Genomic DNA, 72089 nt, shown 5'->3' on the forward strand with positions numbered 1-72089 from the left:
AAAATACAAGAACTTTTCGTGGTTCTTGTCAATTTTTGTTGGTTTTCATCCAATAAACTTATTTCAGTCAGCTAGATCTTTCTTCCTCAAAGCAAAAAGATTTTATCTTCAAATGCAAGAACTTTTCGTGGTTTTGTTGATTTTCAGCAAATGAACATATTTCAGCGAACTGGAAGTTTTTTCTTTAACAGCGTCAGATTTTATCTTAAAATACAAGAACTTTTCGTGGTTCTTATCAATTTTTGTTGGTTTTCATCTGATGAACTTATTTCATTCAGCTAGATCTTTCTTCTTCAAAGCAAAAAGATTTTATCTTCAAATACAAGAACTTTTCGTGGTTTTGTTGATTTTCAGCAAATGAACATATTTCAGCGAGCGAGAAGTTTTTTCTTTAATAGCGTCAGATTTAATCTTAAAATACAAAAACTTTTCGTGGTTCTTGTCAATTTTTGTTGATTTTCATCAAATGAACTTATTTCAGTCAGCTGGATCTTTCTTCTTTAAAGCAAAAAGATTTTATCTTTGAATACAAGAACTTTTCGTGGTTTTTTTGATTTTCAGCAAATGAACATATTTCAGCGAGCGAGAAGTTTTTTCTTTAACAGCGTCAGATTTTATCTTAAAATACAAGAACTTTTCGAGGTTCTTGTCAATTTTTGTTGGTTTTCATCTTATCAACTTATTTCAGTAAGCTAGATCTTTCCTCTTCAAAGCAAAAAGATTTTATCTTCAAATACAAGAACTTTTCGTGGTTTTGTTGATTTTCAGCAAATGAACATATTTCAGCGAGCGAGAAGTTTTTTCTTCAAAAGCGTCAGATTTTATCTTAAAATACAAGAACTTTTCGTGGTTCTTGTCAATTTTTGTTGGTTTTCATCTTATGAACTTATTTCAGTCAACTAGATCTTTCTTCTTCAAAGCAAAAAGATTTTATCTTCAAATACAAGAACTTTTCGTGGTTTTGTTGATTTTCAGCAAATGAACATATTTCAGCGAGGGAGAAGTTTTTTCTTTAATAGCGTCAGATTTTATCTTAAAATACAAGAACTTTTCGTGGTTCTTGTCAATTTTGGTTAGTTTTCATCTTATGAACTTATTTCAGTCAGCTAGATCTTTCTTCTTCAAAGCAAAAAGATTTTATCTTCAAATACAAGAACTTTTCGTGGTTTTGTTGATTTTCAGCAAATGAACATATTTCAGCGAGCGAGAAGTTTTTTCTTTAAAAGCGTCAGATTTTATCTTAAAATACAAGAACTTTTCGTGGTTCTTGTCAATTTTTGTTGGTTTTCATCTGATGAACTTATTTCAGTCAGCTCGATCTTTCTTCTTCAAAGCAAAAAGATTTTATCTTCAAATATAAGAACTTTTCGTGGTTTTGTTGATTTGCAGCAAATGAACATATTTCAGCGAGCGAGAAGTTTTTTGTTTAATAGCGTAAGATTTTATCTTAAAATACAAGAACTTTTCGTGGTTCTTGTCAATTTTTGTTGGTTTTCATCTTATGAACTTATTTCAGTCAACTAGATCTTTCTTCTTCAAAGCAAAAAGATTTTATCTTCAAATACAAGAACTTTTCGTGGTTTTGTTGATTTTCAGCAAATGAACATATTTCAGCGAGGGAGAAGTTTTTTCTTTAATAGCGTCAGATTTTATCTTAAAATACAAGAACTTTTCGTGGTTCTTGTCAATTTTGGTTAGTTTTCATCTTATGAACTTATTTCAGTCAGCTAGATCTTTCTTCTTCAAAGCAAAAAGATTTTATCTTCAAATACAAGAACTTTTCGTGGTTTTGTTGATTTTCAGCAAATGAACATATTTCAGCGAGCGAGAAGTTTTTTCTTTAAAAGCGTCAGATTTTATCTTAAAATACAAGAACTTTTCGTGGTTCTTGTCAATTTTTGTTGGTTTTCATCTGATGAACTTATTTCAGTCAGCTCGATCTTTCTTCTTCAAAGCAAAAAGATTTTATCTTCAAATATAAGAACTTTTCGTGGTTTTGTTGATTTGCAGCAAATGAACATATTTCAGCGAGCGAGAAGTTTTTTGTTTAATAGCGTAAGATTTTATCTTAAAATACAAAAACTTTTCGTGGTTCTTGTCAATTTTTGTTGATTTTCATCAAATGAACTTATTTCAGTCAGCGAGATCTTTCTTCTTCAAAGCAAAAAGATTTTATCTTCAAATACAAGAACTTTTCGTGGTTTTGTTGATTTTCAGCAAATGAACATATTTCAGCGAGGGAGAAGATTTTTCTTTATTAGCGTCAGATTTTATCTTAAAATACAAGAACTTTTCGTGGTTCTTGTCAATTTTTGTTGGTTTTCATCCAATGAACTTATTTCAGTCAGCTCGATCTTTCTTCTGGAAAGCAAAAAGATTTAATCTTCAAATACAAGAACTTTTCGTGGTTTTGTTGATTTTCAGCAAATGAACATATTTCAGCGAGCTCGAAGTTTTTTCTTTAATAGCGTAAGATTTTATCTTAAAATACCAGAACTTTTCGTGGTTCTTGTCAATTTTTGTTGGTTTTCATCTTATGAACTTATTTCAGTAAGTTCGATCTTTCCTCTTCAAAGCAAAAAGATTTTATCTTCAAATACAAGAACTTATCGTGGTTTTGTTGATTTTGAGCAAATGAACATATTTCAGCGAGCGAGAAGTTTTTTCTTTAAAAGCGTCAGATTTTATCTTAAAATACAAGAACTTTTCGTGGTTCTTGTCAATTTTTGTTGGTTTTCATCCAATAAACTTATTTCAGTCAGCTAGATCTTTCTTCCTCAAAGCAAAAAGATTTTATCTTCAAATGCAAGAACTTTTCGTGGTTTTGTTGATTTTCAGCAAATGAACATATTTCAGCGAACTGGAAGTTTTTTCTTTAACAGCGTCAGATTTTATCTTAAAATACAAGAACTTTTCGTGGTTCTTATCAATTTTTGTTGGTTTTCATCAGATGAACTTATTTCATTCAGCTAGATCTTTCTTCTTCAAAGCAAAAAGATTTTATCTTCAAATACAAGAACTTTTCGTGGTTTTGTTGATTTTCAGCAAATGAACATATTTCAGCGAGCGAGAAGTTTTTTCTTTAATAGCGTCAGATTTAATCTTAAAATACAAAAACTTTTCGTGGTTCTTGTCAATTTTTGTTGATTTTCATCAAATGAACTTATTTCAGTCAGCTGGATCTTTCTTCTTGAAAGCAAAAAGATTTTATCTTCAAATACAAGAACTTTTCGTGGTTTTGTTGATTTTCAGCAAATGAACATATTTCAGCGAGCCAGAAGTTTTTTCTTCAATAGCGTAAGATTTTATCTTAAAATACAAGAACTTTTCGTGGTTCTTGTCAATTTTTGTTAGTTTTCATCTTATGAACTTATTTCAGTCAGCAAGATCTTTCTTTTTCAAAGCAAAAAGATTTTATCTTCAAATACAAGAACTTTTCGTGGTTTTGTTGATTTTCAGCAAATGAACATATTTCAGCGAGCGAGAAGTTTTTTCTTTAAAAGCGTCAGATTTTATCTTAAAATACAAGAACTTTTCGTGGTTCTTGTCAATTTTTGTTGGTTTTCATCTTATGAACTTATTTCAGTCAGCTGGATCTTTCTTCTTCAAAGCAAAAAGATTTTATCTTCAAATACAAGAACTTTTCGTGGTTTTGTTGATTTGCAGCAAATGAACATATTTCAGCGAGCGAGAAGTTTTTTCTTTAAAAGCGTCAGATTTTATCTTAAAATACAAGAACTTTTCGTGGTTCTTGTCAATTTTTGTTGGTTTTCATCTTATGAACTTATTTCAGTAAGTTCGATCTTTCCTCTTCAAAGCAAAAAGATTTTATCTTCAAATACAAGAACTTTTCGTGGTTTTGTTGATTTTGAGCAAATGAACATATTTCAGCGAGCGAGAAGTTTTTTCTTTAAAAGCGTCAGATTTTATCTTAAAATACAAGAACTTTTCGTGGTTCTTGTCAATTTTTGTTGGTTTTCATCCAATAAACTTATTTCAGTCAGCTAGATCTTTCTTCCTGAAAGCAAAAAGATTTTATCTTCAAATGCAAGAACTTTTCGTGGTTTTGTTGATTTTCGGCAAATGAACATATTTGAGCGAACTGGAAGTTTTTTCTTTAACAGCGTCAGATTTTATCTTAAAATACAAGAACTTTTCGTGGTTCTTATCAATTTTTGTTGGTTTTCATCTGATGAACTTATTTCATTCAGCTAGATCTTTCTTCTTCAAAGCAAAAAGATTTTATCTTCAAATACAAGAACTTTTCGTGGTTTTGTTGATTTTCAGCAAATGAACATATTTCAGCGAGCGAGAAGTTTTTTCTTTAATAGCGTCAGATTTAATCTTAAAATACAAAAACTTTTCGTGGTTCTTGTCAATTTTTGTTGATTTTCATCAAATGAACTTATTTCAGTCAGCTGGATCTTTCTTCTTTAAAGCAAAACGATTTTATCTTCAAATACAAGAAGTTTTCGTGGTTTTGTTGATTTGCAGCAAATGAACATATTTCAGCGAGCGAGAAGTTTTTTCTTTAAAAGCGTCAGATTTTATCTTAAAATACAAGAACTTTTCGTGGTTCTTGTCAATTTTTGTTGGTTTTCATCTTATGAACTTATTTCAGTAAGTTCGATCTTTCCTCTTCAAAGCAAAAAGATTTTATCTTCAAATACAAGAACTTATCGTGGTTTTGTTGATTTTGAGCAAATGAACATATTTCAGCGAGCGAGAAGTTTTTTCTTTAAAAGCGTCAGATTTTATCTTAAAATACAAGAACTTTTCGTGGTTCTTGTCAATTTTTGTTGGTTTTCATCCAATAAACTTATTTCAGTCAGCTAGATCTTTCTTCCTCAAAGCAAAAAGATTTTATCTTCAAATGCAAGAACTTTTCGTGGTTTTGTTGAATTTCAGCAAATGAACATATTTCAGCGAACTGGAAGTTTTTTCTTTAACAGCGTCAGATTTTATCTTAAAATACAAGAACTTTTCGTGGTTCTTATCAATTTTTGTTGGTTTTCATCTGATGAAATTATTTCATTCAGCTAGATCTTTCTTCTTCAAAGCAAAAAGATTTTATCTTCAAATACAAGAACTTTTCGTGGTTTTGTTGATTTTCAGCAAATGAACATATTTCAGCGAGCGAGAAGTTTTTTCTTTAATAGCGTCAGATTTAATCTTAAAATACAAAAACTTTTCGTGGTTCTTGTCAATTTTTGTTGATTTTCATCAAATGAACTTATTTCAGTCAGCTGGATCTTTCTTCTTTAAAGCAAAAAGATTTTATCTTCAAATACAAGAAGTTTTCGTGGTTTTGTTGATTTTCAGCAAATGAACATATTTCAGCGAGCCAGAAGTTTTTTCTTCGATAGCGTAAGATTTTATCTTAAAATACAAGAACTTTTCGTGGTTCTTGTCAATTTTTGTTAGTTTTCATCTTGTGAACTTATTTCAGTCAGCAAGATCTTTCTTCTTCAAAGCAAAAAGATTTTATCTTCAAATACAAGAACTTTTCGTGGTTTTGTTGATTTTCAGCAAATGAACATATTTCAGCGAGCGAGAAGTTTTTTCTTTAAAAGAGTCAGATTTTATCTTAAAATACAAGAACTTTTCGTGGTTCTTGTCAATTTTTGTTGGTTTTCATCTTATGAACTTATTTCAGTCAGCTGGATCTTTCTTCTTCAAAGCAAAAAGATTTTATCTTTAAATACAAGAACTTTTCGTGGTTTTTTTGATTTTCAGCAAATGAACATATTTCAGCGAGCGAGAAGTTTTTTCTTTAACAGCGTCAGATTTTATCTTAAAATACAAGAACTTTTCGTGGTTCTTGTCAATTTTTGTTGGTTTTCATCTTATCAACTTATTTCAGTAAGCTAGATCTTTCCTCTTCAAAGCAAAAAGATTTTATCTTCAAATACATGAACTTTTCGTGGTTTTGTTGATTTTCAGCAAATGAACATATTTCAGCGAGCGAGAAGTTTTTTCTTCAAAAGCGTCAGATTTTATCTTAAAATACAAGAACTTTTCGTGGTTCTTGTCAATTTTTGTTGGTTTTCATCTTATGAACTTATTTCAGTCAACTAGATCTTTCTTCTTCAAAGCAAAAAGATTTTATCTTCAAATACAAGAACTTTTCGTGGTTTTGTTGATTTTCAGCAAATGAACATATTTCAGCGAGGGAGAAGTTTTTTCTTTAATAGCGTCAGATTTTATCTTAAAATACAAGAACTTTTCGTGGTTCTTGTCAATTTTGGTTAGTTTTCATCTTATGAACTTATTTCAGTCAGCTAGATCTTTCTTCTTCAAAGCAAAAAGATTTTATCTTCAAATACAAGAACTTTTCGTGGTTTTGTTGATTTTCAGCAAATGAACATATTTCAGCGAGCGAGAAGTTTTTTCTTTAAAAGCGTCAGATTTTATCTTAAAATACAAGAACTTTTCGTGGTTCTTGTCAATTTTTGTTGGTTTTCATCTGATGAACTTATTTCAGTCAGCTCGATCTTTCTTCTTCAAAGCAAAAAGATTTTATGTTCAAATATAAGAACTTTTCGTGGTTTTGTTGATTTGCAGCAAATGAACATATTTCAGCGAGCGAGAAGTTTTTTCTTTAAAAGCGTCAGATTTTATCTTAAAATACAAGAACTTTTCGTGGTTCTTGTCAATTTTTGTTGGTTTTCATCTGATGAACTTATTTCAGTCAGCTCGATCTTTCTTCTTCAAAGAAAAAAGATTTTATCTTCAAATATAAGAACTTTTCGTGGTTTTGTTGATTTGCAGCAAATGAACATATTTCAGCGAGCGAGAAGTTTTTTGTTTAATAGCGTAAGATTTTATCTTAAAATACAAAAACTTTTCGTGGTTCTTGTCAATTTTTGTTGATTTTCATCAAATGAACTTATTTCAGTCAGCGAGATCTTTCTTCTTCAAAGCAAAAAGATTTTATCTTCAAATACAAGAACTTTTCGTGGTTTTGTTGATTTTCAGCAAATGAACATATTTCAGCGAGGGAGAAGATTTTTCTTTATTAGCGTCAGATTTTATCTTAAAATACAAGAACTTTTCGTGGTTCTTGTCAATTTTTGTTGGTTTTCATCCAATGAACTTATTTCAGTCAGCTCGATCTTTCTTCTGGAAAGCAAAAAGATTTAATCTTCAAATACAAGAACTTTTCGTGGTTTTGTTGATTTTCAGCAAATGAACATATTTCAGCGAGCTCGAAGTTTTTTCTTTAATAGCGTTAGATTTTATCTTAAAATACCAGAACTTTTCGTGGTTCTTGTCAATTTTTGTTGGTTTTCATCTGATGAACTTATTTCATTCAGCGAGATCTTTCTTCTTCAAAGCAAAAAGATTTTATCTTCAAATACAAGAACTTTTCGTGGTTTTGTTGATTTTCAGCAAATGAACATATTTCAGCGAGCGAGAAGTTTGTTCTTTCATCGCGTCAGATTTTATCTGAAAATACAAAAACTTTTCGTGGTTCTTGTCAATTTTTGTTAGTTTTCATCTTACGAACTTATTTCAGTCAGCAAGATCTTTCTTCTTCAAAGCAAAAAGATTTTATCTTCAAATACAAGAACTTTTCGTGGTTTTGTTGATTTTCAGCAAATGAACATATTTCAGCGAGCCAGAAGTTTTTTCTTCAATAGCGTAAGATTTTATCTTAAAATACAAGAACTTTTCGTGGTTCTTGTCAATTTTTCTTAGTTTTCATCTTACGAACTTATTTCAGTCAGCAAGATCTTTCTTCTTCAAAGCAAAAAGATTTTATCTTCAAATACAAGAACTTTTCGTGGTTTTGTTGATTTTCAGCAAATCAACATATTTCAGCGAGCGAGAAGTTTTTTCTTTAAAAGCGTCAGATTTTATCTTAAAATACAAGAACTTTTCGTGGTTCTTGTCAATTTTTGTTGGTTTTCATCTCATGAACTTATTTCAGTCTGCTGGATCTTTCTTCTTCAAAGCAAAAAGATTTTATCTTCAAATACAAGAACTTTTCGTGTTTTTTTTGATTTTCAGCAAATGAACATATTTCAGCGAGCGAGAAGTTTTTTCTTTAACAGCGTCAGATTTTATCTTAAAATACAAGAACTTTTCGTGGTTCTTGTCAATTTTTGTTGGTTTTCATCTTATCAACTTATTTCAGTAAGCTAGATCTTTCCTCTTCAAAGCAAAAAGATTTTATCTTCAAATACAAGAACTTTTCGTGGTTTTGTTGATTTTCAGCAAATGAACATATTTCAGCGAGCGAGAAGTTTTTTCTTTAAAAGCGTCAGATTTTATCTTAAAATACAAGAACTTTTCGTGGTTCTTGTCAATTTTTGTTGGTTTTCATCTGATGAACTTATTTCAGTCAGCTAGATCTTTCTTCTTCAAAGCAAAAAGATTTTATCTTCAAATACAAGAACTTTTCGTGGTTTTGTTGATTTGCAGCAAATGAACATATTTCAGCGAGCGAGAAGTTTTTTCTTTAAAAGCGTCAGATTTTATCTTAAAATACAAGAACTTTTCGTGGTTCTTGTCAATTTTTGTTGGTTTTCATCTTATGAACTTATTTCAGTAAGTTCGATCTTTACTCTTCAAAGCAAAAAGATTTTATCTTCAAATACAAGAACTTTTCGTGGTTTTGTTGATTTTCAGCAAAAGAACATATTTCAGCGAACTGGAAGTTTTTTCTTTAACAGCGTCAGATTTTATCTTAAAATACAAGAACTTTTCGTGGTTCTTATCAATTTTTGTTGGTTTTCATCTGATGAACTTATTTCATTCAGCTAGATCTTTCTTCTTCAAAGCAAAAAGATTTTATCTTCAAATACAAGAACTTTTCGTGGTTCTTGTCAATTTTTGTTGGTTTTCATCTGATGAACTTATTTCAGTCAGCTCGATCTTTCTTCTTCAAAGCAAAAAGATTTTATCTTCAAATATAAGAACTTTTCGTGGTTTTGTTGATTTGCAGCAAATGAACATATTTCAGCGAGCGAGAAGTTTTTTGTTTAATAGCGTAAGATTTTATCTTAAAATACAAAAACTTTTCGTGGTTCTTGTCAATTTTTGTTGATTTTCATCAAATGAACTTATTTCAGTCAGCGAGATCTTTCTTCTTCAAAGCGAAAAGATTTTATCTTCAAATACAAGAACTTTTCGTGGTTTTGTTGATTTTCAGCAAATGAACATATTTCAGCGAGGGAGAAGATTTTTCTTTATTAGCGTCAGATTTTATCTTAAAATACAAAAACTTTTCGTGGTTCTTGTCAATTTTTGTTGGTTTTCATCCAATGAACTTATTTCAGTCAGCTCGATCTTTCTTCTGGAAAGCAAAAAGATTTAATCTTCAAATACAAGAACTTTTCGTGGTTTTGTTGATTTTCAGCAAATGAACATATTTCAGCGAGCTCGAAGTTTTTTCTTTAATAGCGTAAGATTTTATCTTAAAATACCAGAACTTTTCGTGGTTCTTGTCAATTTTTGTTGGTTTTCATCTGATGAACTTATTTCATTCAGCGAGATCTTTCTTCTTCAAAGCAAAAAGATTTTATCTTCAAATACAAGAACTTTTCGTGGTTTTGTTGATTTTCAGCAAATGAACATATTTCAGCGAGCGAGAAGTTTTTTCTTTCATCGCGTCAGATTTTATCTGAAAATACAAAAACTTTTCGTGGTTCTTGTCAATTTTTGTTAGTTTTCATCTTACGAACTTATTTCAGTCAGCAAGATCTTTCTTCTTCAAAGCAAAAAGATTTTATCTTCAAATACAAGAACTTTTCGTGGTTTTGTTGATTTTCAGCAAATGAACATATTTCAGCGAGCCAGAAGTTTTTTCTTCAATAGCGTAAGATTTTATCTTAAAATACAAGAACTTTTCGTGGTTCTTGTCAATTTTTGTTAGTTTTCATCTTACGAACTTATTTCAGTCAGCAAGATCTTTCTTCTTCAAAGCAAAAAGATTTTATCTTCAAATACAAGAACTTTTCGTGGTTTTGTTGATTTTCAGCAAATCAACATATTTCAGCGAGCGAGAAGTTTTTTCTTTAAAAGCGTCAGATTTTATCTTAAAATACAAGAACTTTTCGTGGTTCTTGTCAATTTTTGTTGGTTTTCATCTCATGAACTTATTTCAGTCTGCTGGATCTTTCTTCTTCAAAGCAAAAAGATTTTATCTTCAAATACAAGAACTTTTCGTGTTTTTTTTGATTTTCAGCAAATGAACATATTTCAGCGAGCGAGAAGTTTTTTCTTTAACAGCGTCAGATTTTATCTTAAAATACAAGAACTTTTCGTGGTTCTTGTCAATTTTTGTTGGTTTTCATCTTATCAACTTATTTCAGTAAGCTAGATCTTTCCTCTTCAAAGCAAAAAGATTTTATCTTCAAATACAAGAACTTTTCGTGGTTTTGTTGATTTTCAGCAAATGAACATATTTCAGCGAGCGAGAAGTTTTTTCTTTAAAAGCGTCAGATTTTATCTTAAAATACAAGAACTTTTCGTGGTTCTTGTCAATTTTTGTTGGTTTTCATCTGATGAACTTATTTCAGTCAGCTAGATCTTTCTTCTTCAAAGCAAAAAGATTTTATCTTCAAATACAAGAACTTTTCGTGGTTTTGTTGATTTGCAGCAAATGAACATATTTCAGCGAGCGAGAAGTTTTTTCTTTAAAAGCGTCAGATTTTATCTTAAAATACAAGAACTTTTCGTGGTTCTTGTCAATTTTTGTTGGTTTTCATCTTATGAACTTATTTCAGTAAGTTCGATCTTTCCTCTTCAAAGCAAAAAGATTTTATCTTCAAATACAAGAACTTATCGTGGTTTTGTTGATTTTGAGCAAATGAACATATTTCAGCGAGCGAGAAGTTTTTTCTTTAAAAGCGTCAGATTTTATCTTAAAATACAAGAACTTTTCGTGGTTCTTGTCAATTTTTGTTAGTTTTCATCTTACGAACTTATTTCAGTCAGCAAGATCTTTCTTCTTCAAAGCAATAAGATTTTATCTTCAAATGCAAGAACTTTTCGTGGTTTTGTTGATTTTCAGCAAATCAACATATTTCAGCGAGCGAGAAGTTTTTTCTTTAAAAGCGTCAGATTTTATCTTAAAATACAAGAACTTTTCGTGGTTCTTGTCAATTTTTGTTGGTTTTCATCTCATGAACCTATTTCAGTCTGCTGGATCTTTCTTCTTCAAAGCAAAAAGATTTTATCTTCAAATACAAGAACTTTTCGTGTTTTTTTTGATTTTCAGCAAATGAACATATTTCAGCGAGCGAGAAGTTTTTTCTTTAACAGCGTCAGATTTTATCTTAAAATACAAGAACTTTTCGTGGTTCTTGTCAATTTTTGTTGGTTTTCATCTTATCAACTTATTTCAGTAAGCTAGATCTTTCCTCTTCAAAGCAAAAAGATTTTATCTTCAAATACAAGAACTTTTCGTGGTTTTGTTGATTTTCAGCAAATGAACATATTTCAGCGAGCGAGAAGTTTTTTCTTTAAAAGCGTCAGATTTTATCTTAAAATACAAGAACTTTTCGTGGTTCTTGTCAATTTTTGTTGGTTTTCATCTGATGAACTTATTTCAGTCAGCTAGATCTTTCTTCTTCAAAGCAAAAAGATTTTATCTTCAAATACAAGAACTTTTCGTGGTTTTGTTGATTTGCAGCAAATGAACATATTTCAGCGAGCGAGAAGTTTTTTCTTTAAAAGCGTCAGATTTTATCTTAAAATACAAGAACTTTTCGTGGTTCTTGTCAATTTTTGTTGGTTTTCATCTTATGAACTTATTTCAGTAAGTTCGATCTTTCCTCTTCAAAGCAAAAAGATTTTATCTTCAAATACAAGAACTTATCGTGGTTTTGTTGATTTTGAGCAAATGAACATATTTCAGCGAGCGAGAAGTTTTTTCTTTAAAAGCGTCAGATTTTATCTTAAAATACAAGAACTTTTCGTGGTTCTTGTCAATTTTTGTTGGTTTTCATCCAATAAACTTATTTCAGTCAGCTAGATCTTTCTTCCTCAAAGCAAAAAGATTTTATCTTCAAATGCAAGAACTTTTCGTGGTTTTGTTGATTTTCAGCAAATGAACATATTTCAGCGAACTGGAAGTTTTTTATTTAACAGCGTCAGATTTTATCTTAAAATACAAGAACTTTTCGTGGTTCTTATCAATTTTTGTTGGTTTTCATCTGATGAACTTATTTCATTCAGCCAGATCTTTCTTCTTCAAAGCAAAAAGATTTTATCTTCAAATACAAGAACTTTTCGTGGTTTTGTTGATTTTCAGCAAATGAACATATTTCAGCGAGCGAGAAGTTTTTTCTTTAATAGCGTCAGATTTAATCTTAAAATACAAAAACTTTTCGTGGTTCTTGTCAATTTTTGTTGATTTTCATCAAATGAACTTATTTCAGTCAGCTGGATCTTTCTTCTTTAAAGCAAAAAGATTTTATCTTCAAATACAAGAAGTTTTCGTGGTTTTGTTGATTTTCAGCAAATGAACATATTTCAGCGAGCCAGAAGTTTTTTCTTCAATAGCGTAAGATTTTATCTTAAAATACAAGAACTTTTCGTGGTTCTTGTCAATTTTTGTTAGTTTTCATCTTATGAACTTATTTCAGTCAGCAAGATCTTTCTTTTTCAAAGCAAAAAGATTTTATCTTCAAATACAAGAACTTTTCGTGGTTTTGTTGATTTTCAGCAAATGAACATATTTCAGCGAGCGAGAAGTTTTTTCTTTAAAAGAGTCAGATTTTATCTTAAAATACAAGAACTTTTCGTGGTTCTTGTCAATTTTTGTTGGTTTTCATCTTATGAACTTATTTCAGTCAGCTGGATCTTTCTTCTTCAAAGCAAAAAGATTTTATCTTCAAATACAAGAACTTTTCGTGGTTTTTTTGATTTTCAGCAAATGAACATATTTCAGCGAGCGAGAAGTTTTTTCTTTAACAGCGTCAAATTTTATCTTAAAATACAAGAACTTTTCGTGGTTCTTGTCAATTTTTGTTGGTTTTCATCTCATCAACTTATTTCAGTAAGCTGGATCTTTCCTCTTCAAAGCAAAAAGATTTTATCTTCAAATACAAGAACTTTTCGTGGTTTTGTTGATTTTCAGCAAATGAACATATTTCAGCGAGCGAGAAGTTTTTTCTTCAAAAGCGTCAGATTTTATCTTAAAATACAAGAACCTTTCGTGGTTCTTGTCAATTTTTGTTGGTTTTCATCTTTTGAACTTATTTCAGTCAACTCGATCTTTCTTCTTCAAAGCAAAAAGATTTTATCTTCAAATACAAGAACTTTTCGTGGTTTTGTTGATTTTCAGCAAATGAACATATTTCAGCGAGGGAGAAGTTTTTTCTTTAATAGCGTCAGATTTTATCTTAAAATACAAGAACTCTTTGTGGTTCTTGTCAATTTTTGTTGGTTTTCATCCAATGAACTTATTTCAGTCAGCCAGATCTTCTTCAAAGCAAAAAGATTTTATCTTCAAATGCAAGAACTTTTCGTGGTTTTGTTTATTTTCAGCAAATGAACATATTTCAGCGTGCTGGAAGTTTTTTCTTTAACAGCGTCAGATTTTATCTTCAAATACAAGAACTTTTTGTGGTTTTGTTGATTTTCAGCAAATGAACATATTTCAGCGAGCGAGAAGTTTTTTCTTTAAAAGCGTCAGATTTTATCTTAAAATACAAGAACTTTTCGTGGTTCTTGTCAATTTTTGTTGGTTCTCATCGAATGAACTTATTTCAGTCAGCTAGATCTTTCTTCTTGAAAGCAAAAAGATTTTATCTTCAAATACAAGAACTTTTCGTGGTTTTTTTGATTTTCAGCAAATGAACATATTTCAGCGAGCTAGAAGTTTTTTCTTCAATAGCGTAAGATTTTATCTTAAAATACAAGAACCTTTCGGGTTCTTGTCAATTTTTGTTAGTTTTCATCTTATGAACTTATTTCAGTCAGCTAGATCTTTCTTCTTCAAAGCAAAAAGATTTTATGTTCAAATGCAAGAACTTTTCGTGGTTTTGTTGATTTTCAGCAAATGAACATATTTCAGCGAGCAAGAAGTTTTTTCTTCAATAGCGTAAGATTTTATCTTAAAATACAAGAACTTTTCGTGGTTCTTGTCAATTTTGGTTAGTTTTCATCTTATGAACTTATTTCAGTCAGCTAGATCTTTCTTCTTCAAAGCAAAAAGATTTTATCTTCAAATACAAGAACTTTTCGTGGTTTTGTTGATTTTCAGCAAATGAACATATTTCAGCGAGCGAGAAGTTTTTTCTTCAAAAGCGTCAGATTTTATCTTAAAATACAAGAACTTTTAGTGGTTCTTGTCAATTTTTGTTGGTTTTCATCTTATGAACTTATTTCAGTCAACGAGATCTTTCTTCTTCAAAGCAAAAAGATTTTATCTTCAAATACAAGAACTTTTCGTGGTTTTGTTGATTTTCAGCAAATGAACATATTTCAGCGAGGGAGAAGTTTTTTCTTTAATAGCGTCAGATTTTATCTTAAAATACAAGAACTCTTTGTGGTTCTTGTCAATTTTTGTTGGTTTTCATCCAATGAACTTATTTCAGTCAGCCAGATCTTTCTTCTTCAAAGCAAAAAGATTTTATCTTCAAATGCAAGAACTTTTCGTGGTTTTGTTGATTTTCAGCAAATGAACATATTTCAGCGTGCTGGAAGTTTTTTCTTTAACAGCGTCAGATTTTATCTTCAAATACAAGAACTTTTCGTGGTTTTCTTGATTTTCAGCAAATGAACATATTTCAGCGAGCGAGAAGTTTTTTCTTTAAAAGCGTCAGATTTTATCTTAAAATACAAGAACTTTTCGTGGTTCTTGTCAATTTTTGTTGGTTCTCATCGAATGAACTTATTTCATTCAGCTGGATCTTTCTTCTTGAAAGCAAAAAGATTTTATCTTCAAATACAAGAACTTTTCGTGGTTTTGTTGATTTTCAGCAAATGACATATTTCAGCGAGCGAGAAGTTTTTTATTCAATAGCGTAAGATTTTATCTTAAAATTCAACAACTTTTCGGGTTCTTGTCAATTTTTGTTAGTTTTCATCTTATGAACTTATTTCAGTCAGCTAGATTATTCTTCTTCAAAGCAAAAAGATTTTATCTTCAAATACAAGAACTTTTCGTGGTTTTGTTGATTTTCAGCAAATGAACATATTTCAGCGAGCGAGAAGTTTTTTCTTTAAAAGCGTCAGATTTTATCTTAAAATACAAGAACTTTTCGTGGTTCTTGTCAATTTTTGTTGGTTTTCATCTGATGAACTTATTTCAGTCAGCTAGATCTTTCTTCTTCAAAGCAAAAAGATTTTATCTTCAAATACAAGAACTTTTCGTGGTTTTGTTGATTTGCAGCAAATGAACATATTTCAGCGAGCGAGAAGTTTTTTCTTTAAAAGCGTCAGATTTTATCTTAAAATACAAGAACTTTTCGTGGTTCTTGTCAATTTTTGTTGGTTTTCATCTTATGAACTTATTTCAGTAAGTTCGATCTTTCCTCTTCAAAGCAAAAAGATTTTATCTTCAAATACAAGAACTTATCGTGGTTTTGTTGATTTTGAGCAAATGAACATATTTCAGCGAGCGAGAAGTTTTTTCTTTAAAAGCGTCAGATTTTATCTTAAAATACAAGAACTTTTCGTGGTTCTTGTCAATTTTTGTTGGTTTTCATCCAATAAACTTATTTCAGTCAGCTAGATCTTTCTTCCTCAAAGCAAAAAGATTTTATCTTCAAATGCAAGAACTTTTCGTGGTTTTGTTGATTTTCAGCAAATGAACATATTTCAGCGAACTGGAAGTTTTTTATTTAACAGCGTCAGATTTTATCTTAAAATACAAGAACTTTTCGTGGTTCTTATCAATTTTTGTTGGTTTTCATCTGATGAACTTATTTCATTCAGCCAGATCTTTCTTCTTCAAAGCAAAAAGATTTTATCTTCAAATACAAGAACTTTTCGTGGTTTTGTTGATTTTCAGCAAATGAACATATTTCAGCGAGCGAGAAGTTTTTTCTTTAATAGCGTCAGATTTAATCTTAAAATACAAAAACTTTTCGTGGTTCTTGTCAATTTTTGTTGATTTTCATCAAATGAACTTATTTCAGTCAGCTGGATCTTTCTTCTTTAAAGCAAAAAGATTTTATCTTCAAATACAAGAAGTTTTCGTGGTTTTGTTGATTTTCAGCAAATGAACATATTTCAGCGAGCCAGAAGTTTTTTCTTCAATAGCGTAAGATTTTATCTTAAAATACAAGAACTTTTCGTGGTTCTTGTCAATTTTTGTTGGTTTTCATCTGATGAACTTATTTCATTCAGCCAGATCTTTCTTCTTCAAAGCAAAAAGATTTTATCTTCAAATACAAGAACTTTTCGTGGTTTTGTTGATTTTCAGCAAATGAACATATTTCAGCGAGCGAGAAGTTTTTTCTTTAATAGCGTCAGATTTAATCTTAAAATACAAAAACTTTTCGTGGTTCTTGTCAATTTTTGTTGATTTTCATCAAATGAACTTATTTCAGTCAGCTGGATCTTTCTTCTTTAAAGCAAAAAGATTTTATCTTCAAATACAAGAAGTTTTCGTGGTTTTGTTGATTTTCAGCAAATGAACATATTTCAGCGAGCCAGAAGTTTTTTCTTCAATAGCGTAAGATTTTATCTTAAAATACAAGAACTTTTCGTGGTTCTTGTCAATTTTTGTTAGTTTTCATCTTATGAACTTATTTCAGTCAGCAAGATCTTTCTTTTTCAAAGCAAAAAGATTTTATCTTCAAATACAAGAACTTTTCGTGGTTTTGTTGATTTTCAGCAAATGAACATATTTCAGCGAGCGAGAAGTTTTTTCTTTAAAAGAGTCAGATTTTATCTTAAAATACAAGAACTTTTCGTGGTTCTTGTCAATTTTTGTTGGTTTTCATCTTATGAACTTATTTCAGTCAGCTGGATCTTTCTTCTTCAAAGCAAAAAGATTTTATCTTCAAATACAAGAACTTTTCGTGGTTTTTTTGATTTTCAGCAAATGAACATATTTCAGCGAGCGAGAAGTTTTTTCTTTAACAGCGTCAAATTTTATCTTAAAATACAAGAACTTTTCGTGGTTCTTGTCAATTTTTGTTGGTTTTCATCTCATCAACTTATTTCAGTAAGCTGGATCTTTCCTCTTCAAAGCAAAAAGATTTTATCTTCAAATACAAGAACTTTTCGTGGTTTTGTTGATTTTCAGCAAATGAACATATTTCAGCGAGCGAGAAGTTTTTTCTTCAAAAGCGTCAGATTTTATCTTAAAATACAAGAACTTTTCGTGGTTCTTGTCAATTTTTGTTGGTTTTCATCTTTTGAACTTATTTCAGTCAACTCGATCTTTCTTCTTCAAAGCAAAAAGATTTTATCTTCAAATACAAGAACTTTTCGTGGTTTTGTTGATTTTCAGCAAATGAACATATTTCAGCGAGGGAGAAGTTTTTTCTTTAATAGCGTCAGATTTTATCTTAAAATACAAGAACTCTTTGTGGTTCTTGTCAATTTTTGTTGGTTTTCATCCAATGAACTTATTTCAGTCAGCCAGATCTTCTTCAAAGCAAAAAGATTTTATCTTCAAATGCAAGAACTTTTCGTGGTTTTGTTTATTTTCAGCAAATGAACATATTTCAGCGTGCTGGAAGTTTTTTCTTTAACAGCGTCAGATTTTATCTTCAAATACAAGAACTTTTTGTGGTTTTGTTGATTTTCAGCAAATGAACATATTTCAGCGAGCGAGAAGTTTTTTCTTTAAAAGCGTCAGATTTTATCTTAAAATACAAGAACTTTTCGTGGTTCTTGTCAATTTTTGTTGGTTCTCATCGAATGAACTTATTTCAGTCAGCTAGATCTTTCTTCTTGAAAGCAAAAAGATTTTATCTTCAAATACAAGAACTTTTCGTGGTTTTTTTGATTTTCAGCAAATGAACATATTTCAGCGAGCTAGAAGTTTTTTCTTCAATAGCGTAAGATTTTATCTTAAAATACAAGAACCTTTCGGGTTCTTGTCAATTTTTGTTAGTTTTCATCTTATGAACTTATTTCAGTCAGCTAGATCTTTCTTCTTCAAAGCAAAAAGATTTTATGTTCAAATGCAAGAACTTTTCGTGGTTTTGTTGATTTTCAGCAAATGAACATATTTCAGCGAGCAAGAAGTTTTTTCTTCAATAGCGTAAGATTTTATCTTAAAATACAAGAACTTTTCGTGGTTCTTGTCAATTTTGGTTAGTTTTCATCTTATGAACTTATTTCAGTCAGCTAGATCTTTCTTCTTCAAAGCAAAAAGATTTTATCTTCAAATACAAGAACTTTTCGTGGTTTTGTTGATTTTCAGCAAATGAACATATTTCAGCGAGCGAGAAGTTTTTTCTTCAAAAGCGTCAGATTTTATCTTAAAATACAAGAACTTTTAGTGGTTCTTGTCAATTTTTGTTGGTTTTCATCTTATGAACTTATTTCAGTCAACGAGATCTTTCTTCTTCAAAGCAAAAAGATTTTATCTTCAAATACAAGAACTTTTCGTGGTTTTGTTGATTTTCAGCAAATGAACATATTTCAGCGAGGGAGAAGTTTTTTCTTTAATAGCGTCAGATTTTATCTTAAAATACAAGAACTCTTTGTGGTTCTTGTCAATTTTTGTTGGTTTTCATCCAATGAACTTATTTCAGTCAGCCAGATCTTTCTTCTTCAAAGCAAAAAGATTTTATCTTCAAATGCAAGAACTTTTCGTGGTTTTGTTGATTTTCAGCAAATGAACATATTTCAGCGTGCTGGAAGTTTTTTCTTTAACAGCGTCAGATTTTATCTTCAAATACAAGAACTTTTCGTGGTTTTCTTGATTTTCAGCAAATGAACATATTTCAGCGAGCGAGAAGTTTTTTCTTTAAAAGCGTCAGATTTTATCTTAAAATACAAGAACTTTTCGTGGTTCTTGTCAATTTTTGTTGGTTCTCATCGAATGAACTTATTTCATTCAGCTGGATCTTTCTTCTTGAAAGCAAAAAGATTTTATCTTCAAATACAAGAACTTTTCGTGGTTTTGTTGATTTTCAGCAAATGACATATTTCAGCGAGCGAGAAGTTTTTTATTCAATAGCGTAAGATTTTATCTTAAAATTCAACAACTTTTCGGGTTCTTGTCAATTTTTGTTAGTTTTCATCTTATGAACTTATTTCAGTCAGCTAGATTATTCTTCTTCAAAGCAAAAAGATTTTATCTTCAAATACAAGAACTTTTCGTGGTTTTGTTGATTTTCAGCAAATGAACATATTTCAGCGAGCGAGAAGTTTTTTCTTTAAAAGCGTCAGATTTTATCTTAAAATACAAGAACTTTTCGTGGTTCTTGTCAATTTTTGTTGGTTTTCATCTGATGAACTTATTTCAGTCAGCTAGATCTTTCTTCTTCAAAGCAAAAAGATTTTATCTTCAAATACAAGAACTTTTCGTGGTTTTGTTGATTTGCAGCAAATGAACATATTTCAGCGAGCGAGAAGTTTTTTCTTTAAAAGCGTCAGATTTTATCTTAAAATACAAGAACTTTTCGTGGTTCTTGTCAATTTTTGTTGGTTTTCATCTTATGAACTTATTTCAGTAAGTTCGATCTTTCCTCTTCAAAGCAAAAAGATTTTATCTTCAAATACAAGAACTTATCGTGGTTTTGTTGATTTTGAGCAAATGAACATATTTCAGCGAGCGAGAAGTTTTTTCTTTAAAAGCGTCAGATTTTATCTTAAAATACAAGAACTTTTCGTGGTTCTTGTCAATTTTTGTTGGTTTTCATCCAATAAACTTATTTCAGTCAGCTAGATCTTTCTTCCTCAAAGCAAAAAGATTTTATCTTCAAATGCAAGAACTTTTCGTGGTTTTGTTGATTTTCAGCAAATGAACATATTTCAGCGAACTGGAAGTTTTTTATTTAACAGCGTCAGATTTTATCTTAAAATACAAGAACTTTTCGTGGTTCTTATCAATTTTTGTTGGTTTTCATCTGATGAACTTATTTCATTCAGCCAGATCTTTCTTCTTCAAAGCAAAAAGATTTTATCTTCAAATACAAGAACTTTTCGTGGTTTTGTTGATTTTCAGCAAATGAACATATTTCAGCGAGCGAGAAGTTTTTTCTTTAATAGCGTCAGATTTAATCTTAAAATACAAAAACTTTTCGTGGTTCTTGTCAATTTTTGTTGATTTTCATCAAATGAACTTATTTCAGTCAGCTGGATCTTTCTTCTTTAAAGCAAAAAGATTTTATCTTCAAATACAAGAAGTTTTCGTGGTTTTGTTGATTTTCAGCAAATGAACATATTTCAGCGAGCCAGAAGTTTTTTCTTCAATAGCGTAAGATTTTATCTTAAAATACAAGAACTTTTCGTGGTTCTTGTCAATTTTTGTTAGTTTTCATCTTATGAACTTATTTCAGTCAGCAAGATCTTTCTTTTTCAAAGCAAAAAGATTTTATCTTCAAATACAAGAACTTTTCGTGGTTTTGTTGATTTTCAGCAAATGAACATATTTCAGCGAGCGAGAAGTTTTTTCTTTAAAAGAGTCAGATTTTATCTTAAAATACAAGAACTTTTCGTGGTTCTTGTCAATTTTTGTTGGTTTTCATCTTATGAACTTATTTCAGTCAGCTGGATCTTTCTTCTTCAAAGCAAAAAGATTTTATCTTCAAATACAAGAACTTTTCGTGGTTTTTTTGATTTTCAGCAAATGAACATATTTCAGCGAGCGAGAAGTTTTTTCTTTAACAGCGTCAAATTTTATCTTAAAATACAAGAACTTTTCGTGGTTCTTGTCAATTTTTGTTGGTTTTCATCTCATCAACTTATTTCAGTAAGCTGGATCTTTCCTCTTCAAAGCAAAAAGATTTTATCTTCAAATACAAGAACTTTTCGTGGTTTTGTTGATTTTCAGCAAATGAACATATTTCAGCGAGCGAGAAGTTTTTTCTTCAAAAGCGTCAGATTTTATCTTAAAATACAAGAACTTTTCGTGGTTCTTGTCAATTTTTGTTGGTTTTCATCTTTTGAACTTATTTCAGTCAACTCGATCTTTCTTCTTCAAAGCAAAAAGATTTTATCTTCAAATACAAGAACTTTTCGTGGTTTTGTTGATTTTCAGCAAATGAACATATTTCAGCGAGGGAGAAGTTTTTTCTTTAATAGCGTCAGATTTTATCTTAAAATACAAGAACTCTTTGTGGTTCTTGTCAATTTTTGTTGGTTTTCATCCAATGAACTTATTTCAGTTAGCCAGATCTTCTTCAAAGCAAAAAGATTTTATCTTCAAATGCAAGAACTTTTCGTGGTTTTGTTTATTTTCAGCAAATGAACATATTTCAGCGTGCTGGAAGTTTTTTCTTTAACAGCGTCAGATTTTATCTTCAAATACAAGAACTTTTTGTGGTTTTGTTGATTTTCAGCAAATGAACATATTTCAGCGAGCGAGAAGTTTTTTCTTTAAAAGCGTCAGATTTTATCTTAAAATACAAGAACTTTTCGTGGTTCTTGTCAATTTTTGTTGGTTCTCATCGAATGAACTTATTTCAGTCAGCTAGATCTTTCTTCTTGAAAGCAAAAAGATTTTATCTTCAAATACAAGAACTTTTCGTGGTTTTTTTGATTTTCAGCAAATGAACATATTTCAGCGAGCTAGAAGTTTTTTCTTCAATAGCGTAAGATTTTATCTTAAAATACAAGAACCTTTCGGGTTCTTGTCAATTTTTGTTAGTTTTCATCTTATGAACTTATTTCAGTCAGCTAGATCTTTCTTCTTCAAAGCAAAAAGATTTTATGTTCAAATGCAAGAACTTTTCGTGGTTTTGTTGATTTTCAGCAAATGAACATATTTCAGCGAGCAAGAAGTTTTTTCTTCAATAGCGTAAGATTTTATCTTAAAATACAAGAACTTTTCGTGGTTCTTGTCAATTTTGGTTAGTTTTCATCTTATGAACTTATTTCAGTCAGCTAGATCTTTCTTCTTCAAAGCAAAAAGATTTTATCTTCAAATACAAGAACTTTTCGTGGTTTTGTTGATTTTCAGCAAATGAACATATTTCAGCGAGCGAGAAGTTTTTTCTTCAAAAGCGTCAGATTTTATCTTAAAATACAAGAACTTTTAGTGGTTCTTGTCAATTTTTGTTGGTTTTCATCTTATGAACTTATTTCAGTCAACGAGATCTTTCTTCTTCAAAGCAAAAAGATTTTATCTTCAAATACAAGAACTTTTCGTGGTTTTGTTGATTTTCAGCAAATGAACATATTTCAGCGAGGGAGAAGTTTTTTCTTTAATAGCGTCAGATTTTATCTTAAAATACAAGAACTCTTTGTGGTTCTTGTCAATTTTTGTTGGTTTTCATCCAATGAACTTATTTCAGTCAGCCAGATCTTTCTTCTTCAAAGCAAAAAGATTTTATCTTCAAATGCAAGAACTTTTCGTGGTTTTGTTGATTTTCAGCAAATGAACATATTTCAGCGTGCTGGAAGTTTTTTCTTTAACAGCGTCAGATTTTATCTTCAAATACAAGAACTTTTCGTGGTTTTCTTGATTTTCAGCAAATGAACATATTTCAGCGAGCGAGAAGTTTTTTCTTTAAAAGCGTCAGATTTTATCTTAAAATACAAGAACTTTTCGTGGTTCTTGTCAATTTTTGTTGGTTCTCATCGAATGAACTTATTTCATTCAGCTGGATCTTTCTTCTTGAAAGCAAAAAGATTTTATCTTCAAATACAAGAACTTTTCGTGGTTTTGTTGATTTTCAGCAAATGACATATTTCAGCGAGCGAGAAGTTTTTTATTCAATAGCGTAAGATTTTATCTTAAAATTCAACAACTTTTCGGGTTCTTGTCAATTTTTGTTAGTTTTCATCTTATGAACTTATTTCAGTCAGCTAGATTATTCTTCTTCAAAGCAAAAAGATTTTATCTTCAAATGCAAGAACTTTTCGTGGTTTTGTTGATTTTCAGCAAATGAACATATTTCAGCGAGCTAGAAGTTTTTTCTTCAATAGCGTAAGATTTTATCTTAAAATACAAGAACTTTTCGTGGTTCTTGTCAATTTTGGTTAGTTTTCATCTTATGAACTTATTTCAGTCAGCTAGATCTTTCTTCTTCAAAGCAAAAAGATTTTATCTTCAAATACAAGAACTTTTCGTGGTTTTGTTGATTTTCAGCAAATGAACATATTTCAGCGAGCTAGAAGTTTTTTCTTCAATAGCGTAAGATTTTATCTTAATATACAAGAACTTTTCGTGGTTCTTGTCAATTTTGGTTAGTTTGCATCTTATGAACTTATTTCAGTCAGCTAGATCTTTCTTCTTCAAAGCAAAAAGATTTTATCTTCAAATACAAGAACTTTTCGTGGTTTTGTTGATTTTCAGCAAATGAACATATTTCAGCGAGCGAGAAGTTTTTTCTTTAAAAGCGTCAGATTTTATCTTAAAATACAAGAACTTTTCATGGTTCTTGTCAATTTTTGTTGGTTTTCATCTGATGAACTTATTTCAGTCAGCTCGATCTTTCTTCTTCAAAGCAAAAAGATTTTATCTTCAAATATAAGAACTTTTCGTGATTTTGTTGATTTGCAGCAAATGAACATATTTCAGCGAGCGAGAAGTTTTTTCTTTAAAAGCGTCAGATTTTATCTTAAAATACAAGAAGTTTTCGTGGTTCTTGTCAATTTTTTTTGGTTTTCATCTTACGAACTTATTTCAGTCAGCTAGATCTTTCCTCTTCAAAGCAAAAAGATTTTATCTTCAAATACAAGAACTTATCGTGGTTTTGTTGATTTTCAGCAAATGAACATATTTCAGCGAGCGAGAAGTTTTTTCTTTAAAAGCGTCAGATTTTATCTTAAAATACAAGAACTTTTCGTGGTTCTTGTCAATTTTTGTTGGTTTTCATCCAATAAACTTATTTCAGTCAGCTAGATCTTTCATCTTCAAAGCAAAAAGATTTTATCTTCAAATACAAGAACTTTTCGTGGTTTTGTTGATTTTCAGCAAATGAACATATTTCATTGAGGGAGAAACTTTTTCATTAATAGCGTCAGATTTTATCTTAAAATACAAGAACTTTTCGTGGTTCTTGTCAATTTTTGTTGGTTTTCATCCAATGAACTTATTTCAGTCAGCCAGATCTTTCATCTTCAAAGCAAAAAGATTTTATCTTCAAATACAAGAACTTTTCATGGTTTTGTTGATTTTCAGCAAATGAACATATTTCAGCGAGCTGGAAGTTTTTTCTTTAATAGCGTAAGATTTTATCTTAAAATACAAATACCTTTCGTGGTTCTTGTCAATTTTTGTTGATTTTCATCAAATGAACTTATTTCAGTCAGCTAGATCTTTCTTCTTCAAAGCAAAAAGATTTTATCTTCAAATACAAGAACTTTTCGTGGTTTTGTTGATTTTCAGCAAATGAACATATTTCAGCGAGGGAGAAGATTTTTCTTTATTAGCGTCAGATTTTATCTTAAAATACAAGAACTTTTCGTGGTTCTTGTCAATTTTTGTTGGTTTTCATCCAATGAACTTATTTCAGTCAGCTAGATCTTTCTTCTTGAAAGCAAAAAGATTTAATCTTCAAATACAAGAACTTTTCGTGGTTTTGTTGATTTTCAGCAAATGAACATATTTCAGCGAGCTGGAAGTTTTTTCTTTAATAGCGTCAGATTTTATCTTAAAATACAAGAACTTTTCGTGGTTCGTGTCAATTTTTGTTAGTTTTCATCTTATGAACTTATTTCAGTCAGCTCGATCTTTCTTCTTCAAAGCAAAAAGATTTTATCTTCAAATACAAGAACTTTTCGTGGTTTTGTTGATTTTCAGCAAATGAACATATTTCAGCGAGCGAGAAGTTTTTTCTTTAAAAGCGTCAGATTTTATCTTAAAATACAAGAACTTTTCGTGGTTCTTGTCAATTTTTTTTGGTTTTCATCTTATGAACTTATTTCAGTCAGCTAGATCTTTCCTCTTCAAAGCAAAAAGATTTTATCTTCAAATACAAGAACTTATCGTGGTTTTGTTGATTTTCAGCAAATGAACATATTTCAGCGAGCGAGAAGTTTTTTCTTTAAAAGCGTCAGATTTTATCTTAAAATACAAGAACTTTTCGTGGTTCTTGTCAATTTTTGTTGGTTTTCATCCAATAAACTTATTTCAGTCAGCTAGATCTTTCATCTTCAAAGCAAAAAGATTTTATCTTCAAATACAAGAACTTTTCGTGGTTTTGTTGATTTTCAGCAAATGAACATATTTCATTGAGGGAGAAACTTTTTCATTAATAGCGTCAGATTTTATCTTAAAATACAAGAACTTTTCGTGGTTCTTGTCAATTTTTGTTGGTTTTCATCCAATGAACTTATTTCAGTCAGCCAGATCTTTCTTCTTCAAAGCAAAAAGATTTTATGTTCAAATGCAAGAACTTTTCGTGGTTTTGTTGATTTTCAGCAAATGAACATATTTCAGCGAGCTGGAAGTTTTTTCTTTAACAGCGTCAGATTTTATCTTAAAATACAAGAACTTTTCGTGGTTCTTGTCAATTTTTGTTGGTTTTCATCAAATGAACTTATTTCAGTCAGCTAGATCTTTCTTCTTCAAAGCAAAAAGATTTTATCTTCAAATACAAGAACTTTTCGTGGTTTTGTTGATTTTCAGCAAATGAACATATTTCAGCGAGGGAGAAGATTTTTCTTTATTAGCGTCAGATTTTATCTTAAAATACAAGAACTTTTCGTGGTTCTTGTCAATTTTTGTTGGTTTTCATCCAATGAACTTATTTCAGTCAGCTAGATCTTTCTTCTTGAAAGCAAAAAAGATTTAATCTTCAAATACAAGAACTTTTCGTGGTTTTGTTGATTTTCAGCAAATGAACATATTTCAGCGAGCTGGAAGTTTTTTCTTTAATAGCGTCAGATTTTATCTTAAAATACAAGAACTTTTCGTGGTTCTGGTCAATTTTTGTTGGTTTTCATCCAATGAACTTATTTCAGTCAGCTCGATCTTTCTTCTTCAAAGCAAAAAGATTTTATCTTCAAATACAAGAACTTTTCGTGGTTTTGTTGATTTTCAGCAAATGAACATATTTCAGCGAGCGAGAAGTTTTTTCTTTCATCGCGTCAGATTTTATCTTAAAATACAAGAACTTTTCTTGGTTCTTGTCAATTTTTGTTGGTTTTCATCCAATGAACTTATTTCAGTCAGCTAGATCTTTCTTCTTCAAAGCAAAAAGATTTTATCTTCAAATACAAGAACTTTTCGTGGTTTTGTTGATTTTCAGCAAATAAACATATTTCAGCGAGCGAGAAGTTTTTTCTTTAAAAGCGTAAGATTTTATCTTAAAATACAAGAACTTTTCGTGGTTCTTGTCAATTTTTGTTGGTTTTCATCTTATCAACTTATTTCAGTAAGCTAGATCTTTCCTCTTCAAAGCAAAAAGATTTTATCTTCAAATACAAGAACTTTTCGTGGTTTTGTTGATTTTCAGCAAATGAACATATTTCAGCGAGCGAGAAGTTTTTTCTTCAAAAGCGTCAGATTTTATCTTAAAATACAAGAACTTTTCGTGGTTCTTGTCAATTTTTGTTGGTTTTCATCTTATGAACTTATTTCAGTCAACTAGATCTTTCTTCTTCAAAGCAAAAAGATTTTATCTTCAAATACAAGAACTTTTTGTGGTTTTGTTGATTTTCAGCAAATGAACATATTTCAGCGAGGGAGAAGTTTTTTCTTTAATAGCGTCAGATTTTATCTTAAAATACAAGAACTCTTTGTGGTTCTTGTCAATTTTTGTTGGTTTTCATCCAATGAACTTATTTCAGTCAGCCAGATCTTTCTTCTTCAAAGCAAAAAGATTTTATCTTCAAATGCAAGAACTTTTCGTGGTTTTGTTGATTTTCAGCAAATGAACATATTTCAGCGTGCTGGAAGTTTTTTCTTTAACAGCGTCAGATTTTATCTTCAAATACAAGAACTTTTCGTGGTTTTGTTGATTTTCAGCAAATGAACATGTTTCAGCGAGCGAGAAGTTTTTTCTTTAAAAGCGTCAGATTTTATCTTAAAATACAAGAACTTTTCGGGTTCTTGTCAATTTTTGTTAGTTTTCATCTTATCAACTTATTTCAGTCAGCTAGATCTTTCTTCTTCAAAGCAAAAAGATTTTATCTTCAAACATAAGAACTTTTCGTGGTTTTGTTGATTTGCAGCAAATGAACATATTTCAGCGAGCGAGAAGTTTTTTCTTTAAAAGCGTCAGATTTTATCTTAAAATACAAGAACTTTTCGTGGTTCTTGTCAATTTTTGTTGGTTTTCATCCAATAAACTTATTTCAGTCAGCTAGATCTTTCATCTTCAAAGCAAAAAGATTTTATCTTCAAATACAAGAACTTTTCGTGGTTTTGTTGATTTTCAGCAAATGAACATATTTCATTGAGGGAGAAACTTTTTCATTAATAGCGTCAGATTTTATCTTAAAATACAAGAACTTTTCGTGGTTCTTGTCAATTTTTGTTGGTTTTCATCCAATGAACTTATTTCAGTCAGCCAGATCTTTCTTCTTCAAAGCAAAAAGATTTTATGTTCAAATGCAAGAACTTTTCGTGGTTTTGTTGATTTTCAGCAAATGAACATATTTCAGCGAGCTGGAAGTTTTTTCTTTAACAGCGTCAGATTTTATCTTAAAATATAAGAACTTTTCGTGGTTCTTGTCAATTTTTGTTGGTTTTCATCCAATGAACTTATTTCAGTTAGCTAGATCTTTCTTCTTGAAAGCAAAAAGATTTTATCTTCAAATACAAGAACTTTTCATGGTTTTGTTGATTTTCAGCAAATGAACACATTTCAGCGAGGGAGAAGATTTTTCTTTATTAGCGTCAGATTTTATCTTAAAATACAAGAACTTTTCGTGGTTCTTGTCAATTTTTGTTGGTTTTCATCCAATGAACTTATTTCAGTCAGCTAGATCTTTCTTCTTGAAAGCAAAAAGATTTAATCTTCAAATACAAGAACTTTTCGTGGTTTTGTTGATTTTCAGCAAATTAACATATTTCAGTGAGCAAGAAGTTTTTTCTTTAATCGCGTCAGATTTTATCTTAAAATACAAGAACATTTCGTGGTTCTTGTCAATTTTTGTTGGTTTTCATCCAATGAACTTATTTCAGTCAGCTCGATCTTTCTTCTTCAAAGCAAAAAGATTTTATCTTCAAATACAAGAACTTTTCGTGGTTTTGTTGATTTTCAGCAAATGAACATATTTCAGCGAGCGAGAAGTTTTTTCTTTCATCGCGTCAGATTTTATCTTAAAATACAAGAACTTTTCTTGGTTCTTGTCAATTTTTGTTGGTTTTCATCTGATGAACTTATTTCAGTCAGCCAGATCTTTATTCTTCAAAGCAAAAAGATTTTATCTTCAAATGCAAGAACTTTTCGTGGTTTTGTTGATTTTCAGCAAATGAACATATTTCAGCGTGCTGGAAGTTTTTTCTATAACAGCGTCAGATTTTATCTTCAAATACAAGAACTTTTCGTGGTTTTGTTGATTTTCAGCAAATGAACATGTTTCAGCGAGCGAGAAGTTTTTTCTTTAAAAGCGTCAGATTTTATCTTAAAATACAAGAACTTTTCGTGGTTCTTGTCAATTTTTGTTGGTTCTCATCGAATGAACTTATTTCAGTCAGCTGAATCTTTCTTCTTGAAAGCAAAAAGATTTTATCTTCAAATACAAGAACTTTTCGTGGTTTTGTTGATTTTCAGCAAATGAACATATTTCAGCGAGCTGGAAGTTTTTTCTTCAATAGCGTAAGATTTTATCTTAAAATACAAGAACTTTTGGGGTTCTTGTCAATTTTTGTTAGTTTTCATCTTATGAACTTATTTCAGTCAACTAGATCTTTCTTCTTCAAAGCAAAAAGATTTTATCTTCAAATGCAAGAACTTTTCGTGGTTTTGTTGATTTTCAGCAAATGAACATATTTCAGCGAGCTAGAAGTTTTTTCTTCAATAGCGTAAGATTTTATCTTAAAATACAAGAACTTTTCGTGGTTCTTGTCAATTTTGGTTAGTTTTCATCTTGTGAACTTATTTCAGTCAGCGAGATCTTTCTTCTTCAAAGCAAAAAGATTTTATCTTCAAGTATAAGAACTTATCGTGGTTTTGTTGATTTGCAGCAAATGAACATATTTCAGCGAGCGAGAAGTTTTTTCTTTAAAAGCGTCAGATTTTATCTTAAAATACAAGAACTTTTCGTGGTTCTTGTCAATTTTTGTTGGTTTTCATCTTATGAACTTATTTCAGTCAGCTAGATCTTTCCTCTTCAAAGCAAAAAGATTTTATCTTCAAATACAAGAACTTATCGTGGTTTTGTTGATTTTCAGCAAATGAACATATTTCAGCGAGCGAGAAGTTTTTTCTTTAAAAGCGTCAGATTTTATCTTAAAATACAAGAACTTTTCGTGGTTCTTGTCAATTTTTGTTCGTTCTCATCGAATGAACTTATTTCAGTCAGCTAGATCTTTCTTCTTGAAAGCAAAAAGATTTTATCTTCAAATACAAGAACTTTTCGTGGTTTTTTTGATTTTCAGCAAATGAACATATTTCAGCGAGCTAGAAGTTTTTTCTTCAATAGCGTAAGATTTTATCTTAAAATACAAGAACCTTTCGGGTTCTTGTCAATTTTTGTTAGTTTTCATCTTATGAACTTATTTCAGTCAGCTAGATCTTTCTTCTTCAAAGCAAAAAGATTTTATGTTCAAATGCAAGAACTTTTCGTGGTTTTGTTGATTTTCAGCAAATGAACATATTTCAGCGAGCAAGAAGTTTTTTCTTCAATAGCGTAAGATTTTATCTTAAAATACAAGAACTTTTCGTGGTTCTTGTCAATTTTGGTTAGTTTTCATCTTATGAACTTATTTCAGTCAGCTAGATCTTTCTTCTTCAAAGCAAAAAGATTTTATCTTCAAATACAAGAACTTTTCGTGGTTTTGTTGATTTTCAGCAAATGAACATATTTCAGCGAGCGAGAAGTTTTTTCTTCAAAAGCGTCAGATTTTATCTTAAAATACAAGAACTTTTAGTGGTTCTTGTCAATTTTTGTTGGTTTTCATCTTATGAACTTATTTCAGTCAACGAGATCTTTCTTCTTCAAAGCAAAAAGATTTTATCTTCAAATACAAGAACTTTTCGTGGTTTTGTTGATTTTCAGCAAATGAACATATTTCAGCGAGGGAGAAGTTTTTTCTTTAATAGCGTCAGATTTTATCTTAAAATACAAGAACTCTTTGTGGTTCTTGTCAATTTTTGTTGGTTTTCATCCAATGAACTTATTTCAGTCAGCCAGATCTTTCTTCTTCAAAGCAAAAAGATTTTATCTTCAAATGCAAGAACTTTTCGTGGTTTTGTTGATTTTCAGCAAATGACCATATTTCAGCGTGCTGGAAGTTTTTTCTTTAACAGCGTCAGATTTTATCTTCAAATACAAGAACTTTTCGTGGTTTTGTTGATTTTCAGCAAATGAACATATTTCAGCGAGCGAGAAGTTTTTTCTTTAAAAGCGTCAGATTTTATCTTAAAATACAAGAACTTTTCGTGGTTCTTGTCAATTTTTGTTGGTTCTCATCGAATGAACTTATTTCATTCAGCTGGATCTTTCTTCTTGAAAGCAAAAAGATTTTATCTTCAAATACAAGAACTTTTCGTGGTTTTGTTGATTTTCAGCAAATGACATATTTCAGCGAGCGAGAAGTTTTTTATTCAATAGCGTAAGATTTTATCTTAAAATTCAACAACTTTTCGGGTTCTTGTCAATTTTTGTTAGTTTTCATCTTATGAACTTATTTCAGTCAGCTAGATTATTCTTCTTCAAAGCAAAAAGATTTTATCTTCAAATGCAAGAACTTTTCGTGGTTTTGTTGATTTTCAGCAAATGAACATATTTCAGCGAGCTAGAAGTTTTTTCTTCAATAGCGTAAGATTTTATCTTAAAATACAAGAACTTTTCGTGGTTCTTGTCAATTTTGGTTAGTTTTCATCTTATGAACTTATTTCAGTCAGCTAGATCTTTCTTCTTCAAAGCAAAAAGATTTTATCTTCAAATACAAGAACTTTTCGTGGTTTTGTTGATTTTCAGCAAATGAACATATTTCAGCGAGCTAGAAGTTTTTTCTTCAATAGCGTAAGATTTTATCTTAATATACAAGAACTTTTCGTGGTTCTTGTCAATTTTGGTTAGTTTGCATCTTATGAACTGATTTCAGTCAGCTAGATCTTTCTTCTTCAAAGCAAAAAGATTTTATCTTCAAATACAAGAACTTTTCGTGGTTTTGTTGATTTTCAGCAAATGAACATATTTCAGCGAGCGAGAAGTTTTTTCTTTAAAAGCGTCAGATTTTATCTTAAAATACAAGAACTTTTCGTGGTTCCTGTCAATTTTTGTTGGTTTTCATCTGATGAACTTATTTCAGTCAGCTCGATCTTTCTTCTTCAAAGCAAAAAGATTTTATCTTCAAATATAAGAACTTTTCGTGATTTTGTTGATTTGCAGCAAATGAACATATTTCAGCGAGCGAGAAGTTTTTTCTTTAAAAGCGTCAGATTTTATCTTAAAATACAAGAACTTTTCGTGGTTCTTGTCAATTTTTGTTGGTTTTCATCCAATGAACTTATTTCAGTCAGCCAGATCTTTCATCTTCAAAGCAAAAAGATTTTATCTTCAAATACAAGAACTTTTCATGGTTTTGTTGATTTTCAGCAAATGAACATATTTCAGCGAGCTGGAAGTTTTTTCTTTAATAGCGTAAGATTTTATCTTAAAATACAAATACCTTTCGTGGTTCTTGTCAATTTTTGTTGATTTTCATCAAATGAACTTATTTCAGTCAGCTAGATCTTTCTTCTTCAAAGCAAAAAGATTTTATCTTCAAATACAAGAACTTTTCGTGGTTTTGTTGATTTTCAGCAAATGAACATATTTCAGCGAGGGAGAAGATTTTTCTTTATTAGCGTCAGATTTTATCTTAAAATACAAGAACTTTTCGTGGTTCTTGTCAATTTTTGTTGGTTTTCATCCAATGAACTTATTTCAGTCAGCTAGATCTTTCTTCTTGAAAGCAAAAAGATTTAATCTTCAAATACAAGAACTTTTCGTGGTTTTGTTGATTTTCAGCAAATGAACATATTTCAGCGAGCTGGAAGTTTTTTCTTTAATAGCGTCAGATTTTATCTTAAAATACAAGAACTTTTCGTGGTTCGTGTCAATTTTTGTTAGTTTTCATCTTATGAACTTATTTCAGTCAGCTCGATCTTTCTTCTTCAAAGCAAAAAGATTTTATCTTCAAATACAAGAACTTTTCGTGGTTTTGTTGATTTTCAGCAAATGAACATATTTCAGCGAGCGAGAAGTTTTTTCTTTAAAAGCGTCAGATTTTATCTTAAAATACAAGAACTTTTCGTGGTTCTTGTCAATTTTTGTTGGTTTTCATCCAATAAACTTATTTCAGTCAGCTAGATCTTTCATCTTCAAAGCAAAAAGATTTTATCTTCAAATACAAGAACTTTTCGTGGTTTTGTTGATTTTCAGCAAATGAACATATTTCATTGAGGGAGAAACTTTTTCATTAATAGCGTCAGATTTTATCTTAAAATACAAGAACTTTTCGTGGTTCTTGTCAATTTTTGTTGGTTTTCATCCAATGAACTTATTTCAGTCAGCCAGATCTTTCTTCTTCAAAGCAAAAAGATTTTATGTTCAAATGCAAGAACTTTTCGTGGTTTTGTTGATTTTCAGCAAATGAACATATTTCAGCGAGCTGGAAGTTTTTTCTTTAACAGCGTCAGATTTTATCTTAAAATACAAGAACTTTTCGTGGTTCTTGTCAATTTTTGTTGGTTTTCATCAAATGAACTTATTTCAGTCAGCTAGATCTTTCTTCTTCAAAGCAAAAAGATTTTATCTTCAAATACAAGAACTTTTCGTGGTTTTGTTGATTTTCAGCAAATGAACATATTTCAGCGAGGGAGAAGATTTTTCTTTATTAGCGTCAGATTTTATCTTAAAATACAAGAACTTTTCGTGGTTCTTGTCAATTTTTGTTGGTTTTCATCCAATGAACTTATTTCAGTCAGCCAGATCTTTCATCTTCAAAGCAAAAAGATTTTATCTTCAAATACAAGAACTTTTCATGGTTTTGTTGATTTTCAGCAAATGAACATATTTCAGCGAGCGAGAAGTTTTTTCTTTAATAGCGTAAGATTTTATCTTAAAATACAAATACCTTTCGTGGTTCTTGTCAATTTTTGTTGATTTTCATCAAATGAACTTATTTCAGTCAGCTAGATCTTTCTTCTTCAAAGCAAAAAGATTTTATCTTCAAATACAAGAACTTTTCGTGGTTTTGTTGATTTTCAGCAAATGAACATATTTCAGCGAGGGAGAAGATTTTTCTTTATTAGCGTCAGATTTTATCTTAAAATACAAGAACTTTTCGTGGTTCTTGTCAATTTTTGTTGGTTTTCATCCAATGAACTTATTTCAGTCAGCTAGATCTTTCTTCTTGAAAGCAAAAAGATTTAATCTTCAAATACAAGAACTTTTCGTGGTTTTGTTGATTTTCAGCAAATGAACATATTTCAGCGAGCTGGAAGTTTTTTCTTTAATAGCGTCAGATTTTATCTTAAAATACAAGAACTTTTCGTGGTTCGTGTCAATTTTTGTTAGTTTTCATCTTATGAACTTATTTCAGTCAGCTCGATCTTTCTTCTTCAAAGCAAAAAGATTTTATCTTCAAATACAAGAACTTTTCGTGGTTTTGTTGATTTTCAGCAAATGAACATATTTCAGCGAGCGAGAAGTTTTTTCTTTAAAAGCGTCAGATTTTATCTTAAAATACAAGAACTTTTCGTGGTTCTTGTCAATTTTTGTTGGTTTTCATCCAATAAACTTATTTCAGTCAGCTAGATCTTTCATCTTCAAAGCAAAAAGATTTTATCTTCAAATACAAGAACTTTTCGTGGTTTTGTTGATTTTCAGCAAATGAACATATTTCATTGAGGGAGAAACTTTTTCATTAATAGCGTCAGATTTTATCTTAAAATACAAGAACTTTTCGTGGTTCTTGTCAATTTTTGTTGGTTTTCATCCAATGAACTTATTTCAGTCAGCCAGATCTTTCTTCTTCAAAGCAAAAAGATTTTATGTTCAAATGCAAGAACTTTTCGTGGTTTTGTTGATTTTCAGCAAATGAACATATTTCAGCGAGCTGGAAGTTTTTTCTTTAACAGCGTCAGATTTTATCTTAAAATACAAGAACTTTTCGTGGTTCTTGTCAATTTTTGTTGGTTTTCATCAAATGAACTTATTTCAGTCAGCTAGATCTTTCTTCTTCAAAGCAAAAAGATTTTATCTTCAAATACAAGAACTTTTCGTGGTTTTGTTGATTTTCAGCAAATGAACATATTTCAGCGAGGGAGAAGATTTTTCTTTATTAGCGTCAGATTTTATCTTAAAATACAAGAACTTTTCGTGGTTCTTGTCAATTTTTGTTGGTTTTCATCCAATGAACTTATTTCAGTCAGCTAGATCTTTCTTCTTGAAAGCAAAAAAGATTTAATCTTCAAATACAAGAACTTTTCGTGGTTTTGTTGATTTTCAGCAAATGAACATATTTCAGCGAGCTGGAAGTTTTTTCTTTAATAGCGTCAGATTTTATCTTAAAATACAAGAACTTTTCGTGGTTCTGGTCAATTTTTGTTGGTTTTCATCCAATGAACTTATTTCAGTCAGCTCGATCTTTCTTCTTCAAAGCAAAAAGATTTTATCTTCAAATACAAGAACTTTTCGTGGTTTTGTTGATTTTCAGCAAATGAACATATTTCAGCGAGCGAGAAGTTTTTTCTTTCATCGCGTCAGATTTTATCTTAAAATACAAGAACTTTTCTTGGTTCTTGTCAATTTTTGTTGGTTTTCATCCAATGAACTTATTTCAGTCAGCTAGATCTTTCTTCTTCAAAGCAAAAAGATTTTATCTTCAAATACAAGAACTTTTCGTGGTTTTGTTGATTTTCAGCAAATAAACATATTTCAGCGAGCGAGAAGTTTTTTCTTTAAAAGCGTAAGATTTTATCTTAAAATACAAGAACTTTTCGTGGTTCTTGTCAATTTTTGTTGGTTTTCATCTTATCAACTTATTTCAGTAAGCTAGATCTTTCCTCTTCAAAGCAAAAAGATTTTATCTTCAAATACAAGAACTTTTCGTGGTTTTGTTGATTTTCAGCAAATGAACATATTTCAGCGAGCGAGAAGTTTTTTCTTCAAAAGCGTCAGATTTTATCTTAAAATACAAGAACTTTTCGTGGTTCTTGTCAATTTTTGTTGGTTTTCATCTTATGAACTTATTTCAGTCAACTAGATCTTTCTTCTTCAAAGCAAAAAGATTTTATCTTCAAATACAAGAACTTTTTGTGGTTTTGTTGATTTTCAGCAAATGAACATATTTCAGCGAGGGAGAAGTTTTTTCTTTAATAGCGTCAGATTTTATCTTAAAATACAAGAACTCTTTGTGGTTCTTGTCAATTTTTGTTGGTTTTCATCCAATGAACTTATTTCAGTCAGCCAGATCTTTCTTCTTCAAAGCAAAAAGATTTTATCTTCAAATGCAAGAACTTTTCGTGGTTTTGTTGATTTTCAGCAAATGAACATATTTCAGCGTGCTGGAAGTTTTTTCTTTAACAGCGTCAGATTTTATCTTCAAATACAAGAACTTTTCGTGGTTTTGTTGATTTTCAGCAAATGAACATGTTTCAGCGAGCGAGAAGTTTTTTCTTTAAAAGCGTCAGATTTTATCTTAAAATACAAGAACTTTTCGTGGTTCTTGTCAATTTTTGTTGGTTCTCATCGAATGAACTTATTTCAGTCAGCTGGATCTTTCTTCTTGAAAGCAAAAAGATTTTATCTTCAAATACAAGAACTTTTCGTGGTTTTGTTGATTTTCAGCAAATGAACATATTTCAGCGAGCTTGAAGTTTTTTCTTCAATAGCGTAAGATTTTATCTTAAAATACAAGAACTTTTCGGGTTCTTGTCAATTTTTGTTAGTTTTCATCTTATCAACTTATTTCAGTCAGCTGGATCTTTCTTCTTCAAAGCAAAAAGATTTTATCTTCAAACATAAGAACTTTTCGTGGTTTTGTTGATTTGCAGCAAATGAACATATTTCAGCGAGCGAGAAGTTTTTTCTTTAAAAGCGTCAGATTTTATCTTAAAATACAAGAACTTTTCGTGGTTCTTGTCAATTTTTGTTGGTTTTCATCCAATAAACTTATTTCAGTCAGCTAGATCTTTCATCTTCAAAGCAAAAAGATTTTATCTTCAAATACAAGAACTTTTCGTGGTTTTGTTGATTTTCAGCAAATGAACATATTTCATTGAGGGAGAAACTTTTTCATTAATAGCGTCAGATTTTATCTTAAAATACAAGAACTTTTCGTGGTTCTTGTCAATTTTTGTTGGTTTTCATCCAATGAACTTATTTCAGTCAGCCAGATCTTTCTTCTTCAAAGCAAAAAGATTTTATGTTCAAATGCAAGAACTTTTCGTGGTTTTGTTGATTTTCAGCAAATGAACATATTTCAGCGAGCTGGAAGTTTTTTCTTTAACAGCGTCAGATTTTATCTTAAAATATAAGAACTTTTCGTGGTTCTTGTCAATTTTTGTTGGTTTTCATCCAATGAACTTATTTCAGTTAGCTAGATCTTTCTTCTTGAAAGCAAAAAGATTTTATCTTCAAATACAAGAACTTTTCATGGTTTTGTTGATTTTCAGCAAATGAACACATTTCAGCGAGGGAGAAGATTTTTCTTTATTAGCGTCAGATTTTATCTTAAAATACAAGAACTTTTCGTGGTTCTTGTCAATTTTTGTTGGTTTTCATCCAATGAACTTATTTCAGTCAGCTAGATCTTTCTTCTTGAAAGCAAAAAGATTTAATCTTCAAATACAAGAACTTTTCGTGGTTTTGTTGATTTTCAGCAAATGAACATATTTCAGTGAGCAAGAAGTTTTTTCTTTAATCGCGTCAGATTTTATCTTAAAATACAAGAACATTTCGTGGTTCTTGTCAATTTTTGTTGGTTTTCATCCAATGAACTTATTTCAGTCAGCTCGATCTTTCTTCTTCAAAGCAAAAAGATTTTATCTTCAAATACAAGAACTTTTCGTGGTTTTGTTGATTTTCAGCAAATGAACATATTTCAGCGAGCTAGAAGTTTTTTCTTCAATAGCGTAAGATTTTATCTTAAAATACAAGAACTTTTCGTGGTTCTTGTCAATTTTTGTTGGTTTTCATCTTATGAACTTATTTCAGTCAGCTAGATCTTTCTTCTTCAAAGCAAAAAGATTTTATCTTCAAATACAAGAACTTTTCGTGGTTTTGTTGATTTGCAGCAAATGAACATATTTCAGCGAGCGAGAAGTTTTTTCTTTAAAAGCGTCAGATTTTATCTTAAAATACAAGAACTTTTCGTGGTTCTTGTCAATTTTTGTTGGTTTTCATCCAATGAACTTATTTCAGTCAGCCAGATCTTTCTTCTTCAAAGCAAAAAGATTTTATGTTCAAATGCAAGAACTTTTCGTGGTTTTGTTGATTTTCAGCAAATGAACATATTTCAGCGAGCTGGAAGTTTTTTCTTTAACAGCGTCAGATTTTATCTTAAAATACAAGAACTTTTCGTGGTTCTTGTCAATTTTTGTTGGTTTTCATCAAATGAACTTATTTCAGTCAGCTAGATCTTTCTTCTTCAAAGCAAAAAGATTTTATCTTCAAATACAAGAACTTTTCGTGGTTTTGTTGATTTTCAGCAAATGAACATATTTCAGCGAGGGAGAAGATTTTTCTTTATTAGCGTCAGATTTTATCTTAAAATACAAGAACTTTTCGTGGTTCTTGTCAATTTTTGTTGGTTTTCATCCAATGAACTTATTTCAGTCAGCCAGATCTTTCATCTTCAAAGCAAAAAGATTTTATCTTCAAATACAAGAACTTTTCATGGTTTTGTTGATTTTCAGCAAATGAACATATTTCAGCGAGCTGGAAGTTTTTTCTTTAATAGCGTAAGATTTTATCTTAAAATACAAATACCTTTCGTGGTTCTTGTCAATTTTTGTTGATTTTCATCAAATGAACTTATTTCAGTCAGCTAGATCTTTCTTCTTCAAAGCAAAAAGATTTTATCTTCAAATACAAGAACTTTTCGTGGTTTTGTTGATTTTCAGCAAATGAACATATTTCAGCGAGGGAGAAGATTTTTCTTTATTAGCGTCAGATTTTATCTTAAAATACAAGAACTTTTCGTGGTTCTTGTCAATTTTTGTTGGTTTTCATCCAATGAACTTATTTCAGTCAGCTAGATCTTTCTTCTTGAAAGCAAAAAGATTTAATCTTCAAATACAAGAACTTTTCGTGGTTTTGTTGATTTTCAGCAAATGAACATATTTCAGCGAGCTGGAAGTTTTTTCTTTAATAGCGTCAGATTTTATCTTAAAATACAAGAACTTTTCGTGGTTCGTGTCAATTTTTGTTAGTTTTCATCTTATGAACTTATTTCAGTCAGCTCGATCTTTCTTCTTCAAAGCAAAAAGATTTTATCTTCAAATACAAGAACTTTTCGTGGTTTTGTTGATTTTCAGCAAATGAACATATTTCAGCGAGCGAGAAGTTTTTTCTTTAAAAGCGTCAGATTTTATCTTAAAATACAAGAACTTTTCGTGGTTCTTGTCAATTTTTGTTGGTTTTCATCCAATAAACTTATTTCAGTCAGCTAGATCTTTCATCTTCAAAGCAAAAAGATTTTATCTTCAAATACAAGAACTTTTCGTGGTTTTGTTGATTTTCAGCAAATGAACATATTTCATTGAGGGAGAAACTTTTTCATTAATAGCGTCAGATTTTATCTTAAAATACAAGAACTTTTCGTGGTTCTTGTCAATTTTTGTTGGTTTTCATCCAATGAACTTATTTCAGTCAGCCAGATCTTTCTTCTTCAAAGCAAAAAGATTTTATGTTCAAATGCAAGAACTTTTCGTGGTTTTGTTGATTTTCAGCAAATGAACATATTTCAGCGAGCTGGAAGTTTTTTCTTTAACAGCGTCAGATTTTATCTTAAAATACAAGAACTTTTCGTGGTTCTTGTCAATTTTTGTTGGTTTTCATCAAATGAACTTATTTCAGTCAGCGAGATCTTTCTTCTTCAAAGCAAAAAGATTTTATCTTCAAATACAAGAACTTTTCGTGGTTTTGTTGATTTTCAGCAAATGAACATATTTCAGCGAGGGAGAAGATTTTTCTTTATTAGCGTCAGATTTTATCTTAAAATACAAGAACTTTTCGTGGTTCTTGTCAATTTTTGTTGGTTTTCATCCAATGAACTTATTTCAGTCAGCTAGATCTTTCTTCTTGAAAGCAAAAAAGATTTAATCTTCAAATACAAGAACTTTTCGTGGTTTTGTTGATTTTCAGCAAATGAACATATTTCAGCGAGCTGGAAGTTTTTTCTTTAATAGCGTCAGATTTTATCTTAAAATACAAGAACTTTTCGTGGTTCTGGTCAATTTTTGTTGGTTTTCATCCAATGAACTTATTTCAGTCAGCTCGATCTTTCTTCTTCAAAGCAAAAAGATTTTATCTTCAAATACAAGAACTTTTCGTGGTTTTGTTGATTTTCAGCAAATGAACATATTTCAGCGAGCGAGAAGTTTTTTCTTTCATCGCGTCAGATTTTATCTTAAAATACAAGAACTTTTCTTGGTTCTTGTCAATTTTTGTTGGTTTTCATCCAATGAACTTATTTCAGTCAGCTAGATCTTTCTTCTTCAAAGCAAAAAGATTTTATCTTCAAATACAAGAACTTTTCGTGGTTTTGTTGATTTTCAGCAAATAAACATATTTCAGCGAGCGAGAAGTTTTTTCTTTAAAAGCGTAAGATTTTATCTTAAAATACAAGAACTTTTCGTGGTTCTTGTCAATTTTTGTTGGTTTTCATCTTATCAACTTATTTCAGTAAGCTAGATCTTTCCTCTTCAAAGCAAAAAGATTTTATCTTCAAATACAAGAACTTTTCGTGGTTTTGTTGATTTTCAGCAAATGAACATATTTCAGCGAGCGAGAAGTTTTTTCTTCAAAAGCGTCAGATTTTATCTTAAAATACAAGAACTTTTCGTGGTTCTTGTCAATTTTTGTTGGTTTTCATCTTATGAACTTATTTCAGTCAACTAGATCTTTCTTCTTCAAAGCAAAAAGATTTTATCTTCAAATACAAGAACTTTTTGTGGTTTTGTTGATTTTCAGCAAATGAACATATTTCAGCGAGGGAGAAGTTTTTTCTTTAATAGCGTCAGATTTTATCTTAAAATACAAGAACTCTTTGTGGTTCTTGTCAATTTTTGTTGGTTTTCATCCAATGAACTTATTTCAGTCAGCCAGATCTTTCTTCTTCAAAGCAAAAAGATTTTATCTTCAAATGCAAGAACTTTTCGTGGTTTTGTTGATTTTCAGCAAATGAACATATTTCAGCGTGCTGGAAGTTTTTTCTTTAACAGCGTCAGATTTTATCTTCAAATACAAGAACTTTTCGTGGTTTTGTTGATTTTCAGCAAATGAACATGTTTCAGCGAGCGAGAAGTTTTTTCTTTAAAAGCGTCAGATTTTATCTTAAAATACAAGAACTTTTCGTGGTTCTTGTCAATTTTTGTTGGTTCTCATCGAATGAACTTATTTCAGTCAGCTGGATCTTTCTTCTTGAAAGCAAAAAGATTTTATCTTCAAATACAAGAACTTTTCGTGGTTTTGTTGATTTTCAGCAAATGAACATATTTCAGCGAGCTTGAAGTTTTTTCTTCAATAGCGTAAGATTTTATCTTAAAATACAAGAACTTTTCGGGTTCTTGTCAATTTTTGTTAGTTTTCATCTTATCAACTTATTTCAGTCAGCTAGATCTTTCTTCTTCAAAGCAAAAAGATTTTATCTTCAAACATAAGAACTTTTCGTGGTTTTGTTGATTTGCAGCAAATGAACATATTTCAGCGAGCGAGAAGTTTTTTCTTTAAAAGCGTCAGATTTTATCTTAAAATACAAGAACTTTTCGTGGTTCTTGTCAATTTTTGTTGGTTTTCATCCAATAAACTTATTTCAGTCAGCTAGATCTTTCATCTTCAAAGCAAAAAGATTTTATCTTCAAATACAAGAACTTTTCGTGGTTTTGTTGATTTTCAGCAAATGAACATATTTCATTGAGGGAGAAACTTTTTCATTAATAGCGTCAGATTTTATCTTAAAATACAGGAACTTTTCGTGGTTCTTGTCAATTTTTGTTGGTTTTCATCCAATGAACTTATTTCAGTCAGCCAGATCTTTCTTCTTCAAAGCAAAAAGATTTTATGTTCAAATGCAAGAACTTTTCGTGGTTTTGTTGATTTTCAGCAAATGAACATATTTCAGCGAGCTGGAAGTTTTTTCTTTAACAGCGTCAGATTTTATCTTAAAATATAAGAACTTTTCGTGGTTCTTGTCAATTTTTGTTGGTTTTCATCCAATGAACTTATTTCAGTTAGCTAGATCTTTCTTCTTGAAAGCAAAAAGATTTTATCTTCAAATACAAGAACTTTTCATGGTTTTGTTGATTTTCAGCAAATGAACACATTTCAGCGAGGGAGAAGATTTTTCTTTATTAGCGTCAGATTTTATCTTAAAATACAAGAACTTTTCGTGGTTCTTGTCAATTTTTGTTGGTTTTCATCCAATGAACTTATTTCAGTCAGCTAGATCTTTCTTCTTGAAAGCAAAAAGATTTAATCTTCAAATACAAGAACTTTTCGTGGTTTTGTTGATTTTCAGCAAATGAACATATTTCAGTGAGCAAGAAGTTTTTTCTTTAATCGCGTCAGATTTTATCTTAAAATACAAGAACATTTCGTGGTTCTTGTCAATTTTTGTTGGTTTTCATCCAATGAACTTATTTCAGTCAGCTCGATCTTTCTTCTTCAAAGCAAAAAGATTTTATCTTCAAATACAAGAACTTTTCGTGGTTTTGTTGATTTTCAGCAAATGAACATATTTCAGCGAGCTAGAAGTTTTTTCTTCAATAGCGTAAGATTTTATCTTAAAATACAAGAACTTTTCGTGGTTCTTGTCAATTTTTGTTGGTTTTCATCTTATGAACTTATTTCAGTCAGCTAGATCTTTCTTCTTCAAAGCAAAAAGATTTTATCTTCAAATACAAGAACTTTTCGTGGTTTTGTTGATTTGCAGCAAATGAACATATTTCAGCGAGCGAGAAGTTTTTTCTTTAAAAGCGTCAGATTTTATCTTAAAATACAAGAACTTTTCGTGGTTCTTGTCAATTTTTGTTGGTTCTCATCGAATGAACTTATTTCAGTCAGCTAGATCTTTCTTCTTGAAAGCAAAAAGATTTTATCTTCAAATACAAGAACTTTTCGTGGTTTTTTTGATTTTCAGCAAATGAACATATTTCAGCGAGCTAGAAGTTTTTTCTTCAATAGCGTAAGATTTTATCTTAAAATACAAGAACCTTTCGGGTTCTTGTCAATTTTTGTTAGTTTTCATCTTATGAACTTATTTCAGTCAGCTAGATCTTTCTTCTTCAAAGCAAAAAGATTTTATGTTCAAATGCAAGAACTTTTCGTGGTTTTGTTGATTTTCAGCAAATGAACATATTTCAGCGAGCAAGAAGTTTTTTCTTCAATAGCGTAAGATTTTATCTTAAAATACAAGAACTTTTCGTGGTTCTTGTCAATTTTGGTTAGTTTTCATCTTATGAACTTATTTCAGTCAGCTAGATCTTTCTTCTTCAAAGCAAAAAGATTTTATCTTCAAATACAAGAACTTTTCGTGGTTTTGTTGATTTTCAGCAAATGAACATATTTCAGCGAGCGAGAAGTTTTTTCTTCAAAAGCGTCAGATTTTATCTTAAAATACAAGAACTTTTAGTGGTTCTTGTCAATTTTTGTTGGTTTTCATCTTATGAACTTATTTCAGTCAACGAGATCTTTCTTCTTCAAAGCAAAAAGATTTTATCTTCAAATACAAGAACTTTTCGTGGTTTTGTTGATTTTCAGCAAATGAACATATTTCAGCGAGGGAGAAGTTTTTTCTTTAATAGCGTCAGATTTTATCTTAAAATACAAGAACTCTTTGTGGTTCTTGTCAATTTTTGTTGGTTTTCATCCAATGAACTTATTTCAGTCAGCCAGATCTTTCTTCTTCAAAGCAAAAAGATTTTATCTTCAAATGCAAGAACTTTTCGTGGTTTTGTTGATTTTCAGCAAATGAACATATTTCAGCGTGCTGGAAGTTTTTTCTTTAACAGCGTCAGATTTTATCTTCAAATACAAGAACTTTTCGTGGTTTTGTTGATTTTCAGCAAATGAACATATTTCAGCGAGCGAGAAGTTTTTTCTTTAAAAGCGTCAGATTTTATCTTAAAATACAAGAACTTTTCGTGGTTCTTGTCAATTTTTGTTGGTTCTCATCGAATGAACTTATTTCATTCAGCTGGATCTTTCTTCTTGAAAGCAAAAAGATTTTATCTTCAAATACAAGAACTTTTCGTGGTTTTGTTGATTTTCAGCAAATGACATATTTCAGCGAGCGAGAAGTTTTTTATTCAACAGCGTAAGATTTTATCTTAAAATTCAACAACTTTTCGGGTTCTTGTCAATTTTTGTTAGTTTTCATCTTATGAACTTATTTCAGTCAGCTAGATTATTCTTCTTCAAAGCAAAAAGATTTTATCTTCAAATGCAAGAACTTTTCGTGGTTTTGTTGATTTTCAGCAAATGAACATATTTCAGCGAGCTAGAAGTTTTTTCTTCAATAGCGTAAGATTTTATCTTAAAATACAAGAACTTTTCGTGGTTCTTGTCAATTTTGGTTAGTTTTCATCTTATGAACTTATTTCAGTCAGCTAGATCTTTCTTCTTCAAAGCAAAAAGATTTTATCTTCAAATACAAGAACTTTTCGTGGTTTTGTTGATTTTCAGCAAATGAACATATTTCAGCGAGCTAGAAGTTTTTTCTTCAATAGCGTAAGATTTTATCTTAATATACAAGAACTTTTCGTGGTTCTTGTCAATTTTGGTTAGTTTGCATCTTATGAACTTATTTCAGTCAGCTAGATCTTTCTTCTTCAAAGCAAAAAGATTTTATCTTCAAATACAAGAACTTTTCGTGGTTTTGTTGATTTTCAGCAAATGAACATATTTCAGCGAGCGAGAAGTTTTTTCTTTAAAAGCGTCAGATTTTATCTTAAAATACAAGAACTTTTCGTGGTTCTTGTCAATTTTTGTTGGTTTTCATCTGATGAACTTATTTCAGTCAGCTCGATCTTTCTTCTTCAAAGCAAAAAGATTTTATCTTCAAATATAAGAACTTTTCGTGATTTTGTTGATTTGCAGCAAATGAACATATTTCAGCGAGCGAGAAGTTTTTTCTTTAAAAGCGTCAGATTTTATCTTAAAATACAAGAAGTTTTCGTGGTTCTTGTCAATTTTTTTTGGTTTTCATCTTACGAACTTATTTCAGTCAGCTAGATCTTTCCTCTTCAAAGCAAAAAGATTTTATCTTCAAATACAAGAACTTTTCGTGGTTTTGTTGATTTTCAGCAAATGAACATATTTCATTGAGGGAGAAACTTTTTCATTAATAGCGTCAGATTTTATCTTAAAATACAAGAACTTTTCGTGGTTCTTGTCAATTTTTGTTGGTTTTCATCCAATGAACTTATTTCAGTCAGCCAGATCTTTCATCTTCAAAGCAAAAAGATTTTATCTTCAAATACAAGAACTTTTCATGGTTTTGTTTATTTTCAGCAAATGAACATATTTCAGCGAGCTGGAAGTTTTTTCTTTAATAGCGTAAGATTTTATCTTAAAATACAAATACCTTTCGTGGTTCTTGTCAATTTTTGTTGATTTTCATCAAATGAACTTATTTCAGTCAGCTAGATCTTTCTTCTTCAAAGCAAAAAGATTTTATCTTCAAATACAAGAACTTTTCGTGGTTTTGTTGATTTTCAGCAAATGAACATATTTCAGCGAGGGAGAAGATTTTTCTTTATTAGCGTCAGATTTTATCTTAAAATACAAGAACTTTTCGTGGTTCTTGTCAATTTTTGTTGGTTTTCATCCAATGAACTTATTTCAGTCAGCTAGATCTTTCTTCTTGAAAGCAAAAAGATTTAATCTTCAAATACAAGAACTTTTCGTGGTTTTGTTGATTTTCAGCAAATGAACATATTTCAGCGAGCTGGAAGTTTTTTCTTTAATAGCGTCAGATTTTATCTTAAAATACAAGAACTTTTCGTGGTTCGTGTCAATTTTTGTTAGTTTTCATCTTATGAACTTATTTCAGTCAGCTCGATCTTTCTTCTTCAAAGCAAAAAGATTTTATCTTCAAATACAAGAACTTTTCGTGGTTTTGTTGATTTTCAGCAAATGAACATATTTCAGCGAGCGAGAAGTTTTTTCTTTAAAAGCGTCAGATTTTATCTTAAAATACAAGAACTTTTCGTGGTTCTTGTCAATTTTTTTTGGTTTTCATCTTATGAACTTATTTCAGTCAGCTAGATCTTTCCTCTTCAAAGCAAAAAGATTTTATCTTCAAATACAAGAACTTATCGTGGTTTTGTTGATTTTCAGCAAATGAACATATTTCAGCGAGCGAGAAGTTTTTTCTTTAAAAGCGTCAGATTTTATCTTAAAATACAAGAACTTTTCGTGGTTCTTGTCAATTTTTGTTGGTTTTCATCCAATAAACTTATTTCAGTCAGCTAGATCTTTCATCTTCAAAGCAAAAAGATTTTATCTTCAAATACAAGAACTTTTCGTGGTTTTGTTGATTTTCAGCAAATGAACATATTTCATTGAGGGAGAAACTTTTTCATTAATAGCGTCAGATTTTATCTTAAAATACAAGAACTTTTCGTGGTTCTTGTCAATTTTTGTTGGTTTTCATCCAATGAACTTATTTCAGTCAGCCAGATCTTTCTTCTTCAAAGCAAAAAGATTTTATGTTCAAATGCAAGAACTTTTCGTGGTTTTGTTGATTTTCAGCAAATGAACATATTTCAGCGAGCTGGAAGTTTTTTCTTTAACAGCGTCAGATTTTATCTTAAAATACAAGAACTTTTCGTGGTTCTTGTCAATTTTTGTTGGTTTTCATCAAATGAACTTATTTCAGTCAGCTAGATCTTTCTTCTTCAAAGCAAAAAGATTTTATCTTCAAATACAAGAACTTTTCGTGGTTTTGTTGATTTTCAGCAAATGAACATATTTCAGCGAGGGAGAAGATTTTTCTTTATTAGCGTCAGATTTTATCTTAAAATACAAGAACTTTTCGTGGTTCTTGTCAATTTTTGTTGGTTTTCATCCAATGAACTTATTTCAGTCAGCTAGATCTTTCTTCTTGAAAGCAAAAAAGATTTAATCTTCAAATACAAGAACTTTTCGTGGTTTTGTTGATTTTCAGCAAATGAACATATTTCAGCGAGCTGGAAGTTTTTTCTTTAATAGCGTCAGATTTTATCTTAAAATACAAGAACTTTTCGTGGTTCTGGTCAATTTTTGTTGGTTTTCATCCAATGAACTTATTTCAGTCAGCTCGATCTTTCTTCTTCAAAGCAAAAAGATTTTATCTTCAAATACAAGAACTTTTCGTGGTTTTGTTGATTTTCAGCAAATGAACATATTTCAGCGAGCGAGAAGTTTTTTCTTTCATCGCGTCAGATTTTATCTTAAAATACAAGAACTTTTCTTGGTTCTTGTCAATTTTTGTTGGTTTTCATCCAATGAACTTATTTCAGTCAGCTAGATCTTTCTTCTTCAAAGCAAAAAGATTTTATCTTCAAATACAAGAACTTTTCGTGGTTTTGTTGATTTTCAGCAAATAAACATATTTCAGCGAGCGAGAAGTTTTTTCTTTAATAGCGTAAGATTTTATCTTAAAATACAAGAACTTTTCGTGGTTCTTGTCAATTTTTGTTGGTTTTCATCTTATCAACTTATTTCAGTAAGCTAGATCTTTCCTCTTCAAAGCAAAAAGATTTTATCTTCAAATACAAGAACTTTTCGTGGTTTTGTTGATTTTCAGCAAATGAACATATTTCAGCGAGCGAGAAGTTTTTTCTTCAAAAGCGTCAGATTTTATCTTAAAATACAAGAACTTTTCGTGGTTCTTGTCAATTTTTGTTGGTTTTCATCTTATGAACTTATTTCAGTCAACTAGATCTTTCTTCTTCAAAGCAAAAAGATTTTATCTTCAAATACAAGAACTTTTTGTGGTTTTGTTGATTTTCAGCAAATGAACATATTTCAGCGAGGGAGAAGTTTTTTCTTTAATAGCGTCAGATTTTATCTTAAAATACAAGAACTCTTTGTGGTTCTTGTCAATTTTTGTTGGTTTTCATCCAATGAACTTATTTCAGTCAGCCAGATCTTTCTTCTTCAAAGCAAAAAGATTTTATCTTCAAATGCAAGAACTTTTCGTGGTTTTGTTGATTTTCAGCAAATGAACATATTTCAGCGTGCTCGAAGTTTTTTCTTTAACAGCGTCAGATTTTATCTTCAAATACAAGAACTTTTCGTGGTTTTGTTGATTTTCAGCAAATGAACATGTTTCAGCGAGCGAGAAGTTTTTTCTTTAAAAGCGTCAGATTTTATCTTAAAATACAAGAACTTTTCGTGGTTCTTGTCAATTTTTGTTGGTTCTCATCGAATGAACTTATTTCAGTCAGCTGGATCTTTCTTCTTGAAAGCAAAAAGATTTTATCTTCAAATACAAGAACTTTTCGTGGTTTTGTTGATTTTCAGCAAATGAACATATTTCAGCGAGCTTGAAGTTTTTTCTTCAATAGCGTAAGATTTTATCTTAAAATACAAGAACTTTTCGGGTTCTTGTCAATTTTTGTTAGTTTTCATCTTATCAACTTATTTCAGTCAGCTAGATCTTTCTTCTTCAAAGCAAAAAGATTTTATCTTCAAACATAAGAACTTTTCGTGGTTTTGTTGATTTGCAGCAAATGAACATATTTCAGCGAGCGAGAAGTTTTTTCTTTAAAAGCGTCAGATTTTATCTTAAAATACAAGAACTTTTCGTGGTTCTTGTCAATTTTTGTTGGTTTTCATCCAATAAACTTATTTCAGTCAGCTAGATCTTTCATCTTCAAAGCAAAAAGATTTTATCTTCAAATACAAGAACTTTTCGTGGTTTTGTTGATTTTCAGCAAATGAACATATTTCATTGAGGGAGAAACTTTTTCATTAATAGCGTCAGATTTTATCTTAAAATACAAGAACTTTTCGTGGTTCTTGTCAATTTTTGTTGGTTTTCATCCAATGAACTTATTTCAGTCAGCCAGATCTTTCTTCTTCAAAGCAAAAAGATTTTATGTTCAAATGCAAGAACTTTTCGTGGTTTTGTTGATTTTCAGCAAATGAACATATTTCAGCGAGCTGGAAGTTTTTTCTTTAACAGCGTCAGATTTTATCTTAAAATATAAGAACTTTTCGTGGTTCTTGTCAATTTTTGTTGGTTTTCATCCAATGAACTTATTTCAGTCAGCGAGATCTTTCTTCTTGAAAGCAAAAAGATTTTATCTTCAAATACAAGAACTTTTCATGGTTTTGTTGATTTTCAGCAAATGAACACATTTCAGCGAGGGAGAAGATTTTTCTTTATTAGCGTCAGATTTTATCTTAAAATACAAGAACTTTTCGTGGTTCTTGTCAATTTTTGTTGGTTTTCATCCAATGAACTTATTTCAGTCAGCTAGATCTTTCTTCTTGAAAGCAAAAAGATTTAATCTTCAAATACAAGAACTTTTCGTGGTTTTGTTGATTTTCAGCAAATGAACATATTTCAGTGAGCAAGAAGTTTTTTCTTTAATCGCGTCAGATTTTATCTTAAAATACAAGAACATTTCGTGGTTCTTGTCAATTTTTGTTGGTTTTCATCCAATGAACTTATTTCAGTCAGCTCGATCTTTCTTCTTCAAAGCAAAAAGATTTTATCTTCAAATACAAGAACTTTTCGTGGTTTTGTTGATTTTCAGCAAATGAACATATTTCAGCGAGCGAGAAGTTTTTTCTTTCATCGCGTCAGATTTTATCTTAAAATACAAGAACTTTTCTTGGTTCTTGTCAATTTTTGTTGGTTTTCATCTGATGAACTTATTTCAGTCAGCCAGATCTTTATTCTTCAAAGCAAAAAGATTTTATCTTCAAATGCAAGAACTTTTCGTGGTTTTGTTGATTTTCAGCAAATGAACATATTTCAGCGTGCTGGAAGTTTTTTCTATAACAGCGTCAGATTTTATCTTCAAATACAAGAACTTTTCGTGGTTTTGTTGATTTTCAGCAAATGAACATGTTTCAGCGAGCGAGAAGTTTTTTCTTTAAAAGCGTCAGATTTTATCTTAAAATACAAGAACTTTTCGTGGTTCTTGTCAATTTTTGTTGGTTCTCATCGAATGAACTTATTTCAGTCAGCTGAATCTTTCTTCTTGAAAGCAAAAAGATTTTATCTTCAAATACAAGAACTTTTCGTGGTTTTGTTGATTTTCAGCAAATGAACATATTTCAGCGAGCTGGAAGTTTTTTCTTCAATAGCGTAAGATTTTATCTTAAAATACAAGAACTTTTGGGGTTCTTGTCAATTTTTGTTAGTTTTCATCTTATGAACTTATTTCAGTCAGCTAGATCTTTCTTCTTCAAAGCAAAAAGATTTTATCTTCAAATGCAAGAACTTTTCGTGGTTTTGTTGATTTTCAGCAAATGAACATATTTCAGCGAGCTAGAAGTTTTTTCTTCAATAGCGTAAGATTTTATCTTAAAATACAAGAACTTTTCGTGGTTCTTGTCAATTTTGGTTAGTTTTCATCTTGTGAACTTATTTCAGTCAGCGAGATCTTTCTTCTTCAAAGCAAAAAGATTTTATCTTCAAGTATAAGAACTTATCGTGGTTTTGTTGATTTGCAGCAAATGAACATATTTCAGCGAGCGAGAAGTTTTTTCTTTAAAAGCGTCAGATTTTATCTTAAAATACAAGAACTTTTCGTGGTTCTTGTCAATTTTTGTTGGTTTTCATCTTATGAACTTATTTCAGTCAGCTAGATCTTTCCTCTTCAAAGCAAAAAGATTTTATCTTCAAATACAAGAACTTATCGTGGTTTTGTTGATTTTCAGCAAATGAACATATTTCAGCGAGCGAGAAGTTTTTTCTTTAAAAGCGTCAGATTTTATCTTAAAATACAAGAACTTTTCGTGGTTCTTGTCAATTTTTGTTGGTTTTCATCCAATAAACTTATTTCAGTCAGCTAGATCTTTCATCTTCAAAGCAAAAAGATTTTATCTTCAAATACAAGAACTTTTCGTGGTTTTGTTGATTTTCAGCAAATGAACATATTTCATTCAGGGAGAAACTTTTTCATTAATAGCGTCAGATTTTATCTTAAAATACAAGAACTTTTCGTGGTTCTTGTCAATTTTTGTTGGTTTTCATCCAATGAACTTATTTCAGTCAGCTAGATTATTCTTCTTCAAAGCAAAAAGATTTTATCTTCAAATGCAAGAACTTTTCGTGGTTTTGTTGATTTTCAGCAAATGAACATATTTCAGCGAGCTAGAAGTTTTTTCTTCAATAGCGTAAGATTTTATCTTAAAATACAAGAACTTTTCGTGGTTCTTGTCAATTTTGGTTAGTTTTCATCTTATGAACTTATTTCAGTCAGCTAGATCTTTCTTCTTCAAAGCAAAAAGATTTTATCTTCAAATACAAGAACTTTTCGTGGTTTTGTTGATTTTCAGCAAATGAACATATTTCAGCGAGCTAGAAGTTTTTTCTTCAATAGCGTAAGATTTTATCTTAATATACAAGAACTTTTCGTGGTTCTTGTCAATTTTGGTTAGTTTGCATCTTATGAACTTATTTCAGTCAGCTAGATCTTTCTTCTTCAAAGCAAAAAGATTTTATCTTCAAATACAAGAACTTTTCGTGGTTTTGTTGATTTTCAGCAAATGAACATATTTCAGCGAGCGAGAAGTTTTTTCTTTAAAAGCGTCAGATTTTATCTTAAAATACAAGAACTTTTCGTGGTTCTTGTCAATTTTTGTTGGTTTTCATCTGATGAACTTATTTCAGTCAGCTCGATCTTTCTTCTTCAAAGCAAAAAGATTTTATCTTCAAATATAAGAACTTTTCGTGATTTTGTTGATTTGCAGCAAATGAACATATTTCAGCGAGCGAGAAGTTTTTTCTTTAAAAGCGTCAGATTTTATCTTAAAATACAAGAAGTTTTCGTGGTTCTTGTCAATTTTTTTTGGTTTTCATCTTACGAACTTATTTCAGTCAGCTAGATCTTTCCTCTTCAAAGCAAAAAGATTTTATCTTCAAATACAAGAACTTTTCGTGGTTTTGTTGATTTTCAGCAAATGAACATATTTCATTGAGGGAGAAACTTTTTCATTAATAGCGTCAGATTTTATCTTAAAATACAAGAACTTTTCGTGGTTCTTGTCAATTTTTGTTGGTTTTCATCCAATGAACTTATTTCAGTCAGCCAGATCTTTCATCTTCAAAGCAAAAAGATTTTATCTTCAAATACAAGAACTTTTCATGGTTTTGTTTATTTTCAGCAAATGAACATATTTCAGCGAGCTGGAAGTTTTTTCTTTAATAGCGTAAGATTTTATCTTAAAATACAAATACCTTTCGTGGTTCTTGTCAATTTTTGTTGATTTTCATCAAATGAACTTATTTCAGTCAGCTAGATCTTTCTTCTTCAAAGCAAAAAGATTTTATCTTCAAATACAAGAACTTTTCGTGGTTTTGTTGATTTTCAGCAAATGAACATATTTCAGCGAGGGAGAAGATTTTTCTTTATTAGCGTCAGATTTTATCTTAAAATACAAGAACTTTTCGTGGTTCTTGTCAATTTTTGTTGGTTTTCATCCAATGAACTTATTTCAGTCAGCTAGATCTTTCTTCTTGAAAGCAAAAAGATTTAATCTTCAAATACAAGAACTTTTCGTGGTTTTGTTGATTTTCAGCAAATGAACATATTTCAGCGAGCTGGAAGTTTTTTCTTTAATAGCGTCAGATTTTATCTTAAAATACAAGAACTTTTCGTGGTTCGTGTCAATTTTTGTTAGTTTTCATCTTATGAACTTATTTCAGTCAGCTCGATCTTTCTTCTTCAAAGCAAAAAGATTTTATCTTCAAATACAAGAACTTTTCGTGGTTTTGTTGATTTTCAGCAAATGAACATATTTCAGCGAGCGAGAAGTTTTTTCTTTAAAAGCGTCAGATTTTATCTTAAAATACAAGAACTTTTCGTGGTTCTTGTCAATTTTTTTTGGTTTTCATCTTATGAACTTATTTCAGTCAGCTAGATCTTTCCTCTTCAAAGCAAAAAGATTTTATCTTCAAATACAAGAACTTATCGTGGTTTTGTTGATTTTCAGCAAATGAACATATTTCAGCGAGCGAGAAGTTTTTTCTTTAAAAGCGTCAGATTTTATCTTAAAATACAAGAACTTTTCGTGGTTCTTGTCAATTTTTGTTGGTTTTCATCCAATAAACTTATTTCAGTCAGCTAGATCTTTCATCTTCAAAGCAAAAAGATTTTATCTTCAAATACAAGAACTTTTCGTGGTTTTGTTGATTTTCAGCAAATGAACATATTTCATTGAGGGAGAAACTTTTTCATTAATAGCGTCAGATTTTATCTTAAAATACAAGAACTTTTCGTGGTTCTTGTCAATTTTTGTTGGTTTTCATCCAATGAACTTATTTCAGTCAGCCAGATCTTTCTTCTTCAAAGCAAAAAGATTTTATGTTCAAATGCAAGAACTTTTCGTGGTTTTGTTGATTTTCAGCAAATGAACATATTTCAGCGAGCTGGAAGTTTTTTCTTTAACAGCGTCAGATTTTATCTTAAAATACAAGAACTTTTCGTGGTTCTTGTCAATTTTTGTTGGTTTTCATCAAATGAACTTATTTCAGTCAGCTAGATCTTTCTTCTTCAAAGCAAAAAGATTTTATCTTCAAATACAAGAACTTTTCGTGGTTTTGTTGATTTTCAGCAAATGAACATATTTCAGCGAGGGAGAAGATTTTTCTTTATTAGCGTCAGATTTTATCTTAAAATACAAGAACTTTTCGTGGTTCTTGTCAATTTTTGTTGGTTTTCATCCAATGAACTTATTTCAGTCAGCTAGATCTTTCTTCTTGAAAGCAAAAAAGATTTAATCTTCAAATACAAGAACTTTTCGTGGTTTTGTTGATTTTCAGCAAATGAACATATTTCAGCGAGCTGGAAGTTTTTTCTTTAATAGCGTCAGATTTTATCTTAAAATACAAGAACTTTTCGTGGTTCTGGTCAATTTTTGTTGGTTTTCATCCAATGAACTTATTTCAGTCAGCTCGATCTTTCTTCTTCAAAGCAAAAAGATTTTATCTTCAAATACAAGAACTTTTCGTGGTTTTGTTGATTTTCAGCAAATGAACATATTTCAGCGAGCGAGAAGTTTTTTCTTTCATCGCGTCAGATTTTATCTTAAAATACAAGAACTTTTCTTGGTTCTTGTCAATTTTTGTTGGTTTTCATCCAATGAACTTATTTCAGTCAGCTAGATCTTTCTTCTTCAAAGCAAAAAGATTTTATCTTCAAATACAAGAACTTTTCGTGGTTTTGTTGATTTTCAGCAAATAAACATATTTCAGCGAGCGAGAAGTTTTTTCTTTAATAGCGTAAGATTTTATCTTAAAATACAAGAACTTTTCGTGGTTCTTGTCAATTTTTGTTGGTTTTCATCTTATCAACTTATTTCAGTAAGCTAGATCTTTCCTCTTCAAAGCAAAAAGATTTTATCTTCAAATACAAGAACTTTTCGTGGTTTTGTTGATTTTCAGCAAATGAACATATTTCAGCGAGCGAGAAGTTTTTTCTTCAAAAGCGTCAGATTTTATCTTAAAATACAAGAACTTTTCGTGGTTCTTGTCAATTTTTGTTGGTTTTCATCTTATGAACTTATTTCAGTCAACTAGATCTTTCTTCTTCAAAGCAAAAAGATTTTATCTTCAAATACAAGAACTTTTTGTGGTTTTGTTGATTTTCAGCAAATGAACATATTTCAGCGAGGGAGAAGTTTTTTCTTTAATAGCGTCAGATTTTATCTTAAAATACAAGAACTCTTTGTGGTTCTTGTCAATTTTTGTTGGTTTTCATCCAATGAACTTATTTCAGTCAGCCAGATCTTTCTTCTTCAAAGCAAAAAGATTTTATCTTCAAATGCAAGAACTTTTCGTGGTTTTGTTGATTTTCAGCAAATGAACATATTTCAGCGTGCTCGAAGTTTTTTCTTTAACAGCGTCAGATTTTATCTTCAAATACAAGAACTTTTCGTGGTTTTGTTGATTTTCAGCAAATGAACATGTTTCAGCGAGCGAGAAGTTTTTTCTTTAAAAGCGTCAGATTTTATCTTAAAATACAAGAACTTTTCGTGGTTCTTGTCAATTTTTGTTGGTTCTCATCGAATGAACTTATTTCAGTCAGCTGGATCTTTCTTCTTGAAAGCAAAAAGATTTTATCTTCAAATACAAGAACTTTTCGTGGTTTTGTTGATTTTCAGCAAATGAACATATTTCAGCGAGCTTGAAGTTTTTTCTTCAATAGCGTAAGATTTTATCTTAAAATACAAGAACTTTTCGGGTTCTTGTCAATTTTTGTTAGTTTTCATCTTATCAACTTATTTCAGTCAGCTAGATCTTTCTTCTTCAAAGCAAAAAGATTTTATCTTCAAACATAAGAACTTTTCGTGGTTTTGTTGATTTGCAGCAAATGAACATATTTCAGCGAGCGAGAAGTTTTTTCTTTAAAAGCGTCAGATTTTATCTTAAAATACAAGAACTTTTCGTGGTTCTTGTCAATTTTTGTTGGTTTTCATCCAATAAACTTATTTCAGTCAGCTAGATCTTTCATCTTCAAAGCAAAAAGATTTTATCTTCAAATACAAGAACTTTTCGTGGTTTTGTTGATTTTCAGCAAATGAACATATTTCATTGAGGGAGAAACTTTTTCATTAATAGCGTCAGATTTTATCTTAAAATACAAGAACTTTTCGTGGTTCTTGTCAATTTTTGTTGGTTTTCATCCAATGAACTTATTTCAGTCAGCCAGATCTTTCTTCTTCAAAGCAAAAAGATTTTATGTTCAAATGCAAGAACTTTTCGTGGTTTTGTTGATTTTCAGCAAATGAACATATTTCAGCGAGCTGGAAGTTTTTTCTTTAACAGCGTCAGATTTTATCTTAAAATATAAGAACTTTTCGTGGTTCTTGTCAATTTTTGTTGGTTTTCATCCAATGAACTTATTTCAGTCAGCGAGATCTTTCTTCTTGAAAGCAAAAAGATTTTATCTTCAAATACAAGAACTTTTCATGGTTTTGTTGATTTTCAGCAAATGAACACATTTCAGCGAGGGAGAAGATTTTTCTTTATTAGCGTCAGATTTTATCTTAAAATACAAGAACTTTTCGTGGTTCTTGTCAATTTTTGTTGGTTTTCATCCAATGAACTTATTTCAGTCAGCTAGATCTTTCTTCTTGAAAGCAAAAAGATTTAATCTTCAAATACAAGAACTTTTCGTGGTTTTGTTGATTTTCAGCAAATGAACATATTTCAGTGAGCAAGAAGTTTTTTCTTTAATCGCGTCAGATTTTATCTTAAAATACAAGAACATTTCGTGGTTCTTGTCAATTTTTGTTGGTTTTCATCCAATGAACTTATTTCAGTCAGCTCGATCTTTCTTCTTCAAAGCAAAAAGATTTTATCTTCAAATACAAGAACATTTTCGTGGTTTTGTTGATTTTCAGCAAATGAACATATTTCAGCGAGCGAGAAGTTTTTTCTTTCATCGCGTCAGATTTTATCTTAAAATACAAGAACTTTTCTTGGTTCTTGTCAATTTTTGTTGGTTTTCATCTGATGAACTTATTTCAGTCAGCCAGATCTTTATTCTTCAAAGCAAAAAGATTTTATCTTCAAATGCAAGAACTTTTCGTGGTTTTGTTGATTTTCAGCAAATGAACATATTTCAGCGTGCTGGAAGTTTTTTCTATAACAGCGTCAGATTTTATCTTCAAATACAAGAACTTTTCGTGGTTTTGTTGATTTTCAGCAAATGAACATGTTTCAGCGAGCGAGAAGTTTTTTCTTTAAAAGCGTCAGATTTTATCTTAAAATACAAGAACTTTTCGTGGTTCTTGTCAATTTTTGTTGGTTCTCATCGAATGAACTTATTTCAGTCAGCTGAATCTTTCTTCTTGAAAGCAAAAAGATTTTATCTTCAAATACAAGAACTTTTCGTGGTTTTGTTGATTTTCAGCAAATGAACATATTTCAGCGAGCTGGAAGTTTTTTCTTCAATAGCGTAAGATTTTATCTTAAAATACAAGAACTTTTGGGGTTCTTGTCAATTTTTGTTAGTTTTCATCTTATGAACTTATTTCAGTCAGCTAGATCTTTCTTCTTCAAAGCAAAAAGATTTTATCTTCAAATGCAAGAACTTTTCGTGGTTTTGTTGATTTTCAGCAAATGAACATATTTCAGCGAGCTAGAAGTTTTTTCTTCAATAGCGTAAGATTTTATCTTAAAATACAAGAACTTTTCGTGGTTCTTGTCAATTTTGGTTAGTTTTCATCTTGTGAACTTATTTCAGTCAGCGAGATCTTTCTTCTTCAAAGCAAAAAGATTTTATCTTCAAGTATAAGAACTTATCGTGGTTTTGTTGATTTGCAGCAAATGAACATATTTCAGCGAGCGAGAAGTTTTTTCTTTAAAAGCGTCAGATTTTATCTTAAAATACAAGAACTTTTCGTGGTTCTTGTCAATTTTTGTTGGTTTTCATCTTATGAACTTATTTCAGTCAGCTAGATCTTTCCTCTTCAAAGCAAAAAGATTTTATCTTCAAATACAAGAACTTATCGTGGTTTTGTTGATTTTCAGCAAATGAACATATTTCAGCGAGCGAGAAGTTTTTTCTTTAAAAGCGTCAGATTTTATCTTAAAATACAAGAACTTTTCGTGGTTCTTGTCAATTTTTGTTGGTTTTCATCCAATAAACTTATTTCAGTCAGCTAGATCTTTCATCTTCAAAGCAAAAAGATTTTATCTTCAAATACAAGAACTTTTCGTGGTTTTGTTGATTTTCAGCAAATGAACATATTTCATTCAGGGAGAAACTTTTTCATTAATAGCGTCAGATTTTATCTTAAAATACAAGAACTTTTCGTGGTTCTTGTCAATTTTTGTTGGTTTTCATCCAATGAACTTATTTCAGTCAGCCAGATCTTTCTTCTTCAAAGCAAAAAGATTTTATGTTCAAATGCAAGAACTTTTCGTGGTTTTGTTGATTTTCAGCAAATGAACATATTTCAGCGAGCTGGAAGTTTTTTCTTTAACAGCGTCAGATTTTATCTTAAAATATAAGAACTTTTCCTGGTTCTTGTCAATTTTTGTTGGTTTTCATCCAATGAACTTATTTCAGTTTGCTAGATCTTTCTTCTTGAAAGCAAAAAGATTTTATCTTCAAATACAAGAACTTTTCATGGTTTTGTTGATTTTCAGCAAATGAACACATTTCAGCGAGGGAGAAGATTTTTCTTTATTAGCGTCAGATTTTATCTTAAAATACAAGAACTTTTCGTGGTTCTTGTCAATTTTTGTTGGTTTTCATCCAATGAACTTATTTCAGTCAGCTAGATCTTTCTTCTTGAAAGCAAAAAGATGCAATCTTCAAATACAAGAACTTTTCGTGGTTTTGTTGATTTTCAGCAAATGAACATATTTCAGCGAGCGAGAAGTTTTTTCTTCAAAAGCGTCAGATTTTATCTTAAAATACAAGAACTTTTCGTGGTTCTTGTCAATTTTTGTTGGTTTTCATCTTATCAACTTATTTCAGTAAGCTAGATCTTTCCTCTTCAAAGCAAAAAGATTTTATCTTCAAATACAAGAACTTTTCGTGGTTTTGTTGATTTTCAGCAAATGAACATATTTCAGCGAGCGAGAAGTTTTTTCTTCAAAAGCGTCAGATTTTATCTTAAAATACAAGAACTTTTCGTGGTTCTTGTCAATTTTTGTTGGTTTTCATCTTATGAACTTATTTCAGTCAGCTAGATCTTTCCTCTTCAAAGCAAAAAGATTTTATCTTCAAATACAAGAACTTATCGTGGTTTTGTTGATTTTCAGCAAATGAACATATTTCAGCGAGCGAGAAGTTTTTTCTTTAAAAGCGTCAGATTTTATCTTAAAATACAAGAACTTTTCGTGGTTCTTGTCAATTTTTGTTGGTTTTCATCCAATAAACTTATTTCAGTCAGCTAGATCTTTCATCTTCAAAGCAAAAAGATTTTATCTTCAAATACAAGAACTTTTCGTGGTTTTGTTGATTTTCAGCAAATGAACATATTTCATTCAGGGAGAAACTTTTTCATTAATAGCGTCAGATTTTATCTTAAAATACAAGAACTTTTCGTGGTTCTTGTCAATTTTTGTTGGTTTTCATCCAATGAACTTATTTCAGTCAGCCAGATCTTTCTTCTTCAAAGCAAAAAGATTTTATGTTCAAATGCAAGAACTTTTCGTGGTTTTGTTGATTTTCAGCAAATGAACATATTTCAGCGAGCTGGAAGTTTTTTCTTTAACAGCGTCAGATTTTATCTTAAAATATAAGAACTTTTCCTGGTTCTTGTCAATTTTTGTTGGTTTTCATCCAATGAACTTATTTCAGTTTGCTAGATCTTTCTTCTTGAAAGCAAAAAGATTTTATCTTCAAATACAAGAACTTTTCATGGTTTTGTTGATTTTCAGCAAATGAACACATTTCAGCGAGGGAGAAGATTTTTCTTTATTAGCGTCAGATTTTATCTTAAAATACAAGAACTTTTCGTGGTTCTTGTCAATTTTTGTTGGTTTTCATCCAATGAACTTATTTCAGTCAGCTAGATCTTTCTTCTTGAAAGCAAAAAGATTTAATCTTCAAATACAAGAACTTTTCGTGGTTTTGTTGATTTTCAGCAAATGAACATATTTCAGTGAGCAAGAAGTTTTTTCTTTAATCGCGTCAGATTTTATCTTAAAATACAAGAACATTTCGTGGTTCTTGTCAATTTTTGTTGGTTTTCATCCAATGAACTTATTTCAGTCAGCTCGATCTTTCTTCTTCAAAGCAAAAAGATTTTATCTTCAAATACAAGAACTTTTCGTGGTTTTGTTGATTTTCAGCAAATGAACATATTTCAGCGAGCGAGAAGTTTTTTCTTTCATCGCGTCAGATTTTATCTTAAAATACAAGAACTTTTCTTGGTTCTTGTCAATTTTTGTTGGTTTTCATCCAATGAACTTATTTCAGTCAGCGAGATCTTTCTTCTTCAAAGCAAAAAGATTTTATCTTCAAATACAAGAACTTTTCGTGGTTTTGTTGATTTTCAGCAAATGAACATATTTCAGCGAGCGAGAAGTTTTTTCTTTAAAAGCGTAAGATTTTATCTTAAAATACAAGAACTTTTCGTGGTTCTTGTCAATTTTTGTTGGTTTTCATCTTATCAACTTATTTCAGTAAGCTAGATCTTTCCTCTTCAAAGCAAAAAGATTTTATCTTCAAATACAAGAACTTATCGTGGTTTTGTTGATTTTCAGCAAATGAACATATTTCAGCGAGCGAGAAGTTTTTTCTTTAAAAGCGTCAGATTTTATCTTAAAATACAAGAACTTTTCGTGGTTCTTGTCAATTTTTGTTGGTTTTCATCCAATAAACTTATTTCAGTCAGCGAGATCTTTCATCTTCAAAGCAAAAAGATTTTATCTTCAAATACAAGAACTTTTCGTGGTTTTGTTGATTTTCAGCAAATGAACATATTTCATTCAGGGAGAAACTTTTTCATTAATAGCGTCAGATTTTATCTTAAAATACAAGAACTTTTCGTGGTTCTTGTCAATTTTTGTTGGTTTTCATCCAATGAACTTATTTCAGTCAGCCAGATCTTTCTTCTTCAAAGCAAAAAGATTTTATGTTCAAATGCAAGAACTTTTCGTGGTTTTGTTGATTTTCAGCAAATGAACATATTTCAGCGAGCTGGAAGTTTTTTCTTTAACAGCGTCAGATTTTATCTTAAAATATAAGAACTTTTCCTGGTTCTTGTCAATTTTTGTTGGTTTTCATCCAATGAACTTATTTCAGTTTGCTAGATCTTTCTTCTTGAAAGCAAAAAGATTTTATCTTCAAATACAAGAACTTTTCATGGTTTTGTTGATTTTCAGCAAATGAACACATTTCAGCGAGGGAGAAGATTTTTCTTTATTAGCGTCAGATTTTATCTTAAAATACAAGAACTTTTCGTGGTTCTTGTCAATTTTTGTTGGTTTTCATCCAATGAACTTATTTCAGTCAGCTAGATCTTTCTTCTTGAAAGCAAAAAGATTTAATCTTCAAATACAAGAACTTTTCGTGGTTTTGTTGATTTTCAGCAAATGAACATATTTCAGTGAGCAAGAAGTTTTTTCTTTAATCGCGTCAGATTTTATCTTAAAATACAAGAACATTTCGTGGTTCTTGTCAATTTTTGTTGGTTTTCATCCAATGAACTTATTTCAGTCAGCTCGATCTTTCTTCTTCAAAGCAAAAAGATTTTATCTTCAAATACAAGAACTTTTCGTGGTTTTGTTGATTTTCAGCAAATGAACATATTTCAGCGAGCGAGAAGTTTTTTCTTTCATCGCGTCAGATTTTATCTTAAAATACAAGAACTTTTCTTGGTTCTTGTCAATTTTTGTTGGTTTTCATCCAATGAACTTATTTCAGTCAGCGAGATCTTTCTTCTTCAAAGCAAAAAGATTTTATCTTCAAATACAAGAACTTTTCGTGGTTTTGTTGATTTTCAGCAAATGAACATATTTCAGCGAGCGAGAAGTTTTTTCTTTAAAAGCGTAAGATTTTATCTTAAAATACAAGAACTTTTCGTGGTTCTTGTCAATTTTTGTTGGTTTTCATCTTATCAACTTATTTCAGTAAGCTCGATCTTTCCTCTTCAAAGCAAAAAGATTTTATCTTCAAATACAAGAACTTTTCGTGGTTTTGTTGATTTTCAGCAAATGAACATATTTCAGCGAGCGAGAAGTTTTTTCTTCAAAAGCGTCAGATTTTATCTTAAAATAAAAGAACTTTTCGTGGTTCTTGTCAATTTTTGTTGGTTTTCATCTTATGAACTTATTTCAGTCAACTAGATCTTTCTTCTTCAAAGCAAAAAGATTTTATCTTCAAATACAAGAACTTTTCGTGGTTTTGTTGATTTTCAGCAAATGAACATATTTCAGCGAGGGAGAAGTTTTTTCTTTAATAGCGTCAGATTTTATCTTAAAATACAAGAACTCTTTGTGGTTCTTGTCAATTTTTGTTGGTTTTCATCAAATGAACTTATTTCAGTCAGCCAGATCTTTCTTCTTCAAAGCAAAAAGATTTTATCTTCAAATGCAAGAACTTTTCGTGGTTTTGTTGATTTTCAGCAAATGAACATATTTCAGCGTGCTGGAAGTTTTTTCTTTAACAGCGTCAGATTTTATCTTCAAATACAAGAACTTTTCGTGGTTTTGTTGATTTTCAGCAAATGAACATGTTTCAGCGAGCGAGAAGTTTTTTCTTTAAAAGCGTCAGATTTTATCTTAAAATGCAAGAACTTTTCGTGGTTCTTGTCAATTTTTGTTGGTTCTCATCGAATGAACTTATTTCAGTCAGCTGAATCTTTCTTCTTGAAAGCAAAAAGATTTTATCTTCAAATACAAGAACTTTTCGTGGTTTTGTTGATTTTCAGCAAATGAACATATTTCAGCGAGCTGGAAGTTTTTTCTTCAATAGCGTAAGATTTTATCTTAAAATACAAGAACTTTTCGGGTTCTTGTCAATTTTTGTTAGTTTTCATCTTATGAACTTATTTCAGTCAGCTAGATCTTTCTTCTTCAAAGCAAAAAGATTTTATCTTCAAGTATAAGAACTTTTCGTGGTTTTGTTGATTTTCAGCAAATGAACATATTTCAGCGAGCTAGAAGTTTTTTCTTCAATAGCGTAAGATTTTATCTTAAAATACAAGAACTTTTCGTGGTTCTTGTCAATTTTGGTTCGTTTTCATCTTGTGAACTTATTTCAGTCAGCGAGATCTTTCTTCTTCAAAGCAAAAAGATTTTATCTTCAAATACAAGAACTTTTCGTGGTTTTGTTGATTTTCAGCAAATGAACATATTTCAGCGAGCTAGAAGTTTTTTCTTCAATAGCGTAAGATTTTATCTTAATATACAAGAACTTTTCGTGGTTCTTGTCAATTTTTGTTGGTTTTCATCTGATGAACTTATTTCAGCCAGCTCGATCTTTCTTCTTCAAAGCAAAAAGATTTTATCTTCAAGTATAAGAACTTTTCGTGGTTTTGTTGATTTGCAGCAAATGAACATGTTTCAGCGAGCGAGAAGTTTTTTCTTTAAAAGCGTCAGATTTTATCTTAAAATACAAGAACTTTTCGTGGTTCTTGTCAATTTTTGTTGGTTTTCATCTTATGAACATATTTCAGTCAGCTAGATCTTTCCTCTTCAAAGCAAAAAGATTTTATCTTCAAATACAAGAACTTATCGTGGTTTTGTTGATTTTCAGCAAATGAACATATTTCAGCGAGCGAGAAGTTTTTTCTTTAAAAGCGTCAGATTTTATCTTAAAATACAAGAACTTTTCGTGGTTCTTGTCAATTTTTGTTGGTTTTCATCCAATAAACTTATTTCAGTCAGCTAGATCTTTCATCTTCAAAGCAAAAAGATTTTATCTTCAAATACAAGAACTTTTCGTGGTTTTGTTGATTTTCAGCAAATGAACATATTTCAGCAAGCGAGAAGTTTTTTCTTCAATAGCGTAAGATTTTATCTTAATATACAAGAACTTTTCGTGGTTCTTGTCAATTTTTGTTGGTTTTCATCCAATGAACTTATTTCAGTCAGCTAGATCTTTCTTCTTGAAAGCAAAAAGATTTAATCTTCAAATACAAGAACTTTTCGTGGTTTTGTTGATTTTCAGCAAATGAACATATTTCAGTGAGCAAGAAGTTTTTTCTTTAATCGCGTCAGATTTTATCTTAAAATACAAGAACATTTCGTGGTTCTTTTCAATTTTTGTTGGTTTTCATCCAATGAACTTATTTCAGTCAGCTCGATCTTCTTCAAAGCAAAAAGGTTTTATCTTCAAATACAAGAACTTTTCGTGGTTTTGTTGATTTTCAGCAAATGAACATATTTCAGCGAGCGAGAAGTTTTTTCTTTCATCGCGTCAGATTTTATCTTAAAATACAAGAACTTTTCTTGGTTCTTGTCAATTTTTGTTGGTTTTCATCCAATGAACTTATTTCAGTCAGCTAGATCTTTCTTCTTCAAAGCAAAAAGATTTTGTCTTCAAATACAAGAACTTTTCGTGGTTTTGTTGATTTTCAGCAAATGAACATATTTCAGCGAGCGAGAAGTTTTTTCTTTAAAAGCGTAAGATTTTATCTTAAAATACAAGAACTTTTCGTGGTTCTTGTCAATTTTTGTTGGTTTTCATCTTATCAACTGATTTCAGTAAGCTAGATCTTTCCTCTTCAAAGCAAAAAGATTTTATCTTCAAATACAAGAACTTTTCGTGGTTTTGTTGATTTTCAGCAAATGAACATATTTCAGCGAGCGAGAAGTTTTTTCTTCAAAAGCGTCAGATTTTATCTTAAAATACAAGAACTTTTCGTGGTTCTTGTCAATTTTTGTTGGTTTTCATCTTATGAACTTATTTCAGTCAACTAGATCTTTCTTCTTCAAAGCAAAAAGATTTTATCTTCAAATACAAGAACTTTTCGTGGTTTTGTTGATTTTCAGCAAATGAACATATTTCAGCGAGGGAGAAGTTTTTTCTTTAATAGCGTCAGATTTTATCTTAAAATACAAGAACTCTTTGTGGTTCTTGTCAATTTTTGTTGGTTTTCATCAAATGAACTTATTTCAGTCAGCCAGATCTTTCTTCTTCAAAGCAAAAAGATTGTATCTTCAAATGCAAGAACTTTTCGTGGTTTTGTTGATTTTCAGCAAATGAACATATTTCAGCGAGCTGGAAGTTTTTTCTTTAACAGCGTCAGATTTTATCTTAAAATATAAGAACTTTTCCTGGTTCTTGTCAATTTTTGTTGGTTTTCATCCAATGAACTTATTTCAGTTTGCTAGATCTTTCTTCTTGAAAGCAAAAAGATTTTATCTTCAAATACAAGAACTTTTCATGGTTTTGTTGATTTTCAGCAAATGAACACATTTCAGCGAGGGAGAAGATTTTTCTTTATTAGCGTCAGATTTTATCTTAAAATACAAGAACTTTTCGTGGTTCTTGTCAATTTTTGTTGGTTTTCATCCAATGAACTTATTTCAGTCAGCTAGATCTTTCTTCTTGAAAGCAAAAAGATTTAATCTTCAAATACAAGAACTTTTCGTGGTTTTGTTGATTTTCAGCAAATGAACATATTTCAGTGAGCAAGAAGTTTTTTCTTTAATCGCGTCAGATTTTATCTTAAAATACAAGAACATTTCGTGGTTCTTGTCAATTTTTGTTGGTTTTCATCCAATGAACTTATTTCAGTCAGCTCGATCTTTCTTCTTCAAAGCAAAAAGATTTTATCTTCAAATACAAGAACTTTTCGTGGTTTTGTTGATTTTCAGCAAATGAACATATTTCAGCGAGCGAGAAGTTTTTTCTTTCATCGCGTCAGATTTTATCTTAAAATACAAGAACTTTTCTTGGTTCTTGTCAATTTTTGTTGGTTTTCATCCAATGAACTTATTTCAGTCAGCGAGATCTTTCTTCTTCAAAGCAAAAAGATTTTATCTTCAAATACAAGAACTTTTCGTGGTTTTGTTGATTTTCAGCAAATGAACATATTTCAGCGAGCGAGAAGTTTTTTCTTTAAAAGCGTAAGATTTTATCTTAAAATACAAGAACTTTTCGTGGTTCTTGTCAATTTTTGTTGGTTTTCATCTTATCAACTTATTTCAGTAAGCTAGATCTTTCCTCTTCAAAGCAAAAAGATTTTATCTTCAAATACAAGAACTTTTCGTGGTTTTGTTGATTTTCAGCAAATGAACATATTTCAGCGAGCGAGAAGTTTTTTCTTCAAAAGCGTCAGATTTTATCTTAAAATACAAGAACTTTTCGTGGTTCTTGTCAATTTTTGTTGGTTTTCATCTTATGAACTTATTTCAGTCAACTAGATCTTTCTTCTTCAAAGCAAAAAGATTTTATCTTCAAATACAAGAACTTTTCGTGGTTTTGTTGATTTTCAGCAAATGAACATATTTCAGCGAGGGAGAAGTTTTTTCTTTAATAGCGTCAGATTTTATCTTAAAATACAAGAACTCTTTGTGGTTCTTGTCAATTTTTGTTGGTTTTCATCAAATGAACTTATTTCAGTCAGCCAGATCTTTCTTCTTCAAAGCAAAAAGATTTTATCTTCAAATGCAAGAACTTTTCGTGGTTTTGTTGATTTTCAGCAAATGAACATATTTCAGCGTGCTGGAAGTTTTTTCTTTAACAGCGTCAGATTTTATCTTCAAATACAAGAACTTTTCGTGGTTTTGTTGATTTTCAGCAAATGAACATGTTTCAGCGAGCGAGAAGTTTTTTCTTTAAAAGCGTCAGATTTTATCTTAAAATGCAAGAACTTTTCGTGGTTCTTGTCAATTTTTGTTGGTTCTCATCGAATGAACTTATTTCAGTCAGCTGAATCTTTCTTCTTGAAAGCAAAAAGATTTTATCTTCAAATACAAGAACTTTTCGTGGTTTTGTTGATTTTCAGCAAATGAACATATTTCAGCGAGCTGGAAGTTTTTTCTTCAATAGCGTAAGATTTTATCTTAAAATACAAGAACTTTTCGGGTTCTTGTCAATTTTTGTTAGTTTTCATCTTATGAACTTATTTCAGTCAGCTAGATCTTTCTTCTTCAAAGCAAAAAGATTTTATCTTCAAGTATAAGAACTTTTCGTGGTTTTGTTGATTTTCAGCAAATGAACATATTTCAGCGAGCTAGAAGTTTTTTCTTCAATAGCGTAAGATTTTATCTTAAAATACAAGAACTTTTCGTGGTTCTTGTCAATTTTGGTTCGTTTTCATCTTGTGAACTTATTTCAGTCAGCGAGATCTTTCTTCTTCAAAGCAAAAAGATTTTATCTTCAAATACAAGAACTTTTCGTGGTTTTGTTGATTTTCAGCAAATGAACATATTTCAGCGAGCTAGAAGTTTTTTCTTCAATAGCGTAAGATTTTATCTTAATATACAAGAACTTTTCGTGGTTCTTGTCAATTTTTGTTGGTTTTCATCTGATGAACTTATTTCAGCCAGCTCGATCTTTCTTCTTCAAAGCAAAAAGATTTTATCTTCAAGTATAAGAACTTTTCGTGGTTTTGTTGATTTGCAGCAAATGAACATGTTCCAGCGAGCGAGAAGTTTTTTCTTTAAAAGCGTCAGATTTTATCTTAAAATACTAGAACTTTTCGTGGTTCTTGTCAATTTTTGTTGGTTTTCATCTTATGAACATATTTCAGTCAGCTAGATCTTTCCTCTTCAAAGCAAAAAGATTTTATCTTCAAATACAAGAACTTATCGTGGTTTTGTTGATTTTCAGCAAATGAACATATTTCAGCGAGCGAGAAGTTTTTTCTTTAAAAGCGTCAGATTTTATCTTAAAATACAAGAACTTTTCGTGGTTCTTGTCAATTTTTGTTGGTTTTCATCCAATAAACTTATTTCAGTCAGCTAGATCTTTCATCTTCAAAGCAAAAAGATTTTATCTTCAAATACAAGAACTTTTAGTGGTTTTGTTGATTTTCAGCAAATGAACATATTTCAGCGAGCTAGAAGTTTTTTCTTCAATAGCGTAAGATTTTATCTTAATATACAAGAACTTTTCGTGGTTCTTGTCAATTTTTGTTGGTTTTCATCCAATGAACTTATTTCAGTCAGCTAGATCTTTCTTCTTGAAAGCAAAAAGATTTAATCTTCAAATACAAGAACTTTTCGTGGTTTTGTTGATTTTCAGCAAATGAACATATTTCAGTGAGCAAGAAGTTTTTTCTTTAATCGCGTCAGATTTTATCTTAAAATACAAGAACATTTCGTGGTTCTTTTCAATTTTTGTTGGTTTTCATCCAATGAACTTATTTCAGTCAGCTCGATCTTTCTTCTTCAAAGCAAAAAGATTTTATCTTCAAATACAAGAACTTTTCGTGGTTTTGTTGATTTTCAGCAAATGAACATATTTCAGCGAGCGAGAAGTTTTTTCTTTCATCGCGTCAGATTTTATCTTAAAATACAAGAACTTTTCTTGGTTCTTGTCAATTTTTGTTGGTTTTCATCCAATGAACTTATTTCAGTCAGCGAGATCTTTCTTCTTCAAAGCAAAAAGATTTTGTCTTCAAATACAAGAACTTTTCGTGGTTTTGTTGATTTTCAGCAAATGAACATATTTCAGCGAGCGAGAAGTTTTTTCTTTAAAAGCGTAAGATTTTATTTAAAATACAAGAACTTTTCGTGGTTCTTGTCAATTTTTGTTGGTTTTCATCTTATCAACTTATTTCAGTAAGCTAGATCTTTCCTCTTCAAAGCAAAAAGATTTTATCTTCAAATACAAGAACTTTTCGTGGTTTTGTTGATTTTCAGCAAATGAACATATTTCAGCGAGCGAGAAGTTTTTTCTTCAAAAGCGTCAGATTTTATCTTAAAATACAAGAACTTTTCGTGGTTCTTGTCAATTTTTGTTGGTTTTCATCTTATGAACTTATTTCAGTCAACTAGATCTTTCTTCTTCAAAGCAAAAAGATTTTATCTTCAAATACAAGAACTTTTCGTGGTTTTGTTGATTTTCAGCAAATGAACATATTTCAGCGAGGGAGAAGTTTTTTCTTTAATAGCGTCAGATTTTATCTTAAAATACAAGAACTCTTTGTGGTTCTTGTCAATTTTTGTTGGTTTTCATCAAATGAACTTATTTCAGTCAGCCAGATCTTTCTTCTTCAAAGCAAAAAGATTTTATCTTCAAATGCAAGAACTTTTCGTGGTTTTGTTGATTTTCAGCAAATGAACATATTTCAGCGTGCTGGAAGTTTTTTCTTTAACAGCGTCAGATTTTATCTTCAAATACAAGAACTTTTCGTGGTTTTGTTGATTTTCAGCAAATGAACATGTTTCAGCGAGCGAGAAGTTTTTTCTTTAAAAGCGTCAGATTTTATCTTAAAATGCAAGAACTTTTCGTGGTTCTTGTCAATTTTTGTTGGTTCTCATCGAATGAACTTATTTCAGTCAGCTGAATCTTTCTTCTTGAAAGCAAAAAGATTTTATCTTCAAATACAAGAACTTTTCGTGGTTTTGTTGATTTTCAGCAAATGAACATATTTCAGCGAGCTGGAAGTTTTTTCTTCAATAGCGTAAGATTTTATCTTAAAATACAAGAACTTTTCGGGTTCTTGTCAATTTTTGTTAGTTTTCATCTTATGAACTTATTTCAGTCAGCTAGATCTTTCTTCTTCAAAGCAAAAAGATTTTATCTTCAAATGCAAGAACTTTTCGTGGTTTTGTTGATTTTCAGCAAATGAACATATTTCAGCGAGCTAGAAGTTTTTTCTTCAATAGCGTAAGATTTTATCTTAAAATACAAGAACTTTTCGGGTTCTTGTCAATTTTTGTTGGTTTTCATCTGATGAACTTATTTCAGTCAGCTAGATCTTTCTTCTTCAAAGCAAAAAGATTTTATCTTCAAGTATAAGAACTTTTCGTGGTTTTGTTGATTTGCAGCAAATGAACATGTTTCAGCGAGCGAGAAGTTTTTTCTTTAAAAGCGTCAGATTTTATCTTAAAATACAAGAACTTTTCGTGGTTCTTGTCAATTTTTGTTGGTTTTCATCTTATGAACATATTTCAGTCAGCTAGATCTTTCCTCTTCAAAGCAAAAAGATTTTATCTTCAAATACAAGAACTTATCGTGGTTTTGTTGATTTTCAGCAAATGAACATATTTCAGCGAGCGAGAAGTTTTTTCTTTAAAAGCGTCAGATTTTATCTTAAAATACAAGAACTTTTCGTGGTTCTTGTCAATTTTTGTTGGTTTTCATCCAATAAACTTATTTCAGTCAGCTAGATCTTTCATCTTCAAAGCAAAAAGATTTTATCTTCAAATACAAGAACTTTTCGTGGTTTTGTTGATTTTCAGCAAATGAACATATTTCAGCGAGCTAGAAGTTTTTTCTTCAATAGCGTAAGATTTTATCTTAATATACAAGAACATTTCGTGGTTCTTGTCAATTTTTGTTGGTTTTCATCTGATGAACTTATTTCAGTCAGCTCGATCTTTCTTCTTCAAAGCAAAAAGATTTTATCTTCAAGTATAAGAACTTTTCGTGGTTTTGTTGATTTGCAGCAAATGAACATATTTCAGCGAGCGAGAAGTTTTTTCTTTAAAAGCGTCAGATTTTATCTTAAAATACAAGAACTTTTCGTGGTTCTTGTCAATTTTGGTTAGTTTTCATCTTGTGAACTTATTTCAGTCAGCGAGATCTTTCTTCTTCAAAGCAAAAAGATTTTATCTTCAAATACAAGAACTTTTCGTGGTTTTGTTGATTTGCAGCAAATGAACATATTTCAGCGAGCGAGAAGTTTTTTCTTTAAAAGCGTCAGATTTTATCTTAAAATACAAGAACTTTTCGTGGTTCTTGTCAATTTTGGTTAGTTTTCATCTTGTGAACTTATTTCAGTCAGCGAGATCTTTCTTCTTCAAAGCAAAAAGATTTTATCTTCAAATACAAGAACTTTTCGTGGTTTTGTTGATTTTCAGCAAATGAACATATTTCAGCGAGCTAGAAGTTTTTTCTTCAATAGCGTAAGATTTTATCTTAATATACAAGAACTTATCGTGGTTCTTGTCAATTTTTGTTGGTTTTCATCTGATGAACTTATTTCAGTCAGCTCGATCTTTCTTCTTCAAAGCAAAAAGATTTTATCTTCAAGTATAGGAACTTTTCGTGGTTTTGTTGATTTGCAGCAAATGAACATATTTCAGCGAGCGAGAAGTTTTTTCTTTAAAAGCGTCAGATTTTATCTTAAAATACAAGAACTTTTCGTGGTTCTTGTCAATTTTTGTTGGTTTTCATCTTATGAACTTATTTCAGTCAGCTAGATCTTTCCTCTTCAAAGCAAAAAGATTTTATCTTCAAATACAAGAACTTATCGTGGTTTTGTTGATTTTCAGCAAATGAACATATTTCAGCGAGCGAGAAGTTTTTTCTTTAAAAGCGTCAGATTTTATCTTAAAATACAAGAACTTTTCGTGGTTCTTGTCAATTTTTGTTGGTTTTCATCCAATAAACTTATTTCAGTCAGCTAGATCTTTCATCTTCAAAGCAAAAAGATTTTATCTTCAAATACAAGAACTTTTCGTGGTTTTGTTGATTTTCAGCAAATGAACATATTTCATTGAGGGAGAAACTTTTTCATTAATAGCGTCAGATTTTATCTTAAAATACAAGAACTTTTCGTGGTTCTTGTCAATTTTTGTTGGTTTTCATCCAATGAACTTATTTCAGTCAGCCAGATCTTTCTTCTTCAAAGCAAAAAGATTTTATGTTCAAATGCAAGAACTTTTCGTGGTTTTGTTGATTTTCAGCAAATGAACATATTTCAGCGAGCTGGAAGTTTTTTCTTTAACAGCGTCAGATTTTATCTTAAAATATAAGAACTTTTCCTGGTTCTTGTCAATTTTTGTTGGTTTTCATCCAATGAACTTATTTCAGTTAGCTAGATCTTTCTTCTTGAAAGCAAAAAGATTTTATCTTCAAATACAAGAACTTTTCATGGTTTTGTTGATTTTCAGCAAATGAACACATTTCAGCGAGGGAGAAGATTTTTCTTTATTAGCGTCAGATTTTATCTTAAAATACAAGAACTTTTCGTGGTTCTTGTCAATTTTTGTTGGTTTTCATCCAATGAACTTATTTCAGTCAGCTAGATCTTTCTTCTTGAAAGCAAAAAGATTTAATCTTCAAATACAAGAACTTTTCGTGGTTTTGTTGATTTTCAGCAAATGAACATATTTCAGTGAGCAAGAAGTTTTTTCTTTAATCGCGTCAGATTTTATCTTAAAATACAAGAACATTTCGTGGTTCTTGTCAATTTTTGTTGGTTTTCATCCAATGAACTTATTTCAGTCAGCTCGATCTTTCTTCTTCAAAGCAAAAAGATTTTATCTTCAAATACAAGAACTTTTCGTGGTTTTGTTGATTTTCAGCAAATGAACATATTTCAGCGAGCGAGAAGTTTTTTCTTTCATCGCGTCAGATTTTATCTTAAAATACAAGAACTTTTCTTGGTTCTTGTCAATTTTTGTTGGTTTTCATCCAATGAACTTATTTCAGTCAGCTCGATCTTTCTTCTTCAAAGCAAAAAGATTTTATCTTCAAATACAAGAACTTTTCGTGGTTTTGTTGATTTTCAGCAAATGAACATATTTCAGCGAGCGAGAAGTTTTTTCTTTAAAAGCGTAAGATTTTATCTTAAAATACAAGAACTTTTCGTGGTTCTTGTCAATTTTTGTTGGTTTTCATCTTATCAACTTATTTCAGTAAGCTAGATCTTTCTTCTTCGAAGCAAAAAGATTTTATCTTCAAATACAAGAACTTTTCGTGGTTTTGTTGATTTTCAGCAAATGAACATATTTCAGCGAGGGAGAAGTTTTTTCTTCAATAGCGTAAGATTTTATCTTAAAATACAAGAACTCTTTGTGGTTCTTCTCAATTTTTGTTGGTTTTCATCCAATGAACTTATTTCAGTCAGCCAGATCTTTCTTCTTCAAAGCAAAAAGATTTTATCTTCAAATGCAAGAACTTTTCGTGGTTTTGTTGATTTTCAGCAAATGAACATATTTCAGCGTGCTGGAAGTTTTTTCTTTAACA

Source organism: Heptranchias perlo, unplaced genomic scaffold, assembly GCF_035084215.1.
Source record: "Heptranchias perlo isolate sHepPer1 unplaced genomic scaffold, sHepPer1.hap1 HAP1_SCAFFOLD_76, whole genome shotgun sequence".
Lineage (NCBI taxonomy): Eukaryota > Metazoa > Chordata > Chondrichthyes > Hexanchiformes > Hexanchidae > Heptranchias > Heptranchias perlo.